Source organism: Zingiber officinale, chromosome 10A, assembly GCF_018446385.1.
Source record: "Zingiber officinale cultivar Zhangliang chromosome 10A, Zo_v1.1, whole genome shotgun sequence".
Taxonomy (NCBI): domain Eukaryota; kingdom Viridiplantae; phylum Streptophyta; class Magnoliopsida; order Zingiberales; family Zingiberaceae; genus Zingiber; species Zingiber officinale.
In genome coordinates, this window is record NC_056004.1 from 92,132,954 (window position 1) to 92,205,042 (window position 72,089).

The following is a 72,089-nucleotide window of genomic DNA, read 5'->3' on the forward strand; positions in this document are numbered from 1 at the left end:
TACACATACCATGGTATCAAGTTTGACCGAATTTTGACAAAAAAAATTGATTCCTGAACATGCAAACAGAAATGCTGAAAAATTGGTACTAGTCGACTGCCTCTAGTATCAATCGGCTACTCCTTTCGACACAACCTCACAGAAACATTCTGTGGTCAAAAATCACTGTTACCAGTCGACTGGTATCTGCACCAGTCGACTGGTACATGCTGATTTCAAATGTCCGCATTCTGAAGTCAACTTCAGAAATGTATAAAAAATTCTAAAAAATTCTAAAAATCATGAAATTTTAAAAACATATTTCTTTTAAGGTCTTTCATCAAATAAAAATATTTTTTCATAGAAAATTAAAGTATTTTTAAAATTTTGACCAAATTTCAAAAACTTTGAAAACATGTAATTGTGTATCAATTTGAAACTTAATTTTGCAATCATATGTTTCAAAATAGCTATACCACAGAAAATAAGACATAAAATTATTTTTAAAATATCTAACTATGATTTATGGGCAAGATGTCCATTAATTAAACATTTGCTTTTCCCATAGTTGGTCTATGATCACTAAAAATTGATGTATTTCATAACTTATCAAAATGTCATAAGCATAGGTGAATTATTAGTATCATCTTATCATCTCACATTCATGTCTAAAATGATAAAACAAGTCATGCTTATAGTCTATTGTGAGATGAAAATAAGGTAACCTCTACTTAGCCCTTCTTGTCATGAATTTCTATCAAGGCTAAGTATTCCCCCTTTAGATCTTTGTCAACCAATAATGGAAAAATTTGAATTATGACTTCCATGGTTGACTAACCCAAAATCTTATAACCCTTGAGGATTGACTTTGATACCCAATAGAAGTTCTTCCTAATTAGGTTTACCAAATACTCCTTGGGAATCCATCTCCTATCTATGGTCTTTGTCTTGGATTGCCCTTAGCAATTAGACAATGATAGGCTTTTTCATTGTTGGATTCCTTATACCCTAAACATTTTTTGTTGAAACTAGCCCTTTGACTCTCAATAATCATGTTTAGGGTGTTCGAGCCAATTTCAAATTTTCTAAGGGCTTTGGTGAGGTATTCTACCTTTTCCCTTAAAGCCTTATTTTCTTCTTCTAAACATGAATCATTTAAATTAGTAGAAGAAGCATGCATATCATTATCCTTAAGAGTCATGAATTCTAATTTTTCTTCAAGCATGCAAATATCATATTTTAAGGACTTATTTTTTCCTTTTAGCCTTAAATAAATCTTCATTTGTACTTTTAATAATTTTAATTAAAACATAAGGAGGAAGATTGTATACCTCACTTACCGAGACGTCCGAATATGATGTTTACCCTCCCCCTTCACTTGAGCTCCCTTCTTCATCTTCACTTGAGCTCCTTCCTTCTTCTCTTTCAGATGAAGTGGAGGCAACATCATCAATTTCCATTGGAGCAAAATGGGAAACATGGTGTTCTTCTTCTTCCGATGATGATGGACCATCCCATGTAGCCTTTAGGTTTTTAACCTTCTTCCCCTTTTCTTTTGTCTTCTTCTTCTCTTCCTTCTTCTTTTCTTCTTTCTTCTTCTTTTCTTCTTTCTTCTTCAAGAGGGGGCATTCATCTCTTATGTGTCCTTCTCCTTGACAATTATAGCAAATGATCTTCCTTGTCCTACTTTTACTTCTGGAACTTTTCCTAACATGAGATTTGTTAGATGAAAAAATTTTAAATGCTCTTCTCATTTTTCTTATCATATACGCCTCTTGATCACTATCCATTGAGGCTCTTGATTCTTCGGAATCAGAGGATGGTGGGGATGAAAACTTCTTCTTCTTACCCTTTCCCTTGTTTGCCACAAGGGCTACTCCTCTTGATCTATGGGCTTCTTTATCTAATCCTTCAACTCTAGTTTCATGGAGTTCCATTATTGAGAAGAATTCATCTAGAGAGGATCTCTCTAGATCCCTTGAGATGTAGAATAAGTCTACAATGGACATCCATGTAGTAGTTCTTGGGAAAGCATTGATGGCTTTCATTATGATATCTCGGTTTGTAAGTGTCTCACCTATACTTGTTAGTCCATTTAAAATTTTCTTAATTCTAGAATATAGGATAGATACCTTTTCTCCTTTTTCATGCTTGATATTGTTGAGTTGAGTTCAGAGAAGGTCCTTTCTTGCTAATTTTTCTTCCGATGTGCCTTCATGAAGCTCTACTAATCTTTCCCACAAATCCTTGGCACTTGTGTAGTTCCAATCCTAGTCACCTCTTGTTGGGGAAGAATACTTAGGAGGTGATGCATTGCTCTTGAGTTTGCTACATGCTTTTCCCTTTGCTTCTTGCTCCACCTTACTTTCTCGATTAGTTCATTGTTTTGAGCCCTAGGTATCTCAAAACCATTTTATATGATTAGCATTATATCAAATTAGTTTCGAAGAATACCTCCATTCTTTTCTTCCACCAAGAGAAGTCTCCTTTGAATTTGGATGGGTGAAAATGCTTAAGCCAACCATTTTAATGAAGTGCTCTTCTCGACGATTAGTCTGTTGAAGGGCGTCCTCGCTCTGATACCACTTGTTGGGGATCTTGTGGCCGACTAGAAGGGGTTGGATTGCTAAGTCACCCCCAATTCGATTGCTTTTCTACAAGACGTTAGTTACGCAAGCGAAAATACAAAAACTAAAGCAATGAAAGCAAACAAGAATACAAACGCTAACCCAATCGATGTAACATGGTTCGGAGATTGTTTGCTTCTACTCCATGGTTTGTCCTTGAGATGGACGAACCCTTAATCCTTCGGTGGATTAGTCCTCGGCAATCTCCGTCTAGAGCTTTCTCCTTCTCGGTGGAGCAAACCTCTCACAATGGTCTCTTCCTCTTTACAAGATAAAACTTAGATTTTGAGAGGAAGAGAAGACTTGGAAGCTTTGGGAAAAGAATTAGGAGTTATTCAACAAACATGAGTAACCTCCTTCATGCCCCAAAGCTACCTATAAATAAGAGGAGAAAGTTGATCATCATATCAACTCAATTCGACACTAGTCGACTGATCCATGCATCAGTCGACTGATGTGACCGTTGGACACAGCCAACGACACTCTACAGAATCCGCAATCCTGCTAACGGCTATCTACCAGTCGATTGGTGTCAACACCAACACCAGTCGACTGGTCTTCACACCCAACAAGCACAGAAGCATTTTGTGCCTTTTGTGAATTTGGACTAGTCGACTGGTCCAAGTACAGTCGACTGGTACCTTACATTCACTCACACCCATCCTTTCCGGAGTCACCTTTGAAGTCCTCTTCCTCGGCCTTCGTCCCTCATATGCACCCGAGCCCATGACTTCTCTCCGTGCCATCCTTTATGTTACCTTGAAGTCCGCTTCCCTCGGTTCCACTCCATTGCTCCTTGTCCGGCGGTCCCTTGGATGTCTTCCACACCATCCTTCACCGACTCAAGGATCTGAGCCCTTGGATGAGCTTCCCAAAACTTGACCGCACCAAGTTCCTCTTGTATTTCACCAAGTCCTGCAAGACTCAAACACATATCAAACCAATATGAAAGTCTAACTTAAACTCTTTGACACACACATCAAAACTATCCTTGGTTAATTACACCAACAGAACTTACTAGCACAGGTTGCAAGAAGAAGGTTGTTGATGAAAATCACTGAAGAGAAGGATGGAGAAGATGAAGTGCAAGTGATCGGTTTCCACATCACTTAGGGTTTTAAACAGAAACCATGAGATACTCTTCAATCTCATTTACTTAATCAAAATAGCTGGCTCATTGGTAACCATTATATTGCAGAGGAGGGAGTGTCATTGGTTCATACGAAAAGGCATGTGGCAGCTGTCGCTTCAAAGAATGAGATAGTGGGACACGTGACACTTAACCATAAATGGACATTTATGATGGACAAGATAGCTGAATCATTTTTCTAAAAATGCCTTCTCGCATATAATTGGTACACCACTTGGCATGTCGATTGTTTGACACACATTTTTCCAAAGAATATAATTATGGCACTAACAGGCGAGCAGAAGCACATCCATCCGATCAAACCAATAAGCTAGGAAATCGTGCGAAAATGAGACTAGGTTCTAGTCAATCGACTACAAGCCTTCTTCGACTAGACTTAAAGGGGAGGCTAGTGATACGGAATGTTATGATTGGACCCAGGTATAATGTGGTAGTCAAAGTCAAGGTGTGGTGAAGGTCAAAGTCATGGGGAGGTAGTAGTCAGCGTGTCATTCTCAACAGGACTTCACTGCTCACCAGCGCTAAGGCCTTCGATACGAGAACAACAGGCCCACGAGCCGGCTAGACTAGAGGGACCTAGTAATTCACTCCTGTGCCAAGACACCTATTATATCTACCAAATAACTAGTCTACTACATAGTCGGTCATGCATATAGCCGGTCGGCTTTAGGAGACCTTGGCTTTCCATTCTTGGAGTATAGGTCTCTCAGCATATGCTCGGTCGACCCCTGAAATCGGTCAAACTACAAGGATTTATAGCTCTACTCATTGCCAAGATACATGGCATAAATCCAACCGGCCTTAGCGCTCTGGTCTAGTGTACAAAATAGCTCCTCACTATTGCAATGACTCTCAGTATATAACTGGTCGACTCGACAACCAGTCGAGCATATGGGTCTTCACTACTCATGTACCCGTCTTCCTTCATATAGCCAGTCAATTATGGCACTGGTCAGATTTACAAGGTCCAGCGTCCTTAACTCCTACGTAAAGTAAAATTTTCCAAGCAACTCTCAGTGTGAACCCGGTCGGACTTCCAGATCTCAAGTGCAGGTCTCCTAACATAAGGACGATCGGCTAAAGTATTGATCGGATCTCTTGGGACTCAATTCCCCATTCTTCTTAGGCAAATATCCCAACATATAACCGGTCAGTCATAGAGTCGGCCAGACTTAGGGGACTTGGCTCCCTATTGCTTCAATATCATATTCCCAGCACTACACAATATATAATCGAGTGGCCCAAGGGCCAGATGGCCTTACGGGACTTGGTATCCCAGTGATTATGTATCGATCTACTAGAACAATATACATCCGATTGGCTAAAGATCCGGCCAGGATATCTTCAGGGGACAATATTGTCAGAGAATCATAACAACCTCTCAGAAAGTAACAACCACTCATCAGAGAATATTTTTCTATTATAACATGAACATGAGCATTCAATGGAACATTCTTCGAAGACAACTATACATCTTCCCTCAGCCAACACATTATGACAGCATATTCTCTTAACCGTCTTATTAATAGCATAAGCTATAAAAAAAATGGTTCAGATATGAGTAATAGAAGATTCCTTAGAAAATGATTGTTACTCAACAAACTTCTGACACCAAATTTTTCTTATCACCTCATTATTACGGAGGTTATGAGAAGTGATATAAAAAGGGAAGGTCCTCTCCGTAGGCGAGATACGCTTTTACAACAATCTTACTTACGCTTGCGCAAGTGTTATTCTTCTTCTCCATTTTTTGCTCGCCCATTATATTGACTTGAGCGTCGAAGTGCCTGCGCCAAGAACTTCTTCCCTGGTTCTTACTCTAACATTTTGTTGGCTTGCTTTTCTATGTGCGCAAAGAGGAGGGAGACACTTATAGCCCTTTTCTGCTCCAGCTCAAAGTCTTCTCCTAGTTAATAGTACAACCACCTGCCTAGCACGTTATCTCTTCAGCTTTCAAACAAGATTAATCAACAAGTTGTCATGTTTGATTTTCTTCAATCATAGTGATTTCATCATGCATGGTTTTTCTCCAAACTTCATGTTTATTGGCTTCTTCGAAGCATTCTAGTTCAACTTCAAAAATATTGCCTAATTCATATATTTCACTTAGTCATCAAGTTCGTCTGGAAGGACTTTCCGAAGAAAAAGAATTTACATTAGAAGTTGAACTTGATGGAGTTTGAAAAATACTTCCAAGACTTATTGTTTCAGAATTATCTTGAAAAGAAAAATATGCACTTCCACTGGAACTTGCTGGGGTTTATGAAGATAATATAACATCTTGTACTTGTGGTTGCTCAAGCTCTTCTTTGTACTCCAATTCCGGGTTATATATTCAGCAAAAATAACATCTCTGCTCACAATTAGTTGTTTAGCTTCCACTTCATATAATCGATACCCTTTTGTGTTGGAATTGTATCCAACAAATACACATTTCTTGCTTTTCTTATGAACATAGTTAGTTTTTCATAAGGAATGTGAGCATTACACATGCAACTGCAAACTTATACTCCACTCCAAGCTTCAAAAGGAGTTTTAAACTTAATCGGCTTGGTTGAACTTCTATTGAGAATATACACGACTGAATGTACAGCTTCTGCCCAAAAATTCTACAGCAAGAATTTCTCATTTAGCATGTATGTTGTCATCTTTGTAATGGTTTTGTTCTTCCTTTCAGCGATGTCATTTTGTTGCAGGTTGTCAATTGCTTCCAAAATCTTTCATCTTTGCAAAAATTTTCAAATACTCTCATATTCTCCCCCTCTATCACTTCAAATTATTTTAATATTATAGCCACTTTGTTTTTCAACAAAGGCCTTGAATCTCTTGAAGATAAGAAAGGTTTTAGACTTTTCTTTTAGAAAATAAACCCAAGTCATTCTTGAAAAATCATCAATAAATAAGAGAAAGTACCTCTGCTAGCCCAGGATGCAGTTCCATTTTTCTAGAAATATCAGTGTGAATCAACTCTAAAGGTGCTTTTGCTCCCCAAGAACTTTGTTGCGGAAATGAATTTCGATGTTGTTTGCCCATAATGCAGTCTTCACAAAGATCTATTATAGATTCAATTTCAGATAGTCCCTTTACCATGTTTTTCTACTGAGGAAGCTTCAAATTTTGATTGATTTCAAGTACAAAAAAGCACATCATTGACATTTTTGTACCACTTTTTGTTTTGATTGAAAATTTTCCTTTGCCTTTTGACTCACGATAGCACCATTTCCTGATTTCACTTTAGGAATATTGTAGAATCAAGATTAAGAAAAATATTTTCATTACCTGACATGTGATTGCTGCAACTGCTGTCAAGAAGCCATGTACTATCTTTTTCTTCAAGAGTTGATTGACAAACGTAGAACAAATAACCCTCTTCATCACTATTCTCCTTTTTATCTTGAATGACTTTTTTTAAGCCCATGGGATTAGATTATGGTCCACTGGAGGGGCGTCAAGTTGTCACTCAGACACCAACAATTCTATCCCCAACTATGACACATTTGTAAGTATTTTTCCTCCAAATGAGACGCATAGCTTCTGTGTCGTTTGCTGCAAGTGTTTCCTGATTTATTGCAGCGATCGATGAAAATTTTCAGAAGGCTCGGCCAAACTAGGCTGGACTGGGCTAGGCCGGGCTGATCGCCCAGGTTCGGTGTTACATGATTATTATTTTTTTTGAATGACTTTTTTGAATCTGCAATCTTTTTCAATGTACCCGAACTTCTTGCGATTATGACATTGAGACTTTCCACAATGCCAACAATTTGAAGCAGTATGGCCTTGCCTTTTGCAAATCGAACAAGAAGGGCCCTTGTAGACTTCCTTTTTTTTTTTTGACTCTCCATTATGGAATCTTCTTTCTGATCATCTTTGAAATTACTTCTCTTGAAGAAACTTTGATGTTTGAAATTTAGCTGTCAGAAAAGCACTCTCCAAATGTTGTTCATTATGCATCATCCTTCTTTGCTCATGACACTCTAAAGATCCCATCAATTCTTCGATTGAAAGAGTGGTGAGATCTTTTGTTGGTATCTTTGAGGTGGTGCAATCCGAACGTGGGCAGAATGACGGTATATTATCATTTTGGTGAAGTCGAGGCTAGAGTTAGACTCTATCTCTTTAAGATGAATTTGCCCCGCATACGGTGCTCACGGAACACGACAATCGTCTCCCAAGATACAACGACTTTATCTTGCGATAGTAGCACTGCAAATCGCAAGATCTCTGAACCGAAGAGGTTTCTCGAACTCTCCAATGCAAGTATGAAATGCAATGCTTGCTTTGCTTGGAAGGAATTGAGTGAATGAAATGAGGATGTGAGGGACTTTGTTTATACTAAATGAAGGGGCATAAGAACCTCTTAGTTCAATTAGATCTCATCCATCTATTTTGAATTGGATGATGAAGATCACATCCTTTCCTAAGAGGCACACTATCTTTTCATTAGGTGTCACCCTTTAACTATCCAAAAGGCACTTAAACTTTTTAATTTCTCATTTATAATTTCTAACAATCCCCCACATAAATGAAAATTAATACATGCATGTTATCACCTTAAGGAGAGTTCAATTGATAAATTAATGCATCGGGAGAGGTAACTTGTGGCTTTGAACCTTCCGTAGTGGAATGCTATCGAGTATACTAGGTTATGCAGTGAACGTGATGTCTTGAACTACTCAGTTGTTTCTGTATATTAAGACAATAACACACACACAGAGACTTATCTCACTTACTTTTGGTTCTCATGGTTGGTTCTGTTTTGGCCATGGACACCATCTTGGGTTCATGAGTGTTTCATTAAAGTGGTCAGTCTTCACACTCACATAGGTAACACTTCTATCAAGAATTTCCTACCATACTCCACCTTATAAAGGTATTAGAAATCATTAAAAGCATACGCTTAACCTCACTACATGTGGTAGGATAGCACAAGTTCATCCTAAGATTGGGATAGAGATAATATATCTTTTGTGCTATAACACAACTTCTGTAACTTCGTTATCCCATTGAACCAAGATCTTGGGATCTCTAGTCAACAAGATTAGGTTACCGCTACAATCGTTTTAGTTATAGATTTTTAATCTCATTCCTCTCGATGAGCAATAATATACTTGATCTCAACTTAGCCCCTTCGTAATAGGGTCTGCCAAGTTATCTTTTGTCTTGACATAGTTGATTGCAATCACTCCGTTCGAGATCAACTGCCTAATGGTATCGTGTCTACGACATATATATCGAGACTTATCATTATACATACTACTCTATGTCATTCCAATCACTGATTAACTATCACAGTGTATAAGTACGACAGACACAGGTTTCGTCCAGCTCGGAATATCTTCCAGGAAATTCCTCATCCATTCAACTTCTTCTGTTGCTTTGTCTAGTGCTATAAACTCGGATTCCATAGTTGATCGAGCAATGTATGTCTGCTTTGTGGATTTCTAAGATACTGCTCCTCCACCAATTGTGAATACATACCAACTAGTGGATTTGGAATCTTTTGTATCTGATATCCAATTAGCATCACAAGAACCCTCTAAGACAACGGGATACGTTCCATAATATAATCCGTAGTTCACAGTATATTTAAAATATCTAAGAACTCACATTAGTGCTTTCCAATGGGTGGCATTTAGATTATTCGTAAAACGACTCAGCTTATTTACCAAACAGGCAACATCTGGACGTGTGCAATTTGCGAGATACATCAAGCTCCCTATTAATCAAGAATATTCCAATTGCGATATGGGCTCACCATGATTTTTCGCTAAGTGTTGACTTAGATCCATAGGTGTTTTTACTGTAGAGAGATCGTACACATTGAACATTTTCAATACTGACTCTACATAATGGGATTGTGCCAAAACTATCCCATCGAATATCCTGAGAATTTTAATTCCCAATATAATATCTGCTAGACCCATATCTTTCATATCAAAATTCTTGGTCAACATTTTCTTTGTACTCATGATTACCTCATGATTGTTGCCCATTATAAGCATGTCGTCTACATATAGACAAACGATTACATAACTTTAGGTGTGTATTTGACATAAATGCATTTGTCACATTCATTTATTTTGAATTCATTTGACAGCATTGTTTTGTCAAATTTTTCGTGTCATTGTTTAGGTGCTTGTTTAAGTCCGTATAACGACTTAACAAGTAGACACGCCTTTTCCTCTTTTCCTGGAGCTACAAAACCCTTGGGTTGCTCCATATAGATTTCTTCTTCCGACTCACCATTTAAGAATGCAGTGTTGCGATGGCTATCAGGACTCGTATGGATGTAATCCTTATCACTGGTGAGTAGGTATCGAAGTAATCAATACCTTCCTTTTGCTTGTATCCTTTGGCTATAAGTCTGGCTTTATACTTGTCAATCGATCTATTAGCTTTATACTTGCATTTTAGTATCCACTTACAACCTAATGGTTTAGTACCAGAAGGAATGTCCACTAATTCCCAAGTATGATTATTCATGATGGACTCGATTTCATTATTGACAGCTTTTTTCCACAATGGGTCGTCGGGACTAGAGAGAGCTTCGTTTAATGTTCTTGGGTCCATTTTTGACATAAAATTCATGAAGTCCGGCCCGAACGATTTCTCAACTCTAGCCCGTTTGCTCCGACGTGGCTCTTCGCTTTGATTGTCAATAGTTCTTTTATGACAACTAAGTTCAGAAACGTCATTTTCGTTAGAACTTCCGTTATTATTACTTTGAATGTTTCCCTTCTTATTCGGGAATATATTTTCAAAACATATCGCATTACGAAATTCTATGATTATTCCCACATGAATATCAGGAATATCTGACTTGTGAATTACGAAACGATATGCACTACTGTTATGGACATATCTGACAAATATCGCATCGAACATTTTAGGTTCGATCTTTACTTGCGTTGGCTTGGATACTTCGACCTTTGCTAAACACCCCCCACACTTTCAGGTATTTGTACGATGGCTCGCAACCTTTCTATAGTTCATATGGTGTTTTATCATTTTTATTGTGAGGGATTTTGTTGAGAATGTAGTTTGTCGATAATATAGCTTCCCCCTAGAAGTTCTGCGGTAAGCTTGAATTTATCACCAAGGCATTCATCATTTCCTTTGATTTTTACGTTTAGCAACACCATTTGATTGAGGTGAGTAAGATGTCGTTGTCTGATGGATAATGTCATATTCTGAACAAAACTCATCAAACAGTGCATCATATTATCCACCTCTATCGCTACGAATTATTTTAATTCGTTTATCAAGTTGATTCTCAGCTTCTGTTTTATAGGTTCTGAAAGCTTCTAAGACTTCATCTTTACTTCTTAAAAGAAAGACATTGTTGGATCGTAGAATTTGCTAGAGGAGGGGGGGGGGGGGGGGGGGGGGGGGGAATAACGATCAAAAATTTGAAGCGAGTATGCAGCGGAAAATAAAAATCACAACGCTAACACAAACCAATTTTACTTGGTTTGTAGCCTTCGTCAACTCCTACTCCGAGGCCCGCACTCGTCGAGTGTTTTCATTGGGCAATTACTAATAGTTCGCAAATAAGATTACAATAGTAAATACAGGAACTATTAAAAAGAAAATACTGACAACAATAAAAAGAACTTGAGCCGTAGGTTGTCGGAGAGGCTTCGCAAAGTCGCAGGAGCAGAGAGTAACAGAGCAGTTGTTGGAAGCAGTTGTTGTTCTCAGCTCTGGAGGTAGGCTCCTTTTATAGGAGTGCTCCGGGTGCCCGGATTCCTTCTGGGTGCTTGGGTCGTGACGTCGGCCGTCCAATCAGCGCTCGCCTAGCTGTCAGGATAACTTTTGCCTTCCGGGCGCCCGGACCGATTTCGAGCGCCCGGACCGATTCCGGGCTCCCGGACCAACTCCAAGCGCCCGGATCCCTTCTGAGCGCCCGGACCACCATTTTCCAGAGACTCATTCCCCTGCAATAAAATGTCAATCCGAGGCAAAATAAAAGTTATGGTACCTTGCAAAATAAAGTGTTAGCACAATTTATAATCAAACAGAGTAGTAATTAGATTCTGTCTCTTTGAGACCGGAATCTAGTCACGATCTCAACTTATATTTCCTAAATGGATCTAAGTTGGATCGACGCCTAAGTTCCCTAACCGGGAACACGTCCTCTCAAGTCACTCCCCTCTAGTGACTTACCTTAACTTACCTGCCAGACATCCGATCAGCCCGTCGACCTATCTGGACTTCGTGCCAGCTATCAGGTCAACCCGTCGACCTAGCTGGACTTCGTGCCATACATCCGGTTAGCCCATCGACCTGTATGGACTTCGTGTCAGCTATCCGATTGGCCAGTCGACCTAGTTGGGCTTCGTGCCAGCTATCTGGTCATGCCCGTCAACCTAGCTGGCCTTCGTGCTAGCTATCCGATCAACCCGTTGACCAAGCTGGGTTTCGTGCCAAGTATCCGGTCGGTCCGTCGATCTAGCTGGACTTCTTCTGCACACCCAATCAAAGTGTTAGATTACAACAAAACTAACTTAACTTACTTTGTCATTTATCAAAACCTGAGTTAGACCGTCAGTGCTAACCACACCAACAGACATAACAGAACCTCATGCAGTCATCGATAAAAATAATAAAATACTTTTTACCTCCTCTAGTTTGTACGAATTTTAAGTCACATAGATCACTATGTATTAACTCTAGAGGAGTCGTTGACCTTTCCACCGAATGAAAAGGTAGTCTCGTCATTTTTGCTTCCACTCACACTTCACATTTGTGTGGTTTGTCTATATTGACATTTGGTAATAAATTTAACTTGACGAGACGTTTAAGAGTATTATTATTGACATGTCCAAGTCAATCATGCCATAAATTAAAACACTCAAGAACGTAGCTGGAAGTTTTTATTTTATTACCATCAAATTCACGGTGTATAGTCATTACAACGATTTTGAATAGACTCTGTTCTAAGTACCCCTTACCTATGAATACATCATTCTTCGTAAGTACAAAGTTGTTTGACTGGGACACTAGTCTGAAACTGGCCTTAACAAGTGTTGATCCAGAAACTAGGTTCTTCCTGATGTCGGGAACATGGAGCACATCAATGAGCATTAGCTCTTTCCCAGACGTCATTTTCATAGCAACTTTCCCGAATCCGACAATCGGGGATGTCGTGGAATTGCCCATATAGAGCTTTCTTCCACTTATCGGAGTATAGTTGGAGAACATCGCCTTATCAGAACAGATATGAAGTGTTGCTCCAGTATCGATCCACCACTGCTTCGGGATCCATCATTGTGTTGGCTTCAAACACGACCGTAATGAGATCTAATTCCATGTCGTCAAAAGTTACGACCTGGTTCGCAGCATCCTTTTGACTCTTGGTTGATTTCTTCGGGCATCTACAGTCTTTGGACATGTGTCCTGGCTTTCCGCAATTGTAGCATGTGCCCTTGAATTTCTTACCTTGAGCCTTCTTTTTGGATTGGTTCGGCTTTTTGGTTTTTGGTTCATCTAGGTTCGACATCTTGTCGACTGCCCGCTCATTCCTCTGGAGTCGGACATCTTTCGATTATTTTCCTCAATTCGTAGCCTTAGGATTAGATCTTCAAGTTACATCTCCTTTTTTTGTGCTTCAGGTAATTTTTGAAGTCCTTCCCCAACGGAGGGAGTTTCTTGATTACCACAGCTACTTTGAACGACTCGTTCAGCTTCATGCCTTTGGCATCTAAATCATGCATTATTAGTTGCATGTCTTGGACTTGAGACGTCACGCTCTTGGAATTCATCATCTTGAAATCCAGAAATCGTCTGATAATGAATTTCTTCAATCTGGCGTTTTCGATTTTGTATTTCTTTTCAAGTGATTCCCACAGAGATTTTATCGTTTCCATCGAACAATATACATTATACAACGTGTTATCCAATGCGTTGAGAATGTGGTTGCGGCACAGAAAATCTCTGTGCGACCACGTAGCACATGCAGCCTTACTATCAGACTCACCTTCTGTAACAGCTGGTGGGTCTTCATGCAAAAACCGTACGAGGTTTAACATTGTCAGGTATAACAGCATCTTTTGTTGCCATCGTTTGAAGCTAATTCCATTGAACTTCTCCGGCTTTTCTACGTGTGGAATGGTGGTCGAACCGTCGTTGATCCCAGCCATTAGTTTGCACAATTAAAATTCGTCTTAAAAATTATTGGTATCTTTGAGGTGGTGCAATCTGAGCACAGGCAGAATGACGGTATACCACCGTTTTGGCGAAGTCGAGGTTAGAGTTAGATTCTATCTCTTTAAGACGAATTTGCCCCGCACACTGTGCTCACGGAATACAACAATCGTCTCCCAAGATACAATAACTTTATCTTGCAATAGCAGCACTGCAAATCGCAAGATCTCCGAACCAAAGAGACTTCTCGTACTCTCCAATGCAAGTATCGAATGCAATGCTTGCTTTGCTTGGAAGGAATTGAGTGAATAAAATGAGTATGTGAGAGACTTTATTTATACTAAACGAAGGGGCTTAAGAACCTCTTAGTTCAATTAGATCTCATCCATCTATTTTGAATTGGATGATGAAGATGTATCCTTTTTCAAGAGGCACACTACCTTTTCATTAGATGTCATCCTTTAACTATCCAAAAGGTACTTTAACCTTTTAATTTCTCATTTATAATTTCTAACGTCTAGATTCTTCAATGGCAACAACAATTACTCTTGCAATAAACTAATAAGGATTTTTTGAATTACCTTCTGATCAACAACATCTTCTCTAAGAATTCTCATATCATTGACTACTTCAATCACTTTAGAGAAATACTCTTTAAAAGATTCAGATTCCATCATTTTTAGATTTTCAAACTCCGCAAAAAATTTGAAGTTTGATAGCTTTAGCTTTGTCGTCACCTTGAAATGCTCGTTCTAGAATAACCCAAGCATTCTTTGATTACCACCTATCGATCATAATTATCGCCGATAGAGAAAGTAATAGTTATGGATTCACCATTGCTATATATATATATATATACACAAAATATTCTTCCGCGGCATATATTCGTACGGATCGGTACGGTGGATCAATCCACTGATCGATTCAGCATGCTGAATCGATCAGTGGATCGATTCAACCCCACTTGCTGGTCTTCTCGCGTGCGGTGGATTGGCGTGGCTAAATCGATCAGTGGATCGATTCATCCCTCGTCTTCTCACGCCTGTCTCGTGATTGCGGACAATTCTGGTATCAATCCAACCCCAACCCCAACCGAGGCCGAACCACCCCTCTCCCCCCGTTATAGTAAGGTTCGGGGCAGACGGTTAGAGGCAGCCGCCGGTAGGAGGGCGCGAGAAGACAAGACAGACAAGGCTGAATCGATCGACTGATCGATTCAACCCCGCTGGATTGATCAATGAATCGATTCAGCACGGATTTTGACATGGGCCGCACCAAACCGCATGGGGTATGACGCAAGATATCTGCTATATATATATATATATATATATATATATATATATATATATATATATATATATATATATATATATATATATATATAATGGCATTCTACTCATATGTATTAATTCATTTTTTTTATTCGTTGATATTCCATTAAAATATTAACATGTGTAATTCTTTTAATGCTACGTCGTCTTTATGAAATAGCAGAACATCGTATATATGAAATATATTGAATGTTTTTTTTAATTTAGTAAAAAAATTAATATAAAAGTGTACTAAAAGGAGAAAAAAAAAAAAGTTAGCTGGCTGTCTTCCTCAAATCCTACAAGGTATTCATTCCTAACTAGATCTGCTGAGCTGAAGCCAACTTACAAGAGCAATCCAAATTTGGTGAAACCCCACCTTATTCATTGCATGCTCCTATTTTATTGATTTCAGTTTTTAATTCAATTATCTAACTTTCCATGTCTAATTATAGAGTTTTCTACCACTAGAGTAAATCTAAAAAGTACCAACATCACGAGTAATTCAAATAGACCATATGAAATACTCGTCCTACCTTTTACTCCGCATGTACCAGGGCTACTTTATTCTCACTCTGTGCCTGTCAGCTACTTTCCGTAACAGATCGCTCACATCTTTGATGCCCCGTTGATTGCGAGATTGTTAGCTACACAACCTATTAATTATAAGCCTAATCTATTTAATTATTAATTAAATAGGCAGGCGACCAAACTTGCATAAGATGATTGGTTTAACCAGTTTAAAATCTTCTGTGGATTATAAGTTGTGGCCTGGAGCTTACAAATATGGTGTCGGTCAATGTGTCAATGCATTTAAGACTCATCAACTAGAATTGACACCTCTATTGTCGTAAATAATTCACCTAGAATCTAGCCATAATTAGCCACTGGATCTTATCTAAGTGTAGACCACAGTCTATGAGGGTTCAGATATCTTTACTTCAGCTCACCCAAGTATAGACCCCAGTCCACGAGGGTTCAAGGTTTCTGAATTGAAAGATCAAAAAGCCAATACAGTATTTGATAGTAACTCAACAATGAACACAAGATTATGCTGGTCGCTTATTTCAGGTATCCTCATCGAGTTAAACATTACCCGATCACATAAAATTGAGCTTACAATTTATTACAAGAAACAACAAAAAAAAATGCTTTTTTTTATAAGACACCACCCTGACAAGAGTAGAGCACCCCAGATTTATCAAGAAATCACATGACTCTGGGGATACAAGCCAGGGATCACAATATCAACATGAGAGATGGTAACGGAGAGGCCGAGTTCCAACTCAAGGAACATTGGCTTAAGACTGTAAAAAGCTAGCATACTTGGCCCCAAGGAAAAGCCTTTGGATGCATAGAAGGGCATTCTTCGTCACCTCAGCATTTTCATGATTCATGAGCTTCATCACTCTGTCCTTGGCCTTCAGGTCTGACACGATGATTCTTCCAGCAGGATGATACTTGATAAACTGAGAAAGATCATAGCATGCAACAGCAAGAGCCCTAGGATCGGTAGAAGTGTCAAGGATTGTGATCAGAACACGCAGAATCTGCACAAAACATTCTGAAGTTAAATGCAGGCCAACATTTTCCCCATCTTCATGTCCATTAATAAAGATGGTGCAATTTCAAAACTTAATTAGAAATTAATCTCATTATTAAACACATCACCTGACAATTACACAATGGCCGAATTCAGATTAATGAAACCAATTTTTGTACATTGTTATTTGAGGGAGAGAAAAAAAACAAACTAGAAACCCCTGATTGAGATTAGTGAACAGGCACTACGTGGTCAGGAGACTTCGAACATAAGCCTGTGCCGCCTTTTTAATTTACAAGTACTATCATAAAAGGTAAAAGTCAACAACACCAAAGCAAAACAACATCACCATGTAGCTACAGCCTACATTTGCCACTGCAACTGTGACAAGCATTCTTCATCAAGTTTGTTCCCAGTAATATAATCACAATGAAAGAATAATATTACTTAACCACATATGATATGGATGTATGATCAAACCAATGGCCTTGTATGAGATTTCTCTTGAAAGCACATAAACAAAAAGAATACCTGGAAATCATTTTCTTCAAAATTTGTAATATTCTCTTTCCAGAACCCTGGATCCTTGTGCACAGGATACCAGTCAAGATGACCCAAAAGAACTTCCTGCTTGTACTTATCAAAGGAACTCAAATTTTTTAGGTGAACTTGAAGTCCATCTTCCAGTTGATTCAGAGCATCCAATAAATCCTAGATGGAAAAAATGCATGGTTAAAAGATGCAAATATTAAAATACACGACAAAATATGCACAAAATAAAATAACATAAGGCTGAAAAGCGATTACATGGTGAATTTTAATCTCATTCGGTATGAAATTGCTCTAGTAAAATGCAAATATGTGATAACTAGTTTGAAAAGAAAGCATTGACTTCAAATAGGTCATTTGTAATTTCAAAATATGCAAGGAAAAAACCCACAATTTTTGTGGCAACAAATATGGAGGTCAATGATGATAATGGCATTCTGTCATATGTTGACAAGTGCTGAGCCATTTTCTCCAAAAAACTGTTGGCACAATGATAGGACTAGCAGCATTCCATTACCCATATATTTCTCTTAGAATGATTATCATACAAATGTCCATGGTGATTTCACTGTATCTATGACAAGGCTTTATTCATTTACTTTGCAAGGTCCTCTATATCCAGAGTAGCTTTTCAATCTTAAAAATCAGTATTTATCTCACAATCAGGAGTAACAATCCCAATGAATAGTTTGGTTCATGTTAAACCTAAATCCAAGGTATTTTCTTACATTTACCTTATGGAGTTTAGGATAGTAAAGATTCAAGTGTTCATGTATATGATTTCTAACTGATTATGATTTTAAAACTAATACGCATCATAAAGCATGAAAGGGATGAGATATAACCTCATCACTCCATGCCTGAGCTTTTAGAGACTGAACAATCTGTGGTAATCCAACATCAATCATCTGTGCTCCACATGCTGCCTTGGGTAGCAAATTGCGCAATGTCAAAACAATAACCCTCACAACCTGCAAAATACACACTTTGAGATTCTTCATATCCCTACTACATATAGAAAAATGGAGGCAGTCACAAAATCAAACCTTTTCTTTTGTTGAACCTTTTACAACTTCAACTAGCCTTGGCATAGCCCTAGTAGTGGCCAAGTAGTCAACTGCTCCATCATAGTATGACAAGAGCCAAATGCAAAGGCAAGTTTCATAAAGAAGCTGGAAAAAAAGGAGCAGATTCAGTGTTCACCAAAAACAGTGTCAAGGTTTAGTGTGCCATTCTTAAGCATGTATATGTCCATTTAACAATGTCATTATTACCAGCATTATTAACGACATGTGCACTGGCTGTTAAGATTCAAGTTTGCCTAAAGATCTTGGCCAAATAAAGCGCCTCATTCTAAATGACAGTACAAATGCATAGAACAAAATACAATCTCAAAAAAAGATCAAGTCCAGATCAGAAATGCTTAATCACATAACAAGGAGCGTGTGAAGTAAAAGGTGGGAATATTCACAAATTTAGTAGTATTGGTCAGAGTAGCCAATACCAAAAATCTATTAATATTTACATATTTCTTTGATTAATTGACTAAATAATTTGTATTCTTGACAAACTATCAGAAAGTAAAGCATATGGCATAAGATGAAAATTCACAGACCAATGAATATGGAGTTAAACCCTTAGACAAGCTTGAGAAATTTATTAGTTATCCAAAATATCCAATAAAACATATATTAAGGTAGATGTCCAAGGTATTTGGAATCAACTACACGGACCTAATCCTTTATTTAATTGATAATGTGTAATTTTTTTAGAGTAACTCAATAATTTGTATACACTTGTGTTGCCCAATTAAAAAACATTATTTAAATAAATATTTATTGGCGAGCAGAGCCCAAAATAAAAGGGTATTAAATTGTTGGCCACTGCATATGGAATTGAGCTCCTTACACAAGCTCATATGGCAATGGTGCAAATGGAATTGAGCTCCTTAAAGCTTGACAAATCTAGTTGGGCAACTTTACAATTGTCCATTTGAATTTTGATGTGTAAGGATACTTACAAATCTACCAAAACCCAGATTAAAATTTGCTTTGCAAAATGGTTTCTGAAATACACCCACAAAAAAAAAAGGCTTGGGGAATCTAGTCCTTTGCAATGGAGAGAATAATGAGTTAAAATTTCCCAAATTGAGACAATCTGGGTTGTTCGACAGTAAGGGTAACCTATCTAGCCCCCAAACACTAAGAGAATTCACAGATTAGCTTGTGTTCATCCAGCACCAAATTGAAACAAGCATGTGAACCCATCTAAGAGAATTCATAAATCTCAAGTAATATATAATAATTCTTAATTCAATATGAGAAAGACACATGCAGTATCTGGTCAGGTTCTTTACTTCTTCAATCAACTAAATTGAAATATAGGACAGGTAGAAGATTTTGTGAGCTTTTTTCTTCATTGATCAATCAATTTCTAGCTACTTTTTCATTATTTGACACTTCACATGCAACTAAGGGTAACCTATCTAGCCACCAAACACTAAGACAATTCACAGATTAGCTTCTGTTCATCCAGCACCAAATTGCAACAGGCATGTGAACCCATCTAAAGAGATCTCATAAATCTCAAATAATGTATAATAATTCAATATGAGTAAGACACATGCAGTATGTGGTCAGGTTCTTTGTTTCTTCAATCAACTAAATTGCAATATGGGACAGGTAGAAGATTTTGTGAGCTTTTTTCTTCATTGATTAATCAATTTCTAGCTACTTTTCCATTCTTTAACGCTTCCTCCACATCACATCAGAATGAGTAGAAATGATAAATGGGTACAATTGTAGCAATATGAATGTTTCTTGACCTAGCTTCTCCATTAGTAGATTCAATGGTGCCTATGACATTCAACACAGGTTACTAGCAGCATTATGTACCTCGGGCAATCCGAATGTGGATATGCAAACTTATGGCATTGACAGCTTTTCTAAAGGTTTTAAACCCCAAATTGATGGATGAGGATCAGCCTACCAACACTTAGCTCACTGCAATTGGAAGGGTTTTGACAAAAAAAAATAAAAATCAAAAATAGGCTTAATTTACTATCTTATAACTTATTTGAGGGATGATCGTAATCGGTGAGTCAATTCAAATCAAAACAATCAAACAAAATATCAAACTATCATTCGAGCTAATGAAAGATAGTGTCTTTTTCTATTATTTTTCGATCAAAAAGACATTGTGAATAAAGCAGAGGTTATAGGTGCACTTCACAGCCGATGCATAGATACCAATGTGTCGACAGGTATGGTATGCTACCAGAAATGCACCTAAGAGGCCAAGGAATGATATTAGTAGTAGATCGAGATTTTAAACACATCATGTGGGTTCCTAGGTGAGTTCTTGGGTGACTTGTGATGATACTGATCTGTACGAGGACAAATATGTGAATTCATTCATATAGAAGAGAGTTGTAAAGAATTCATGTTTCTTGGAAAGAGTGCTACAGCCTATTTTCAGGATTTTCCGTGGCTGGTTTTTCATCTGATGATCACATAAAGATACAACATCAACATGACCATTCTAAACCGCAGCCATCTCTCTAGTTCTCATTTCCATTGCACTGACACTACACTTTTGCATGAACCATTTATGTACCATTAAACATGTTCAAGGATATAAAAGGTGACATGAAATTACTAATGCATGCAATATATGATCAAACCTACTATTTGATGGTATTAACCCCAAAAAAATACATGATTACTAAATATCAAAAAAGCATCAAAGAATTCTGCAAGTTCAAATCTATAATCACATCTGCAGGAATCTAAACCCATCACATCTGCAGGAATCTATAATTGCATTACCTGGATGGACTGCTGAGTTGATGCTGGTGAAATCAACGGAATTAACAGTTTGATACCGTCTGCTTGAACAAATGAAGTCCTTACAGAGGGTTCTCTTAGCAAATTCGTCAGGCAATTTATGGCCAAAGGTAAAGAACATGCAGGATGAGATGGGTTATTCAGCTGAAAATCAAACACTTTCAGTTAGAAAAAACAACATATTAGTGATGTTTCAATATCTTCGGTGATCTACTAGTTCAGTTGAGATAAATTTTTAGAAGCATTCCTTAAATGGCAGGTGGTGGAGTTCAAAAAAATATTCTGTCAGTAAACTAAATGCTACCTAAATACAACTCAAGCAAGTAACCTAGAAATTATGAAACTGATAAAAATAACAAATCAAGTGAAATTTAGAAAGCACTTCGAGTAGTATTTTCAAGTTATATGTTCCAACATTAACAATTTACCTATATGTAAAATCAGCTCAAGTCGAAATATCACAATTATTATGTATGAAGTAAAATTTATTAGTTGTACCTTGTGGAGTTTAGAAAAAAAAACTGATACAAAGTTGTATGCTGAGAAATTGCATTAAGCACAGATTTTAACCTGAAAACAAAGCCAATTAAGTAGTCCTTCTAGAACATCATCTATAGTTGAGTTGCTTCCTGACTGTGAGGTTTCTCCATTTATAGTGAAGGCATCACGAGCTTTTTGTCGAACACTGCAAAGATAAACTATAAATTTCATTGAATTAAATTATCAAAAATGAATGTCATTTAATAATGCAAGTACCTCACTATTAGAGTCAATATTTTACAGCTCTTCTCTTGTATGAACCAATTTCCCTCATGAAGCCATCTGATAATTTGGACATGTGATTTGTTAATAGGATAAATAAAAATCAAAAAAATTTCTATACAACATGAAGTCATGAATTAGTTATGCAAGGAAACAAGGCAACAAACCTATAATTAAAAGAGGATCTTAGAAAACAGAAATAATTTCAAGGAAAGAAAATAAAATTTGCATGTCAGTGACCTTAAAAAATAGAATATTCGTTGTGCGTTAAAAGTTTTATCCTTTGTTGCATAATGCCCTTTAATATGATCCACCAGAATTTACCTTTGCTTGAAAAATGATTCCATTCATTTTTTAGAAAACCCTAATCAAGGTTGGGAATAAGTTAAAGTTCTGTAATTGAAAGGTAAAACTAAAAGCATTCTGCAAACTTCTGGGTCATCTTGCGAATAAAAAATAAACTCTGAAGGCATGTTACAAAATTCCAATGGTCATTTTGAAAAAGAGTTCGGCTTTAGGAGAGAAGAAAATTTCCTAAAAAAGAAAGCCAATGAAACCAAAAACACCATATCTTTGGAAACTAATACATAAATACAAATTCAAAATCGAGTTAGACACAAGATATCACTAACTTGAATTTATCCACACCATATAAATTTTCATTTTTCACTGCAAAATCCACTACAACCACTGAACAAAGACACAACTGATACAAAAACAACAATGTTAATTTGCTAAAATAAAGACACCTAATGCATAAAATAAACTTGTTAATTCAGACACACTAAAGTTCCAACTGCAATAAAGATTCCTCATGATTCAGTCAACGAGAATATAGTAGTTTCAATTGTCAGACCTCAAAGATGAAATTAATTGCTATTCTTCTTGATAATAATATGTGATGCCCGAATGTTGAAAATAACTTAACTTAAGAAAGGTCGGTAAGTGTCTTCACTTGTTTTATGAAATAGACCAGAGCGTTTGGGATTTGCTGCAAATAACAGCATGAAGTAGATTGAGATAAGTAACATGAGACAAAACTCTTGCCCTATTAATTCACCATATCTTACCTGTAAGCATTTCATCAATAAGAGCAAGCACATATTCCACTGTTTCTTCCTTGGATATATCACGTAAAATATCTGTGAACACCCGTACATAAGATGGTCCATCCTGTCAAAATTGAGGTTTAAATTGAGCAGTATACTGAAATTAATCAGACAACAAAGTGTTTTATTGGTAACTAATATTTAAATGCGTAGTAGATAGGAGAACCAATACAACAACAGTTCTACGCTATTGCTCTATCTCATACTATACTATCATCTATACTTAAATAAATTTTATCTTATTTTATTATTACTAACAAAGTCTTTTTTAATTTTCCTCTTCCTATATTTGTCATAATTTCACATCGCCTAATCAGAACATTTATTAGTCGTCTAAGTACATATATGCATCATCTTAAACGTATCCCTTAGAATTATCCCCATGTAACTCTGACTTTCTCTTTGATACTCTTATTTTGTATTCTGTCCTATGTCCACACATCCACCTTAACTTCCTTATTTCTGCAACTCTCATCTTCTGCTCATGTGCTCAAATCATAGCCCAACATTCAACATTATATAACATAATAGATCTAACCATCATTTTATAGAACTTCCCTTTAACTTTCAAAGGTACTTTATGATCACATAAAACAACGACACCCTCCTCCATTTTAACCATCTTGTTTGTATTCTATATAAGGCATCTCTCTCGATCCCTCCGTTGTTTTGCAAAAACGATACTAAATGCTTAAAATTCTACAACTCGTCTCTCCTATTTTAACAATTGCCTCATTACTCCTAATATTGCTAAACTTAAATTCTATATATTTTGTTTTTATTCTATTAAGCCTAAAACATTTCATTTCTAGTGTTTCCCGCTAAGATTCTAGTTTAATATTTACGTCTTCAGGTGTCTCATCTACAAAAACAATATCAAACAACATACACTGTGTTTTGAATGTGTCTTCATCATGATTAGTGTAAAAAGATAGGAACTTAGAGGTTAACTCTATCTTTATTGAAAATGTTTTAATTAATCCGTATGAAATCTTCACTCTGGTCGTTATATTTTTGTATATATCCTTAATTAGTTCAATATATATTACGCTATCATCTTTCTTTTCTAGAATTCTCCATATAATTTCTCTTGTAATTCTAACATAAGTTTTTTCTAAGTCAATGAATACCATATGTAGATCTTGCTTTTGCTCACGCTATTTTTCACTTAGTTGTCTGATAAAATGTATAGCTTCTATTGTCGACCTTCCAGAAATGAACCCAAATTAATTTTTGATTACCGTGGTCTCCTTTCTTAACCTCTTTTCTATTACTCTTTCCCAAATTTCATGGTATGACTCATTAGTTTAATACCTCTATAGATTGCACAATTTTGTATGTATGTCTTATATAAGGAAAGTAGAATGCTTATCCTCCGATCAGGCATTTTTTTTGTTTTCAATATCATGTTAAATAATTTTGTACCATGTCTCTATTGGAATATCATCTGATCTAAAGATTTTTCCATTTTGCATCTTATTTAAAATTTATTCTATTACAAAAATTTGAATTCTACGATAAAAATTTAAATTTCTATATTCATTTGATATACTTTCTTAACCTCTATAATACTTACCGTGGTCTCCTTTCTTAACCTCTTTTCTATTACTCTTTCCCAAATTTCATGGTATGACTCATTAGTTTAATACCCCTATAGTTTGCACAATTTTTTACATCTGTCTTATATAAGGGAACTAGAATACTTACTCTCCGATCAGGCATGTTTTTCGTTTTCAATATCATGTTAAATAATTTTGTACCATGCCCCTATCGGAATATCATCTAATCTAATGAATTTTTCATTTTGCATCCCATTTAAAATTTATTCTACTTCAGAAGTTTGAATTTACGATAAAAATTTAAATTTTTATATTCATTTGACCTACTTAAATTACCTAAGTTAAGTTGGTCACCTAAACATTCATTAAAAAGTTGATGAAAATAACTCTTCTACCGTTCTTTTATTTCTACATCATTTACTAGTACCTTATCGCATTCACCTTTAATACATCTTGTTTGGGTACGATCTCTTGTCTTCCTCCCTATCATTTTAGCTATTCTATAAATGTCTCTTTCCTCTTCTTTTGTATCCAATTTTTAATATAACCGTTCAAAAGTTTCATTTTTTTGTTTCATTCATTACTTTCTTAGCCACTTTCTTGGCTATTGTATATTTTTTAAATTTTCATCAGTCTTACAAATATATAATTCCTTATAGACGGTTCATTTTTTCGTCACTTTCTTTTATCTTATTCCACCATTAAGATTCCTTATTCGTTGGCGCACCTACTATTTTTAACTTTGATACTATCTTATCTCATGTCATATTAGAGTCACTGTATATTTCACCTAACGTTTGCACTCGTACCTTCTCTTTAAATATATTTTAGTTCACATCCTTTAACTTCCACCACTTAATTCTAAGAATCGTGTATTGAAATGTATATCCAACACTACTAACTTATATTAGGTAGTTAAGTTTTCTTACCTTGCAAATTTTACAGATCTTTCCATCCCTATTCCTAACCATAAGAAAATCAATTTGCGATTTATTATTTCCACTTTTGAACGTGATCAAATGTTCTCTTTTATTAAAAAATGTATTAGCTAGTATAAAATCATATTCTATCACAAAATCCAATATAATTTTCCCTTAATCATTTCTTATTCCAAACCCATAACTCATATGCACCCTCTCATATTCTTCATTTTTCACTCTGACATGTCATTTCGATCGCCTCCTATTAAAATCATTTCATTTGATGAAATATTTTGTAATACTTCATCTAAGTCGTCCCAAAATCTTGATTTGGTATATTTATCTAATACTACTTGAGGTGTATATATACTAATTACGTTCATAGTTTCTTTTGTCACTACCATCTTGAGAGCTATAATTTTATCTTCCTTTCTATCTAATTTTACAACTTCATCCTTTAACGAACTATCTATAACCATACCTACTCCATTTCTTGTTTTATTCTTTCTTGTGTAAGCCGAGTTCTCTATTATCTTTACCTTCTCGCCTACCTATTTTAACTCTTGTATACCCAAAATACTAATTCTTCTCCTAATCATCGTATCCACTATCTCCATTGTCTAACAAGTGAGAGTTCCTATGTTCATGTTCCAAATCTTAGACTATTAATTTTCCTATAATTTTTTTTTCTTCCAACTTATGGTGTGAAAACTCTTACTTATTTAACACTACACCTAAGTTCTCATGGAAATATGGCGATCATTGCCAATTGTAAATACATTACAATCGGACCCTGCAATGCGAACTTTTACATATTCAACATTAGTATTAGCATAATAATTTAATGTATTCATTAATTGAACATTTGTTATAGTTTAACGCTAGCTGACAATCTAACGCAACCCTCTTTTATCAGAGCTTGGGACCGACCATGACTAGTTCATTATGGGTGGAGTTGCAGGAGAACTAATAAGTATCACAAATCTTTGGTCAATTTTTCGAAGCTAATTTCGGTGAAAAAAAATCATTAAGCTTGTATTATCGACTCCCAATAACTCAAGTGAATACTTTGAAATGTTTAAATAGCCAGAGAAAGTATTAAGGATATCTAATCAATTTAAACTAGAACTAGTGTTATGAAACAATATCAAGTGGCAAGGGTCAAGAAAAGTAATGTGTCATAATAAATCAAGGAGAATAATAGCTAAATGCGTCAACCATAGCGGTAGCCAAGATTAAATAGAATGCTAATTAAATGTTTATCATGTTCTAAAGAGCAACAAATAATAACCTTAAACAAATATGACCTTACATCAATGTACATTTAGATGGAAATAAGATGCTAAAAGAGCAATTTGATTAAGACAAATTACAATTAGAATCAGATTAAACATGGTTAAGCACCTTTACATAGGATATGGAAACTCATTTGACATTACATTTTTATAACATCATGGATTCCAGAATTAGAAGCCTTCAGAAGTCATCTATGTACTACATATTTGTAATTTGGGGAGCTGAGAATTGTAGGTTGCTCTCTTCAATAGGAACATGACGCATTTTCAATAAAATAAATGCTGAGAAAGGGATGCAGAATCCTGAAGATGATCTAGTGCACTAAATTATCATCAATGTCCCACAAATCAACAGGGATGTGACAATATTTAATCATAGCCAGTTCCAAACAGTTTGTGGTGATCAAATACATCAAAAAGGCAATAACATATTTAAAAGGCTGTTAATTAATTAAAAGTCTTAAATTTTCAAGAAGTTTATGCAAATCTTTGATTTACTTTAAATTAATACCAATTATTTTTAAATTGTTTCCGTATTATTATATTGTTGTCTGGTCAACAAAATTGCCAATGCAGGATGATTAAAAATGCACAACTGGATTTGTTGTGACCTTGTCATGTTCACCTTTAAAATAATTTTTTTTATAAATTTGTAGTTTCCAAGCTCTAGATGAGAATTCATCAGTAATTGCTCCAAATCTTTAGGGCACCTCCAATAGAAAGATTTGTAAAATGAAGCTAACCTTAAATAAACAACTAAAAACTAACTAGAAGAAACCGATTTAAGAATGAATACCTCCATGAGGAGTCAAAGATGAAAGCATGGTATCATTTCACCCTAGAGGTTTGTGAAACATCATACCAAATTACTATGAACATTCTGAGCCATAAATGACTTCTGAAATTATCCAAGAGGAATTTCTAGAGTTAGATTATTTAGTTCAATTTGGTTAAGACACCTTTAGATTGTATTTAATGGGTTGAAGCTTAACAAGGGTCAGTTTATATTACACCGTCCTACAAATAGCTAATGGATATATTTTCACCCTGAGATGCATTTTGGGTCATGACCGTTGTGTGGAATAATCTAAGAAAAATCACGAAGCTAATAGAGATTAAAATTAAAGAGAAATTGAATTGCAACATTTTTAGCTTATAGCTTATTAAGAGCCAATTTGATTAATTCTAACCTCTGAGTGCCTTGTGGAATATATTTTAACCCTGGAATGGTATTCCAACCAATGATCAACATGTGAAATTATCCAAGAGAAATTATTCATTCTACTTTAGAATCAAACTACTGTGATAAATAGAATTGTGGATCTTCACATTATAACTTCCGAAGGGTCAATTTATAACAATCCATGAGTGATTTGCAGAATAAGTGTTACTCTTGGATGACATTTTGGCCTATGATCAACTTGTGAAATTATCTAAGAGGAATCTTTAGATTGACAAAAGATCATACTAGTAAGTAAAATTTAATTATGACATCTTCTGGTTGTAGCTTATGAAGAATTAGTTTATATTGTTTCAATCTACGATCCACTTGTGGAATTATCTGAGAGAAACAACAAATCCTATATTTTTGGTTTCTGCTTGTGAAGATGTCAACAACTTATTCTTTATTGTGAACCATGAGTCACTTATGTAATAAATTTATACGAAGGATAAAGCTTTTGAAGTGTTGATCTGAACCAGTAGGCACAGGTAGAATTACTATTTCACTCACCGACCAACACATGGAGCACTACAAAATTGTGAGACTACAACACCATGCGACTGGCGAATGAAAATACAGTTTATTTAATCAATGTTTAAAAAATGATAATTTATTCAATCAATGCTTTAAAACAACTAGTAGTTTATTACTAAAATTTGTTATTTTAATATGACTTGGATAAAAAAACTAAAATCTGGGTGAAAACCCTTGCAGTATACATTGCCTGTTATGATTCATTAAACATCTAGAATAGAAAAGTGAATAACTCACATGAAAGACTATATAAGAGAAAATAGCAATGTGTATGCATGCAACACAGAAATGTGCGAAGAAATGTCAGCATATGACGCAAAAAATAAAACAAAGTGGAATGCTAGAATGCCAGAGTTAACCTGTATAGCATGGACACTCAATTAAAAAAAAATTAGTGTCGGACACGTACACGACACACAAATAAGCATGTCAAATATGGCAAAAATCGTGTCATTGACTTTTTTAAAGTGAGTTGGATACGGCTAGGACACGGATGGGACACGTTTCTAAATACGTTTGGGCTCAATTGCAAAAAATTAAAAGTTACAAGGGTTAAATTGAAAAACAATAAATTTCTAAGGACTAACTAATAAATAAATAAAAATGAATTAAGCTTTAAAAAGTCCTAAATTTGTCCTTTCTTCGGTCTTTCATGCTCCCGATCATTTCATACTCTCAGTTCTTTCATCATTAATCATCATAACACCACTCGTTGCTGCTTGCTGCCGCACTCCAATTTTTAGCAAGTTTACTTTTCTATTTTTTTCTTCTAAACTCACTGCTCAGAATTTGTTTTTTCTTTTGGGAATTGTGTCTTCTTAATTGTTGTTTTTTAGCCAAAAATTTAAAATGTTCAGCCTATTTTGCAATGGAATAACACTTCTTTAATTTGTTACACCAAAAGAAAAAATATTGACCAGTAGGATGTTGGAAAGTCTATTGAGCAATATGTCTATGTTATTTTCAACCTATTTGCCATAGAAAGTTGTCAAAATGAGAGTGGACAGAAGGATGTTAATGATTATTCTCCTATGTGAAAATTTGAAGTCAAGGTGGAAAAGGCAGTTGAAGGAGGAAATGTCACTTGGTCATGCAATATATGTACTAAAGTGTGCAAAGGATCATATTCGAGGGTGAAAGCACACTCGTTAAAACAAAAATGTGCTGGAATTGCTGGTTGTACTACTGTTAAACTGGATCAAATGAAGTGTATGCAATAACTTGTGGATGATGCGGAATTGAAAAAGAAGAATTCTAAACAAAAAGAAGTTTCGTTGCCTTCGCCATCTATATCATCAAACATGGCTTTAAAATCCTCATTTAGTGGTGCTTTGCAAAGTGATGATCCAACTCCAACAAAGAAAAGAAAAGGACCACCTGCCTCTCTTGAAAAAGCTTTTAACTTGAATGCTAGAGATGAACTCCACTCTAAAATTGCGAGGTTTTACACTAGGGGGTTATCTTTCAATATTGCTAGGAATCCTCATTATGTTTGTGCTTTCAGCTTGGCTACTCAACGTATCTTCCACTTGGATATAATTTATTGAGAACTTCACTTCTTCAAAAAGAAAAAACTCATATTGAAAAGTTGTAAGAGCCAACAAAAGCTAGTTGGATGTGCAAGGAAGACCGCTAATTAATATCATAGCCATGTGTGAAAGTGGTCCTATGTTTTTGAAAGCGATAAATTGCAAAGGTGAGTACAAGGATAAAATTTTCATCTCTAAGTTGCTCATTAATGCCATAAATGAAGTGGGACATCATAATATTGTCCAAGTGGTGACCGATAATGATCCTATTTGCAAAGATGTTGGGTTACTCATTGAGGCAAAGTACCCACACATATTTTGGACTCCTTGTGTTGTGCACACATTGAATTTTACTTTGAAGAATATTTGTGCACCGACTGACTCTTACAAAACAAAGAAGCCTTTGATGAGTGGAAGTGAATAGCAGAAATAGCAAATGATGCATCAATGTTCAAGAATTTTATCATGAATCACAATATGAGATTATTGATGTTCAACGATAACTCAAACTTGAAGATGCTATCACTTGAGCATACTCGATTTGCTTCCACGATCATTATGCTTAAAAAGTTTAGACAAATTAAGAAATGTCTTGAAAACATGGTGATTAGTGCAAGATGGTATCTATACAAGTTGGAGGATGTAGCGAAGGCCAGAGCAACGAAGTACAAGATATTGGATGATCAACCTTGTCTTCATTTAGTCTATAAGTGGTGGGATGAAATGATAGAGAAAATGAGAGTTGCTATCTCAAAGGGCCTCATAGTGGAGATTCAAAATTTTATGAGGTTGTTCATAATATTCTGGTGGAGCGATAGAATAAAAGCAATACACCTCTACATTGTTTGGTGTATTCTTTCTAAATTTTAGCAAATTAAAAATATTAGTTCATGAATGATGTTAAACTATCAATCTTTTTACATAGGTATTATAGCCATGAGTGGCTCCAAATATCTCCCAATCATCTTTCTTCTCATAGGGACATCGAAGTTTCAAGGGAAAGGAAAAAGTGCATTGAAAGATATTACTCCAATTCATCTAAATGAAGAAGTGTCAATGAGGAGTTTGTCTCTTTTTCAGTTGTCATTGATGATTTTTCTGATAATGATACAATGTGTGATTGAGGTTAGATATATCCAACTAAGTGGTAGTTTATCCATGGTGCTTCTGCACTTCAAAGTTTAGCTTTAAAGCTACTTGGACAACCATCTTCTTCTTCTTCTTATGAGAGAAATTAGAGCACCTACAATTTCATACACTCATTGAAGAGGAACAAGATAACACCACAAAGAGCGGAAGATTTGGTGCATGTTCACTATAATCCTCGTCTTTATCTAGGAGACCACATTATAGTGAAGGAGAAAGTAAGATGTTGGAGCTGATGGATTTAATTCCATGAACATGGAGGGTGCTGCTATCCTTGAAATTGCCAATTTGTCTCTTGATGAACCTGAATTGGAGTCAGTCTCATTTACTGACGAAAGCGATGTTGGTGATGAGGTCGATTTGGATGTTTGATTTTTTTTTACTTGTTTAAGATGGATTTGGTGTTTTATATTTTGTTATGTTTACTTTTTGTTTGTAATAGATATTATGATTGATGTAATATGATTTTCTATTCTAGGATTTTTAATACTATATATATTTTTTAATAATTGTTGTATCCTAGCCGTATCGTGTCTTATATTTTCAAAATATTCCGTATCGCTGTATCCATGTCGTGTCCAATACGATACTTGTATCCAGGCAACATAGGAGTTAACAAACAGAATAAGAAAAAGAAAATAATCAGGTACTTACATCATCAAGCAAAGAAGCTTTTTGGCTTTCCGATTTTTTATCATAGCGCCTCAATAACTGAAGATGTGTACCAGTAATGAGCTTTGTAGACATGTAAGTTTCCCATGGTATATCACTCCTGAGAACCTTCAAATGCATAATGTTGGAAAAGAATGTGTTAATTATGTTTCTGTGACAGTAGATGCTTTAGAAAGGATCTACACCATCATCATCCTTCTGAAAATCAAATTAGTGTCACATTTATTATACTGCTCGGGTTGTTCTTTCCTAGTTAGTGAAATGAGGTAAAATCCTATTCAAAATCTAGTCTTTTAATGATTCAGATTATTTTTAGATTTAGTAACATTTTAGAAGACATGGTCATTTACTTTATAGTGGTAGTAAAGGCAATATAAAGAGGATTATTAATTCATGTACATCAGCTTCTGCTGCCACTTTTAGAAATGCCTGCATTCTGCAACAAATGCAACCTAAACATCTTAATATCTAAATCCCGTTTTGTAGCATATCTTGGAATTCCCTAATGAAAGGACTAAGAAGCTTGTAATTGTCATCATCATGGGAGACCAGGAAAGCTTCCAAAAGCGATTTAAAAGGTATAGGTTAGGGACTGTCTACTTTATTTCATAAGTTCATGAAGCTAAGGAAAAAAGAAATGTTTATGGAAAAAAGATAATTATGATTTCTCATGATTCAACCAATTCTTCACTTTTAAAATTAAGATAATTCCTTTTTGATTTTTTTAATCATAAAATTCATAAGAATAATCATGATCATAAACATGTTACATTCGAATGGAATTTCACTAAATTAGGTAACCAACAAACAGCTTTGAGATATAGAGGAGTAACATCAGATCACCAACCTCCTCTGTTGTCAGCTCAGCACGAGCCATTATTAACAATGAATTACACCACAATATATAACAGTGTCTTCAACTGGACTCCAGCAATAACAGATCTATATAAAACCTAAGAAAACAAAATCAAAATAATATTAAAAGATATGATGAATATGCAAACCAAATTTCCGAATAGTAGGAAAATTCGCAGAACTCATGATGATCATATTCTAGGATCAACTTATTATAGAGAAAAACTGAGACTAATTGAGGTTGGAGACCTCACATTGTGTCGTCGTTGATGCTCATGTTTTATATGTGATAGAAAACAAGATTCTGTGGATACTGGATACAGTGGTTCAGACTAGCTTTTAAACAATTGACAATGGAATGAGACTAAAACAAAACGAAGATATAATTTTAGTACTTAAAACTTCCAATAACCATATATCTATTTACATAGCCATTGCACATGCATAACTTTATAAACTTTAATTTACTTGAAGCAAAATTGTAGATACTTATTAAAATTAAATAAAATCAAATAATATTAGTTTTAACAATAAGAATGTTTATTATTTAATATTTCATATTATAGAACTTAATTGAAGAGGAGCTTTATGCAAAGGTAAAGTTATTGCCGTGTGACCTAAAGGTTATAAATTCGAGTCTCGAAAACAACCTCTTACAAAGCAAGGTAAAACTACATACAATAAACCCTTCCCGCAGACTCCGCATTGGCAGAGCTTCACGCACCAAGATGCTCTTTTTTTACAGATCTTAATTGGGACCTAAATCCCAAATGGAAAATCCATGAATTTTCAAAATCCGCCTAATTCAACCACATCGTTGGCCTAATTTCATTTGTTATCATCTATTTTCTAGAGGAATCTAAACTTATTTCTGGATAATTTTTCAAAATCCTAAGTGTTTTTAAACTTCTCTGATAACCTTTGTGAAATAATTGATTTCTCATATTTGACATTTTTTTGAGTAAAATGAACATTTCAAACCTATATCATAAAGCAAAGTTAAAATTATGCTAGATATGTGAACAATTCAATAAGACTATTAAATCATTGTATTTTTGCACAAGGAGTAATAACATCCTATAAGATGAATAACAAACATAAAAGTTAGAAAATGATTGTTAATATAGAATTTACAAAGATTTTTCATACAATTGAAAGTCTTCTAAGATTGCCTTAGATGGTCTTGGATGGTATAGTATTAAAAAATTATTTTCTTCAAGTGCTGTAAAACTTGAAATTGTCTAGGTGAATACGCACTTCAAATGCACTGCAGTTTGGTGCACACATGAACCAATATAACTTGATAAATAAAATTTCTTCTCCATTAGATGCCTAATAGATGGTTAATATTAACTATATGTTAATTCAAGTAACCAAGATTGTTCAGGTAGGTTTTCCTACAATTTTGGCACTGGGCATAGGATGATTTTTATTATTGATTTGACTTGCTTATTAAATGCTTATTAATTAACTGCTTTTAGAAGGTAAGTTTCAAACAATCTTCAATAAATTTTAAGGTAAAAAGTAGCAAAGCTAATTGCCAAATGAACAAAGTTGTTAGATGAAAGACATGTTTTTATGCACCTTTAGCATATGCAGTTTAAGGTTATAAATAACCAATGCAAACAGAGTCACTGCTTAAAAAAAAATAATCTATACAATGTTTCACCAAGAATCTTAATCTTCTAATCCTAATGAATATATCCTAACCTATCTGATGTCATAACAAATTTATTCTACCCTTAGAAATTTAATCCAAATTACATCATCAGTATCTTACACAACTACAAAACTAATAAAAGAAGTTAATAAATATATGGGATTAAAAAACTTATTTAACATTTCTCTCCCACACTTATTTTACAAAATCAGTCAACTTATTTTTTATTTTTTTAAATAAAATATTATATAATTTTTTGGTGGCCTGATGACACGACCTATTTATGTATGACACAACATGAATTACCACTAGCCACCCCTAATCATGATAAACTTTATGATAACATTTATATTTGTTTATTTATCTATTCAAACTTATTTACTAAAACAAGCTTAAAATTTAAATTTTAACCAAGCTTGACTATAGGAAACCTAGATTTACCAAATTTGCTAGTGGAATAATCTTCAATTATTTATATCACCCTTGAAAAGAAATCATTGGAATAGGAAGACAACTATCATTCACCATCTAAGAATCTTCTTAGTAGAGAGAATGAGAGTAAGAAAAATCAGTTATATGCATCTCTTGTCATGTTTTGTATCATTTATCACAATGTTCATGCATTCCATATACAATAACTACATGGTTGGATCCAATCTGCATTCCTTCATCTCTCACTCACACATCATGATATTCTCTCTAGAAAGTTTATACTTGATAAATAGGTTGTGCAACTAGACAAGTAGCTACAATTATAACTATGAATTTGTTACAAACCTCATAATAGCTACGACGCTTAAAAAAAGTCACTTTATCTTGTAGTATCCTAGATTTGTCATTTAATCAAAACATTTATAATCCCTCAATATGATCTTGTGTGTCACACCCCAGGTGGGTCTCCACAACCATCAGCATGGCATAGAATTCACAACAGTCATACATGTAAGATTAATTAAGCTTTTTAAAAAATTGTTATATCACAAAAAAGTTAATCTCGTTTTAAAAATAAGTTATCTACATAAATAGATTAATTCTTGTCTACCCATTTATATATTTAACTCGTGTTGTATGACTTTAATGATTCACCTATTAATCGTATTTTAACACAAACTAGATCTAGTCGTATAATTGATTCATGTCTAATTTTACAAGCTCTAATCATGACTAAACTTGACTTAGATTTGATTTGTTTACTATCCCTGGGGCCCTTCCCTAGAACCCCACATTAGTAGGAGTTTCGTGCACCGGACTGTCTTTTTTTTTTATTATCCTAAATCCAAGTAGACATAGAAATATTTTCATCTAAATAGAATTTAATCAATTAAGTTGATTTGTGAAAATAAAAAATCCAATAGAAAAACAGTGTCGCTGGCTTCCTCACTTATTTTGGTTTGTCACAGGCATCCCAAATCAATAACCTATAAGACATGTTCCTTCCATCAACACTTCAGTGGCATAAGACTTGCAAAGAACTCGACAAGGCACCGGGTGCATACAGGACCAGCCCATTTTTTCTTGCATTTTTATCCAACGCAAAATCCATGAACATTCAAGATTTGCAAATAATTTATTCTTTAATTCAATTTTTCCTATATTTAATTCATTAGATCTGCTTGTGCAAGTAAGTATCAAATTGATAAGTTCATACCCTCAATTCTTTTATTGTATCTTAAGTCTATTTTCTCAAAATTTTAATAAAATCTACTACATTCTTATATTTGTATCTTTTACGAATTTTATTTTGTTATTATCAAGTAGGCATATCTAGATAACGTTTAGAACTTTAGATTTTTATTATCGTCCAATTAAATTTCTATTTATCCTTGATGTTTCAACAAAAGAAATTTGTCATTCAATAAGCGAAAGTATTGTCAACGCATAGTCCATTCGTCGCCGTACACAAACAATGAGAAAACTAATTAGCACACCAATGAACCACAGTAATAGTGCAAGGTGATATAATCAGGACAATAAAAGTCATTCACGGTCAAATCCGCTAAGGAACCAGAAAAAAAAATGCAATTGATCGATACTACTGCTGTGGGATTGTTGTCCTTACACTCACCAACATATCTAACATAGCAATTATGATGCATATCAAGAAAGATCGGCCATCCCAACCTCTCGAGGACTTCCACACAGGTGACCTCCTCTTACGGTATTATCACCCGATGAAAGGATTGAAGAAGAGGAGCCTACGCTGCAATTCGTCAGGCTGCAGGCGCACCAGCTGAAGGGAGGGCGACGACAGCGGCGAAGCAGGCGGAAGGGGTGGGGTTCGTGTGAGAAAGGGCAGCGCTGCGGCGGGCTACGAACCAAGGGAATGCATTTTTAGGGTTTCGTCTTAGCCCGTAAGCAATCGAACCGAACCGGCCGAACCAGTCTACTTCCGGTTCAACTGCGATTCGGCCAAATCGAGCTTAAATTAAATCCGGTTCGAACCCAAAGCACACCTTACATCCCTGAGTATTCAATAGAATTATAACCGTGAACACTTTTCTTCTATAATATTTCAATATAATTGTGGAAGATTTGATTGGTTCAAAAATTGCATCAATACAAGTATAATATTTGTCCATGGCTATCAACTTGAGCTTATATTAATGCCCTCTTGTAAACGCCACTATGTGAAAATTTCCAAAGTCTTTAGCTGATTCCGTTCCACTTGAACAAATTGCATTTAATATATTTTTTCATCTTTTTAATAAATCGCCATCCTTCGCGTCGATAGTTGTACCTTTCTTGGCTTCTTCACTTTCCTCTGCCTCTGTTCGTCGCAAACGATCGCCTCGAATCCTCTCCTTCCTCAATGACTTGCATTTCTCCCTCCCCCGGTCCCTCGATTCAGATCCCGTGGGGCGCAGGCGGTGACGGCGGCGGAGGCGTGGCGGCGGCCATCGAGCGGTGCACGGCGCACGCGCTGCCGGAGCCGGTGGCCAAGCACCACGAGCACGCGGCGGGGCCGGAGCAGTGCTGCTCGGCGGTGGTGCAGGAGGTGGCGGCGCCGGCGGCGGTGGTCTGGTCGGTGCTGCGCCGCTTCGACGAGCCGCAGGCGTACAAGCACTTCGTGAAGAGCTGCCGCGTGGTGGTCGGCAACGGCGGCGTGGGCACGCTCCGCGAGCTGTGCCTCGTCTCGGGGCTCCCGGCGGCCACCAGCACAGAGCGGCTCGAGATCCTCGACGACGAGCACCACGTCCTCAGCTTCCGGGTGATCGGCGGCGAGCACCGCCTCACCAACTACCGGTCCGTCACCACCCTCCACCCATCAGAACCACCGACCGGCGCAGGGCAACAAGGCACGGTGGTCGTGGAGACTTACGTGGTCGACGTGCCGCCAGGGAACACCAAGGAGGACACCCGCGTCTTCCTCGACACGATCGTCAAGTGCAACCTCCACTCCCTGGCGCGCATCGCCGAAACCCACTGCCGCCGCGGCGACGCCACCGCCACTGCCACTTAATTCTCCACTGTCTCCTCTCCATTCCTTCATTTCCTTCCTTCCCTCATCGTGATATAAAATCTGTGCAAACACTATCAATTTTACATGTCACTTTATCATTCATCTCGATCAACCTTTCAGTTTTTCCTAAGGACACAAAATCAATAAAAGAAGAACAAAAAAACAGAACAATTGCTGGCTCGCTCGCTCACTCATGGGGGCCTGTTACATCAGGTGCCAGCTACCATGCAGTCCTCCACTTGGCAGAAACTAAATTTATTGATGCTTGCAAGTGGACAAGAGGGCCAGTTGCTGCTGCCTTTGAACGAATCAAACTTCTGAGACAACCAAAAGAACAAATGAAATCTCAAATGGAGCAGATTTTTGTGACCTTGTGAATTCTGAAAGTCAAAGTTGCAAAAAAAAAAATTTTGGTTTTTTTGAGAAAGGGGAGAGGAGGCACTGTTGGGTACTGGTGGGCACAGTAGTTTATTCATGAAAGGTAGGGTTTTGTGGGGTCGAAAGAACAAGCAGCTGGCTGGCTTTGCAACTTGGTCCTGATGATGAGTGACAGCCACAACTTACTGATAGAGGGGAGGGCAAGTTGGGCTATTCCTTATTGGTCTTCGTCGATGACTGCTGTCCTTCTTTAGCCTTGTGCTGCAACTTGCGGTGCAAGTTGGAGATGAAAACTAAGGTGCACAAACCCTAATTTTAGGGTTCATCATTATCCTCAGGGCCCTTGCTCCTCCATTTCTTGTATCAGTTTCGAAACATTTTCACAGGATTGACCCGAGTCTCGAATACATTTGTATCATAAATATATTTACTAAAAAAAATATATAAAATTAACTTTAAAATTATAGGTATTTAATTGGAAGCAAACGAAATTAATTTTCCAAAAAGGGTTAAATATAATTTTTAATTAAGACATAAATTTTTTCTTGTAATCATCCTGATCAATTGGTTGTTTTTTTTTTCTAAGAAAGCCCTCTTTATCCCACATCTTCCGACTAGACCTGACCTCAAGCCGGATTCGACCCAGATCCAGTCAAGTCCGTAATCAGGTCAACGAGTCGGTGACCCGTTGACCTGATTTAGGTTCCATAAGTCAAAAACCGGCGGACTGCTAGTTAATTGTCGGTTCGACCCATCGGTTCACCCAAAAAAAAATTTACCCGTTGGAATCGGCGGTTCCTAGCCATTGAGGGGGATGGGGTTTTTTGAGTATTTTTTCCAATGATTAAGATCATTTGACCTTTTTTTATCAGTGACTATGATTTAATGTTCATTATTATCCAAACTCTATAAATAGATAGTTCATTTCATCATTTTCACACACATCTTCTCTATTCATAATCTCAATTTCGTATTCTCTATATGTTTTCATCTTCATTTTTACGCACTTTCATTTCTAAAGAATCTGCGTGAGGAAATTCCGAATCGGCGGTTTCGTTCGGAAGGTTGCGGAGGTGCATCATCTCGAGTTCGGATGGGAAAGGAAATAGTGAATCTGCGTGAGGATCCCAACATTCAATCCACCAATGATGAGATTGAGCACCTTCCGAATCCGACATCCAAAAAATAAGGAAGTATCAATGCAATTACTTCAAGGTTCGGGAAATTCCTCCTCTAAAGTCTTCTATTTTGGCTAAATATTTTGAGAAGGTCATGATGGACAACGGGGCCAACAAGAGAGGGTGAATTGCCTACAAGATAAAATGGGCTCCTTCTCCTACTTTGGATTTGATTAGTAGCACAATTAAAATAACAATAATAAAACTGAACTAAATAACTTAAAAGAAAGACGTAAGAAGACTTAAAAATTAACTTGGTTACAACCTAAATGGTTGTTAATCCAAAGTAGTGAACAACATTAGAAGATCTTTGGAGAAGCCTCTTACGAATGTTGCAGCTCAAGAAATAGATTAGGAAATAGTACAAGAGTTGTAGTTTAAGTTATTTTTGTTTCCTAGCTCCATGGGGTTTATAGCCCCTAAAAAATTTTATCCGAGCCTGGAAGACCCCTCCAACGTGGTAGGTTTTATCCGTGCGAAGATAAAACTTTATCTTCTCTAATGGTCACTGCAAGGTGCCTTCAATGGCTTGGAAGGCGCCTTCGTACTGTTTATCGAAGGCGCCTTCCATATAGCATATCAACTCCTTTGCTGATTACTTCGCGTGGGTGATGCTCTAGCTAACCGGAGTTGAGCTCACCCGAACTTAACTCCGACCTTCTCCTCGAGCAGTCTTCCTCCCCGGCTTCTCGTCCCCCGGACGTTGCGCACGTCCTTCTTGTCCGCCGATGTACTCTTCCGTAGCACATCATCCTTCGGATGCACCGAGCCCGTCGACTCCCTTCTCGTGTCATCCTTCTTGTTGGTTGCGTCTTCCGCTCGACTTCTTGCGTTCCTAAGCTCCTACATACTTCGACACAAGGATCAAATACACAGCACATATCTAAACTTGGTTTACCACATCAAAACACCACGAGGTATTTATAATCTCCCCCTTTTTGATGTGCATCAACTAAAGTTAAGTTAGGGTTAAATAGTAATGAAATAACATCATAATGCAATGAATTAAATAATTTCATTGTAAAATAAATACAAGAATAAAAATTATGAGAATTATGTTGGTGCAACATCCCTCAGGTCAAGGTTGACCTGGTTGACTAAGCTGAGTCTTGGTTTGGGTTTAGATGTTTGACAATAAGATATTGATTGAAGAAGAGTCAAGTAGGTCAAGGATGACCGGATACTTGACTGGGAAGTCCTAACTGGGATGTTAGGCAGGAGGAAAATCCTGGTGAGTGAAGCCAGGTGAAAGACCTAGTGAGTGAATCTAGGCAATTGGGAAAGTCCTGGTGAGTGAAGCTAGGCAAGAGAAATCCAGATGGGTCAAGGTTGACCAGACATCTGGTGAGAGTCCAAGTAGGTCAAAGGGATTGACTGGATACTTGGCACGAGGAAGAAAAGTCCAAGTAGGTCTTAGGGAGTGACCGGATACTTGGCAAGAAGAGAAAAGTCCAAGTGGGTCAAAGGGATTGACCAGACACTTGGTGAGAGAGTCCTAGCAGGAAGGGTGACCGGATGCTAGGTCTTATGTACCAACAAGTCATGGTTGACTAGATGTTGGTTTAGGGGCTTTGGGCTTGGTTTTGGGCAAAACCAAGGTTTGGATTGATCCGTGGATTGATCCAGCAGTTTGATGATCCGTGGATTGATCCAAGTTGGATCGATCGGTGGATCGATCCGAAGATCCGGATCGATCCGTGGATCGATCCGTGAATCCTCACGATCAGAATCTCGGATCGATCCGTGGATCGATCAGAGGTCCCAATCGATCGCTGGATCGATTGGGACGCCGCTGCTTCCAGTAGCAGTCCGGATCGATCCGTGGATCGATCCGAAGTTTTTCCAGAGAGAGGCGCTCTGGATCGATCCGTGGATCGATCCAGCCTCCCAATCGATTGGGAGCAATCCAATCGATTGGGATTCGACCATTGGCGTCGTTTATAGCTGTTGGCGTGCGATTTCTTCAGAACTTCACCGATTCATTCCAGATTCATCACAGCTCCTCCCGGACTCTCTAAGCTCCTCACCGCCAGTTCTTGAAGGTTCTTGGAGGTTCATCCAAGTCAAGAGGCGAGTTGCAACGAGAAGAAGCTAGGGTTTTTGCATTCCTTGTAAGCTTTTGCTTATTCTTTACTACCCTTCTTCTTCTTGTATAGAGTCTTGTAGGGCTTCTCCGCCCTCGGTAGTTACCGAAAAGGAGTGTTTTCATAGTGGAGGGTGCGTGCGTGGTGTGGATCCTTGGATTAGTCATCTCCGTTGGAGGTGGATACCAAGTAAACTCCTAGTGTTAGCGTGTTTGTGTTTGTTTATGTATTTTCCGCATTCTTGAAGAAACAAGCAACACCGAGCAACGAGCACGACGAGCTATTCACCCCCTCTAGCTACTTTTGGTCCTAACAAGTGGTATCAGAGCAAGGCCGCTCTTCACCGGAATCATCGCCGGAAGGGTCAAGCATAACAAGAAAAGCTAGAGGGTGAAGAAGTTGGAGCAAATTCTTCAAGTTCAAGACTTTATCAAGCTCAACTTCAAGATGCAATTCCAAGATGGACTTGGATTTGACACAAGGGTGGCTCCACCATACACTTCTACGAGTTTCGATTCTTGGAAATCAAGAATCGAAAATTTTATTATGATGGAGATAGAGCAATGGTTTGCTCTAATAGAAGGCTTCAAGGCTCCAAGAAATTCAAAGGGCAAAGTTCTCAAGAGGAGCAAGTGGAGCCAAGAGCAAGTCCAAAGGTGCGAGGCCAATGACAAAGTGACCAAGCTTTTGGTCAATTTATTGCCAAGCACCATCCTTTGCAGAATTGGAGAATTTGAAGATGCAAAGGAATTATGGAGCAAATTGGACAAGCTTCATGAAGAGATCCCCTCCACTGTACAAGATCATGAAGAATCCAGAGAGGGTGACTCTTTGGAGCAAGACCAAGAGGAGGACTCCGAGGTTGAGAGATGCTCAACCTCCGAAGAAGAGGAAATCCAAGAAGCTTCATCCTCAAGGGAATGCAACGAAGGGAACAAGGAGGGAGCATACTCCTTGTTTCATGTTCAAGATGATGAAGCCTCCACCTCTAGGATTGAGGGGGAGCAATCTTTGGTGACGCCGGATCAAGAAGAAGGAGAAGCTTCGACATCCGGGTCAAGTGAAGAAGAAGAAGGTGGTGCCACCTCCGAAATTCAAGAAATAGCAAATGGAGGAGGAAGTGCCATCCCTACACAAGAAGGTATAAACATTTCAATTAATAATAAAAATCATATCATATGCTTTGAATGTAGGGAACATGGGCATTATAAAAGTAAATGCCCTAAATTGGCCAAGAAAAAGGGCCAAGTGGCACAAAAGGGCAAGGTTAAGCCAAAGGAGACCACTCCCGGAACAAAGAAGAGCAAGGAGCATATCATATGCTTCTCTTGCAATCAAAAGGGGCATTACCGGAGTCATTGCCTCAAGGGGAAGAAGATGGTCAAGGCTCAAGGAGGAAGCTCAAGTCAAGGGGGAGCCTCTAAGGTAAAAAGGAAGGTAACATTTATTGAGCCTACCCCTTTACATTATGGTAAAAAGCATGATAGTTCTAACTTTTATCATTTTAATGCGATTTACCATAAGAATAGGAAGCATGAGGGCTTTAAGGAAAAGCATGTGGCCCTACATGCCAAAACTACTACACCTAAGGCTAGGAATGTAGGTAAAAGTCTAGGCAAGAACTCTAAGGATTGTAGCTACAAGCCTAGAAACAAAAATGCTCATGGACTTAATGGAAAACCAAAAACTAAGGACTTAGTGATGGAAAATCAAGTCTTGAGGTCAAGACTTGATAAAATGGAAAAGACCCTAAGAAGGATGGAAAATATCTTATTAGGCCAAAATGAGCATAGCCTAGGTTTAGGAGCACAAAGGTCATCCAATGGTCATAGAGATTTGGGATACAAACCCAAAGCTAAAAAGGATGTGCCTAGTTATCATAGGGTTCCATATAGCTATGGAACAAACCCTAAGTCTAGAGGTCAAGTCCAAGATACAAGGGAAGATATTCCTAGAAGTATCTTTGCAACCAAAGTGACTAAGACTTCTAAGAAGTCTAAGAAAGTCACTAACAAGGTCACAAGAGAGGCTATCCCTAGAGTTGACCTAGAAAATGTGACCAAGGCTTCTAAGAAGCTCAACAAGGTTACTAGGAAGGTATCTAGGGAAGTTATCCCTAGTGAGTACCTAGAGCATCCAAGGAGCACCAATAGGTGTTGGGTTCCTAGAAGCATCTTCTCTACCCCATAGATGGGTTAGAGAGTGTCAACTCCGATTAGAAGGGTAGTTAACCCAACTTTGAGGAAATTGACACTCAAGGAGCATTTTCAAGGTTTTTGTTAACCTTTGAAAATGAAATGGAATTATTATTTACTCCTTGAAAGAGTGAAATGTGCCTAATGGTGGAAAATTAATTTTATCTTAAAAAGGCATAAATTGGGAAAACCTAGAGAAATACCAAGTTGGGATTTTGGTATTCTCTTATAAATTTTAAGGCACTCCGGGCCTTGATTTATGTGATTACTCTTGAGGAAAAATGGAATATGCCAACATTTGAGGATAAGCTTAATTTCAATTGGCATAAATTAATCAAGAGAATTAGAAATGTCCATTTAGGTTTTGGCACTCTCTTGAAGCACTTTGGGCAATCTAGGATTTAAGTTTTAGGATTAGCTAAGATTAACGATACTTAGATAGGTAATCTAGGTATATTTTATTTATGCTAAACCTTGCCATGATTGTTTGCTCATAATATGCCATGACATCATATTTTATCTTATTTGTATTTTGCATTCATGACTTATCATGAAAAATATAAAAATACCATGTCATGCCATACATACATCATGTAGTTATAGGAATCTTTCTTTTGAAAGCTAGTTTATTTTGATGTATGTCATAACATTATCATGCATTAGTTTATTTCCTTGTAATTAAGGACTAATGGCGTTTAACAACACTAATTAATAAGTGACATCCTAGGTGGATGTCTAATATCTTTAAAATGCCTAGATAGACATGCATGATCCCCAGATTAGGGCAAAACCAAAATCTCACATCTCACAAGGACTATAAGGTGACTTGTACATGTTTTAGTGTACATTAGATACAAGTGAGATGTTAGGAAGATGAACAAAACTCAAGATGTTGATTTAGTGCATTCTTTTGAGTTTTAGGTTCATCAAAACACATAGTTATGTGTTTTCCCATCATTGGGAAAGCTAATGTACAAGTCATGTGCATTATGCCCAAGGAACATGATGGGATATTGGTTTTGAAAATATTTTTAAATGTTTTTGGAAAACCTTGGTGAAGGCTGTCTTTTGATAGTAATCACCATTGAATAGTTAGACACAAACTTGAAGAAAACACTAAAGTTTTTGCAAGTTTTCAAGTTTGTGTCAATCTTTGAAAATATGATGTATTTTCATAGAAAACTATTTTTCCATGATTAAGTATGCCCTAAATAATGTCTACACGAAATTTCATGATTTTTGGATTTTTGTAGAATTTTCTAGGGGTTTCTGAAGTTGACTGAAATGGAATTTCAGCAACTATCAGAACTCCGATCGATCCATGGATCGATTGGAGTTCCTGAATCGATCCGTGGATCGATTCAGAAGGTAAATCTCGCGAGCAGAAGCTCGCTGGATCGATCCACACATACTGAATCGATCAGTGGATCGATTCGGTTGGTTCAATCGATTGGATCCCAACTCTAATCGATCCAGGTTGCTGATTTTGGCTGGGAAGGCCTGACTTCAGCATCTTTGAACCACGGTTAGTCTATGTAACCATTCCAAACCCTTAAAATATATTTGTATACATAAAAAGGGTGTTTTCGTGTTGAAAACAAGGATGGAATGGTTAAGGAAGACTTCATTGAAGTTTAGGTTGAGGTTTGTTTCAAATTTTGAACATTTGAACCTCAAAACTTCTAAATCTGGGTTTCCTAAAGGTTTAGGGATTCCAAGTCATTGTTGGTACAATGACAGAAGTTACCACCATGTCTTTAGGGGGAGGGACTCTTTAAAGGCATGAAAATTATTTTTCATGAACCTTGGAAGGTGGTTAACCTTCTTTAAAGAAAATGCTCATGGACGAGCTTTTGAACTTGAAATGGGGAGTGGATATCCTCATTATTTCAAGTGGGAACTCAAGATGTTAGAAAATGCTCAAGGTTGGGTATTTGTCTACATTGAGGAAGAAGTTAAGGATAAATGAAGGGTATGAGACCTTCATTATCATGTTGGTTCAACGAGTGAAGTTGTAACCAATGATGAGCAACTCTTCAGGGGGAGAGTTTTCAACAAATGGATTTGTTGAAGTGTGCCCAAAGAGGGGGCATTTGTTGAAGTGTGCCCAAAGAGGGGGCATAGGTTGATGTGTGCCAATAGGGGGAGAATGAAAGGACGTGTGAAAGGGAGTAAGTTAGGCTTTCATTATCTAAGAGGGAGTTTTCCCTCTTAGGGGGAGAATGAAAAGCTTAACTTATGCTTTCATTACCTAGTGGCATGAAGAATGAGGCTATGGGATTAGCCTAACTTACATGTGGCATTGTAAGTGTTATTGTGGTATTGTCAAACATCAAAAAGGGGGAGATTGTTGGTGCAACATCCCTCAGGTCAAGGTTGACCTGGTTGACCAAGCTGAGTCTTGGTTTGGGTTTAGATGTTTGACAATAAGATATTGATTGAAGAAGAGTCAAGTAGGTCAAGGAAGTCCTAGTGAGTGAAGGTAGGGAGGAGGAAAATCCTGGTGAGTGAAGCCAGGTGAAAGACCTAGTGAGTGAATCTAGGCAATTGGGAAAGTCCTGGTGAGTGAAGCCAGGCAAGAGAAATCCAGATGGGTCAAGGTTGACCAGACATCTGGTGAGAGTCCAAGTAGGTCAAAGGGATTGACCGGATACTTGGCACGAGGAAGAAAAGTCCAAGTAGGTCTTAGGGAGTGACCGGATACTTGGCAAGAAGAGAAAAGTCCAAGTGGGTCAAAGGGATTGACCAGACACTTGGTGAGAGAGTCCTAGCTAGCCAAGGGTGACCGGATGCTAGGTCTTATGTACCAACAAGTCATGGTTGACTAGATGTTGGTTTAGGGGCTTTGAGCTTGGTTTTGGGCAAAACCAAGGTTTGAATCGATCCGTGGATTGATCCAGCAGTTTGGATTGATCCGTGGATTGATCCAAGAGTTTGGATTGATCCGTGGATTGATCCGAGTTTGATCGATCGCTGGATCGATCCAGAAGATCTGGATCGATCCGTGGATCGATCCGTGGATCGATCGGGAACTCTCCGGATCGATCCGTGGATCGATTCAGAGGTCCCAATCGATCGCGATCGATTGAGGGTCTCGCCACCGAGGCGCTCTGGATCGATCCGTGATCGATCCGAAGTTTTTCCGGCACAGTAGCCGATCGATCCGTGGATCGATCCAGCCTCCCAATCGATCGGGAGCAATCCAATCGATTGGGATTCACCGTTGGCGTCGTTTATAGTTGCAGGCTTCAGCAGAACTTCACCGATTCATTCCAGATTCATCACAGCTCCTCCCCAGCACTCTCTAAGCTCCTCACCGCCAGTTCTTGAAGGTTCTTGGAGGTTCATCCAAGTCAAGAGGCGAGTTGCAACGAGAAGAAGAAGAAGCTAGGGTTTTTACTGCATTTCTTGTAAGCTTTTGCTTATTCTTTACTACCCCTTCTTCTTCTTGTACTGAGAGTCTTGTAGGGCTTCTCCGCCCTCGGTAGTTACCGAAAAGGAGTGTTTTCATAGTGGAGGGTGCGTGCGTGGTGTGGATCCTTGGATTAGTCATCTCCGTTGGAGGTGGATACCAAGTAAACTCCTAGTGTTAGCGTGTTTGTGTTTGTTTATGTATTTTCCGCTGCGCATTCTTGAAGAAACAAGCAACACCGAGCAACGAGCACGCGACGAGCTATTCACCCCCCCCTCTAGCTACTTTTGGTCCTAACAAATTATTCTAACTCCCCTTAATCTCCCTTAACTTTTACCTATTTCTCTCCCTTTCATTGCATAAAAAAATATGAAAAAAATAAAAATAAACAGTTAGAGATGCATAACAAAAGTTATTAGTAAAAAAATACTTTGCATTTTGGTCAGTATGGACAAAAAAATTAATTTAAAAATTACTTTTTAATTTTAAAAAATCCTGAAATTTTTTTCCAACCTTAACTTGACAATGTTAGATCCGTATAAAAAACTTTCACGAAGAAATACTTTGCAGTTGAACTGAAATAAATCAGTTTAGTACAGTAGTTAATTTCAAAAATAAATCTTTAAAAATTATTTGTTCCAAAAATAAATCTTTAAAAATTATTTAATTGTTCGACTTTAAAATTTTTTATTGACATAGAATGTCATGTTTTGTCACAGAAAAATAAAAATTTTCAAAAGATGTCAAAAAAATATTTTTAACTTTTACGGTGTTGTTTTTCATTAATAAATTCATACAAATAATTTAACAGTAAAAAATTTTCAAAATTATTTCCTTTAACCGATAATATTATATTTTATCAAAAAAAAAATTAAAAAAAAAAAAGAGTCCGTAGAATAATTTTAAATTTTAAAATACAATTTGTGTTAATAATTTTATAGAGAATAACTCAATAGTCAAAAAATTTTAAAAATTATATTTGTAGATCATATTTCTATTTTGCATAGATAAAATTTTTAGCAAAAAGTAAGACCAAAAGATTAACAAAATAAATGACTAAATTGAAAAAAAAAAAAAATTTAACATGCACAGGGGGAAAAAACGATTTCTATGCTAATGAGATAAAGAGTTGAGAATTTTAATTTATGAAGAATTTTGAAATCCTATATAAGTTACTTCCTACTGAGTTTACTAAAAATTTTAGTGACATATAATTTATAAGGATTTTCTTGATCTGTCCTTGATGATTTATAATGTACCAGTTGATTCTACAATAATTTCTAAATTTAAAATCGTTTGAACATGTATGGTTATTTTTCAAATTTTTAATTTATGTTTTTAATTTTTAATTTTATATTTTTAAATTATTATACATTTCTAAGGGACATGAATTAATTAAGGTCATTTTTATCTTAGCATTTTCTTTTTCTAGTTATGCCATATTCTTTGAAAGCATTTTAATAAAATTGAAATACTACTTGGGAGATAGTGCACGTACCTCACTTACCTTGTGTTGTGATGCTCCCCATACATCGCAGCTTTCTTCTGAGGATCCTCCCCCTTCATCGATGCTCATTTCTAAGTTACTTTCCTCTTCTCTTTGATTATCTGCCAATAGGGCTAATCCGGCGTATTCTCAACTTCAGATTTTGATGACGACGTTTCTTCCCACGTCGCCTTCAGAGTTTTGAGCTTTGATTTTGTTAGTCTTTTGCCCTTGATTTTCAATTTGGGGCAGTCATCCTTAATGTGTCCTTCGTCATTGCAGTTGTAACACCAGACCTTCCTTTTGCTTCGAGATTGTTTCTTAGCCTGCGTCTTAAATTTATTAGATTTAATAAATTTATTGAATTTTTTTACCATTAGGGCCACTTCGTCTTCATCGATTGATGCTTCAAAGTCTAGATCTTCCTTCTTGGCATTCAAGGTAAGGTTGTTGTTTGACTTTTCAGTTTCTTTAGGATCTGCACATCGAGTTTCGTGAAATTCAAAAGTAGAAAACAAATTCTCTAGTGTACTTACCTCGAAGTCCTTATAAATGTAATATGCATCTACTAAGGATGACCATTCTGGAGTCTTTGGAAAAGGTTGAGGGTGTACCGGATTGAATCTCGATTCATTACTAATTCTATGAGATTGTTGACCTGAGTGATGAGTTCTTTGATACGTGCTTGGAGTTGTGTCATCTTCTCTCTATTGTTCATATGAAGGTTCATTAGCTGGGTTTGGAGTATATCCCGCCTTGCTAACTTGGCCTCCAAAGTACCTTCGTAAAGCTCCAGAAATTTCTCCCAGAGCTCTTTGACTGAGTCATAGCTGCTAATTTGATTGACCTCATGGGGCGACAGAACACTCGACAGATGGAACTCTGCTTTACCATTTGTCATGAAGTCAGCTTGTTCTTTCTTTGCCCATAAGTACTTTTCTTTTCCAGCTCCTTGTTGGTCCTTGGGGGCTACAAAACTATATTACATAATTAAAAGAATTTCGAAATCCATTTTAAAAAATATCTTCATTCGACGTTTCCATTACACGAAGTCTCCGTCGAATTTCGGTGGGTGAATACTTGCACTGGTCATCATCTTGTTGCTTCAGTGGCGGTCAGTCCTTTCTAAAGTGTTCTGGCTTTGATACCGCTTGTAAGAGCAGCGGAGTCGGCAGGAGGGGGTGAATTGCTTACAAGATAAAATTGACTCCTTCTCCTACTTTGGACTTGATTAGTAGCAAAATTGAAAAAATAATAATAAAACTGAAGTAAACAACTTAAAAGAAAGATGTAAGAAAGCTAGAAATTAACTTGGTTACAATCTAGATGATTGTTAATCTAAGATAGTGAACGACACTAGAAGATCTCCAGAGAAGCCTCTTACAGACGTTGACAACTCAAGGAATAGACTAGGAAAGAGTACAAGAGTTGTAGTTCAAGTTATTTTTATTTCCTACCTTCAGAGGTCTTTTTATAGCCCCTGAAAAATTTTATCTGAGGCTGGAAGGCTTTCAATAGGCTGGAAGGCGCCTCCAACGTGACAAGTTTTATCCGTATGAAGATAAAACTTTATCTTCGCTAACGGTCGCTAGAAGGTGCCTTCAATGGCTTGGAAGGTGCCTTCGTATTGTTCATCGAAGGCGTCTTCCAAGCCATGGAAGGCACCTTCCATGCAGCAGATCAACTCCTTTGTTGACCTCTTCACGTGGGTGATGCTCTGGTTAATCGGAGTTGTGCTCACCCGAACCCAACTCCAACATTCTCCTCGAGCAGCCTTCCTCCTCGACTTCTCGCCCCTCAGACGTTGTGCACATCCTTCTTGTTCGCCAGTATACTCTTCCATAGCACCTCGTCCTTCGGATGCACCGAGCTCATCGACTCCTTTCCCGTGCCATCCTTATCGCTAGATGCGTCTTTCGCTCGATTTCTTGTGTTCTTAAGCTCCTGCACACTTTGACACAAGGATCAAATACACAGGGCCTACCTTAACTTGGTTGACCACATCAAAACTATCACAGGGTACTTACAGGTCATTCTTCCGTCAGGAGAATTGCATGTAAAATGTAAGTACTACAATGCTTCCTACAAATTACAAGTCGACGATGGCTATAGGTCATTGAAACAATCTATAGAAATGAAACACCCGATGGAATATAGACTTGATCGTTCTCAAACACAATTATTTAGAGATTTTTTCAACTAGTGGTAGTACTAATTTTTATTTATTTTTATATTCAGATAATAAATTATGAGAATTATTAGCTAAATTTGTTTCCATAAAACATCTTTCTTTTAATTTCGGATATAAATGAACATTTGAAGATTTTTGTAAAAAACCTCTTAATTCATGTACTAAATGTGTTCCTATGACTACACTTACTCATACAATTAAAAAATTAGTAAAATAGGGAAAAAGAATTTAATTGATGAATTTAGTAAATTAGATAAGAAAGTTTCTTTATGTTCCAATATTAGGAGTGGTCATTGGCAAACACATTCGTATATGAGTGTGACTTGTCATTAGATCGATAACTCTTGGAATCTCCAAAAAAGATTGTTAGCTTATAGAGTTTTTTATTAATCACATAATGCTCATAACATCACACAATTATTATGTTTAATTTTAGAAGAATATGAATTAACTCATAAAATATTTTATAATACTAGTTCCAATACCACTTGTATAGATTATCTAAAATTTATTTGTCAACCTATTATTGATAGTTTATTTTTTCATATTTATTGTGTATGTTATGCTTTAAATTGATGTGTTCAAGATGAATTAAAAATTTTAGAAAATTATATTAAACCAATTAGAATTATAGTTTCTTATTTATGGTCAATGATCCTGTCTAAATCCTAAATCCGACGAGATGAAGCGCTAGTGTTTTAGTGGATGAAGATGATGAAGAAGATGAGTCCTGAGAAGCTAAAGAAACTCCGGTGTGGTGGATCTCCGGCAAGACTCCGAGGGATGATTAGGAAGGTGGATGAAGAAGATTCTGGTGTTGTAAATCTGAAGAATGAAACCTCCAATGAAGTAGATTTGAAGGAGATGAAGTCCGGCGAAGTAGATCTGAAGAAGAAGAACTCCGGCAAAGCAGATCTGCTAGAGAGAACCTCCCCTACGCACCACGAGATCCGCCAACAAAGTATTAGTGACCTAAGACCGGGGTGGAAATCTCTGGCTAGGCCTTCCGACGCTCAAGTCAGTTCTCTCTCTTGAAGATGGAAGAAGAAGAACAAGAACAGTAAAACTAAAGTGAAATTAGGGTTTAAGTGATGACATTCACCTTGCTTGGCAAGCGGAGAGGATTCTCCTTTGTATACCACCTCATATAATATCCGCAATCATGAGGTGGACCCTGGTTCGTTAGAGTTTGTTAGGAGATGATGTCATCTGCAATAATAGGTCAAGGAATCTTTTTTGTACCCCAGATGTACCTTCTTTGCCGTTTAGTTCACCTGTAGAAGTCTCTAGAAAATATTTCCCGCCAAATGAAATAGGCCGTCATATGATCACATATTGTTCACATATCATTAATATAACAGATATATTTGTATATTGAGAATATTTTTTGTTAAGCTAATTTTGGTTAAGTGTATGTAAAGGATGTAACAAGGTTGTTTATGCCCGGTCGGATTTTACCAGGTCGATCTTATACTAATAGCCTTAGGAAAGTACATGTCTATATGCTCGCCCGGGATTCTATTATCGAGCGTATTATGTCTATGCTCGACCGGATATTTCCAAGCTAAGCCCGTTCTGATAACCTTAGTAAGTTATATATATGTTCGCCCGCCCGAGATTATATTACAAAGCGGGTTATGTTCATGCTCGATCGAGCTTTGCCTACCGAATCATGTTGAGCCTTATGATATGCAATCGGTCTTCGCTTGGCCGGTTATATGATAGAGATTGCTTAGGAATGCATACCTTTAAGCTCGGCCGACCCTTGCCTGTTGAGCGTTTCTAGGTTCATTGGCACTATGTTGCTTTAGTTTAACCAGTACTTTATGCTCGGTCGAACCTCGACTGTCGAGCGTATCTGAACGCGCTAGTCCTTTATCTATTTTAGTTCAGCCGGGCGTGCATTCTCGATCGAGCTTATATTCTCGGTCGGGATTACATGCTCGATCGAGGCTTGCCTGCCGGGCATACGTGCGCGTGCTAGTATTTCACCTATTTCCGTTCGTCCGGTACTCCATGCTCGGGCGAGCTTTGCCTACCGAGCATATCTACATGTGTCGTGCCCTTAGTCGGTTTTAGCCCGGTCGGTCCTACATTTTCGACCGGGATTTGCTTACCAAGCGTATCTATCTCACTCAAGCCTCCCTACTTCTTCTTTCTTCTCCTTATATCTCCTTTCACATTATGGTACAGGATCCGCTCCTTATAACCCGTATCAGTCGCATCTATTTATAATAAAACAATGGATTATATTTTGTAAAACTAATGGAATGAGACCTAAAAAATTTTCATGTGATGTACCAATACGTTGAAATTCAACATACCAATTATTACAAGATTCATTTTAATATGAAAAATTATTATGTTCATTTTTTTTGTATAAAATACTAATACTAATATATATTTATTTCCACAATAATAGAATATTTGTAATAGTATTTGTGAAATTTTAAAAGTAATTAATGATGTAACCGAACAACTTTTCGATGCTTATTATCTCACTGCTCAATTAGTTTTTAATTTTTTTACTAATATAGTATTAGTTTTAAATGAATATATTAATAATGAATCTTTATCTTCTTATATATTAGCTATAAAAATTAAATAAAAAATTTATTTTTATTTTATTTCTGAAATTTATTTAATTACATTTACTTTAGATCCTACATTTAAATTATAAGTTTATAAGAAATGTTAACTTTATATTATAACGCTTTAATTCTAATTAAAGATTCTTTTTCTAATCCCGTTAATATTATATATAATATTAAAATTTATTTATATGATATTTATAATCAATATTATGAAAAATGGAATACAAACTAATATTTTTGAAATACAACAAACTACTAGTAGTAATTTAAAACTTATAAAAGCATAATTTTTATTAAAAGAATGGATGAAACGTCCATGAGGATCCTCAAGTTCCACATAAGAACTTGAAAATTATTTTACGACATCTTTTGATTTAATGAAGCAGATAGCAAAAATTTCGACATCTTTTAACTTGTCCAGCGTCAACTGTTGTTGTGGAGTAAGCGTTCAGTGCCGACGACAACATATTAGATGAACGACAATCAATTTTGTCTCCTAACTCATTGGAAGTTCAAACATTACTCGACGATTGGACCAAAGCCGAGAAAAGAATCATATGAATGCAACTTTCAGATGACGAAGTTAAAGATTTTGATACCGAAGGACCGAATACAAGGGAATAAGAAATGAAAGTGAGTGACGATGCCACTTTCAAATGTAAAAAAGGTAAAATTATAAAAGAACTATGTAGGTTTTAATTCTCTATACCCTAAGAGGATATGTAGGCAACTTAAATGAGTGCAAGTCTTTTTTTAAATAAATTTTAAATTTTCTAATATAATAATCTCGAATCATGACGAACCATAAATCGAATCATGATCATCCTGGATAGTTAAAGTTAAAGTCGACCTATAAGAAACCATCCAACTGGCTATTTCAAACCATCGACGGTGGTCAGATCTACTTCCGACTCCTCTCCATCGTCACATCAGCCACCTCCGACTTTGTGATCCTCCGTGCCTCCTCCCTTGCGAAGCCATCCGCCTCTTCAAACTTTGCCACCACAGCTGCCCTCCGCACGAGGACCACTTCGACACCCATGTTATTGTCTTCTCCATCAGGGTCGGCTCCCATGATCCCGCTCTCCTCCCCCACCTCCGTGCCTACCTCCTCAAGACCAACCTGTCCTCCCACATCTATGCCGCCTCCGCCCTCCTCCATTACTATTCCCTCGCCTCCTACCCTCACTCTGCCCAAAACTTGTTCGATGAGATACCCCATTGAAACCTCATCACCAAGAACACCATACTCTCCTGCCTCGTTCTCTCTGAAGACCTCTCCTCCTCTAGCGCCTACTTCAATGTTTTCCAATGCAAAGGATATCATTGATATGGTGCATAAAGTGGGGCCCGATAAGGCCAGGCAATCAAAAGTCAAGGGGATGTGATAGTCAGAAGTCAAGAGGACATGACAGTCAAAAGTCAAGAGGACATGACAGTCAAAAGTCAAGGGGATATGACAGTAAGAAGTCAAGGGGACGGGCCAGTCAAGAACAGTCAGAAGTCAAAAGGATTTGGTAGTCAGTAGATAAGAGAGGAAAGAAGGATTTAGGCCACATGATATCATCAGCCGCATAATGCCCGATCGGGTACAGACATATCAGGATTTCATATCTGAAGCATAATATGTAGCCTGGAGTAATGTCTGACCTGCCTCGACTGGTCAAGTTTCCTCATCCCTGGCCGCATAGCCAAGCCTAGTACTTTCAGTGAGACAACTCCTGGTCGACCTTTTAGTGATCCAAGCGTGAAAGGTGGGACTCTCGCCACAGCTCGTCTCCCTCATCAAGACTCGAGCCAGGAGCCACGCCTGAATGGTCATCCCGAGCTATCCGTAGCTAAAACCTAGGCGGGATAGAAAGCACTAGGCGACAACAATGTCAAGGAATCGTTGTCACGCCCCAAGTAGTCCCTGCCAGAAGAAATTTCGGCAGCATATTCCCTGTATGGGTGACAATATGAGACTTCACTACACGCCCTCAAAGGCACACATACCTCGGCCAACACGACCGAAACAATAACAATAAACATAAATCCACAACCACGCAATATATATATATATTAGCCTCTAGTTGTCAACACAATACGAAAACCATAAACAATATCCAACTTACCTCTTCTGCCGTAAGTTGGTGCATGGTGCAAAACCAATACAAGTCTAAAACATAGACTAGATAGTATAATAGGAAAACAAAAAGACCAAACGAAAATCCTTGCGATCTAGAGGGGGACTAGCGACTAGAACTCTTGACGACTTCAACCTGAAAAAGTATAAATCAACGGGATAAGTCAACTCCTCAGCGGATACCGGCTGACATGCATAGTAGGACATAACAACTAGTAATAAATATGAGTACAACCTCCTGGATATATATATATATATAAAGGAACAATGCAAGACTGAAATAAAGGAGGGAAACTGTACTAACCAGGACCTGAGTATAAGGTAAACAAGGTCGTCGGACCGAGGAGTATCATGATCTGGTATACATGTCAATCATATGTATCCACCAAATATGCAGTAAATAAAGTGCAGCAAACACAAGCAATAAATGCAATCATGCATATGATGCCAATGACATGGTCACCCCTGACGCCAGTCAGTCATCTCACACACAATGGTGAGACTGAGTGGGTAAGGCTATGACAATCGTGCACTCTGCCATCACTGCTCTTGATGAGTGACCGAGTGGATGGGATGTTGTCGGAGTATACCTATCCTCCTACCCCAAATCATAAGTGGGAGAGTACAATGCTCTCATCTCCCTGAGACAATCCAGAAGAGAGATCCCTAACGTGTTACCACGCTACGTCACGCTACCCATGAGTGGACCAGCGGAGCACTAACAGAGCAAACTGTCACACACCCTGTCTGATATACCACTAACGTACGAGTGGTTGTGTGTGCATATCCATTTAACTAGCGATGAGCTCAACAATAATGGGGCTACCAATCGCACAACATGCAATCATGCGAAATGGTGCATAACACTAAGCATGGGAATATCCTGATCCTATCCATCTCTATATAATATGTATCAAAAAGGTATATGAATCAAATAGAATATCCTAGGTACACAGGTCAGGTATAGTATAATAAATCTAGGTCCTGAACATAATGAGGCATGGTATGTCACTACCTTAAGGACATAAATAATCAAAGGAACATGAATGCAAAAGCAGGTAATAAATACAACATGCTCAGGTAATAGATAATAACATACCAATGCAGAAATGAACATAAATATTACTACTCGTTAAATATTACTATACAATATCTTAGAAGATAAGTCAAAGTACCCGCCTCTAATGTAGATCGAGCTAATCAACCTCTATGTCGAAGTGCTCATCCCGAATCCGAATCCTGTAATAAATCATACGATTTAGCTAAGTTTTATTGTAACAAGATAACTAAACCAAAATCCTTATTTACCAGGAACCCTAATTCATTCATTGATCTTGATTAATTAAATACATCGGATCTAACCCGAAGCTTAGATTAAATCCAACCTTTTAACCCTAGTTATTCCATTATTCGGATTAAACCTAACGAACAAGATGAATAACATCTAACTATGTAACCCTTTTCATTCTAACATCAATGCATTTACCTCAATCCAAAAACTCAGCCGAAATTGATGCCTTAGTCGCTGAACCAATCCTGACAAACCCACTGTCGAAATTCGTAGAAGATGCTGTGGAAAAATAGTGATGAGTACCACAATTATCAACCAACAAATTCAGCACAAGATCCCAATCCAAATTCCCAATTAGGTCTTACCTAACTCAATACCAAGTTCTTCCTCTCTGCCGGAGATTTAACAAAGGGTGAGACTAGGGCTTGGATTCCTTGGTCTTGTCCGAAACCAACTCGAGCAAGGTGGCGCCTCAAGGCAGAGAGAGACGACGACGAGTAGAATCAGATCAACGATGGTGAGGAATCGACCTAGGGCTCGAGGTGGTTGTTGTGTTGCCAAATCGCAACAGAGGGGGGGGGGCGCTCGGCGCTGTGGCTCGCGGCGAGAAGGTTTAGGCTCGGCTGGCGACGACGAGCCGGAGAAGAACAAGGGTCGACAGCGATCAACGCTAGGGCAGAGGGAAGTCTCGGCCGGCAATGGCTCGAGCTCTAGGGCACCGCGTCACACAATCGGGTGGCGACGGTGGAGGCACGAGGAGATCGGGTGGCGCTCGGGTGTCAATCTGGTCGGCGGCGTCAGTGCTAGGGCTCGAACAGCTGACGTTGAGCCGCGAGGATCAGCAGCGTCGAGTAGAGGAGAAGGAGGAGACGCGACCTAGAAGATGGCTAGGGCACAGAAGAAGGGAAAAGGAATGGGGAAGAAGAAGACTCGGGACGACTCCCTCAGCCGAAAGCTTTATATGCGCCGGAGGAGAAGCGTCGCAGGAGGCGACGCCGGTTGAGGAGGCCGAAGAGAAATGGGCAAGGTAGGAAGGAAAGGGACGGCGTCGGGGACGGCTCGGGCACACGGGGAAGAGAGAAAAAGAGAAAGAAAAATAAAAAATAAAAAATCAACTTTTTCTCATTTAGTGGGGTAGCCTAAACAGGCTTTCCGGGGGCCCAATATTTATCCCCGTAATCTATGTCATACGATCTCTAAAAAATTCCCAGGAAATTTCTAAAAATTCTCTTATGGTTATTCACCCTTTTCCGGTATTTTGCAATCGTAACCTTCTGTCAGGGAATAATGGTAATACGTCAGGGGATATTACAATGGTCTGCTATCATCTGCGAATGGAACCTTCTTTTAATCAATAAGAGGATACCACGTGTCCTCCATCACCTGACAGGCTCTGACATCAGACATTCTTTAACATCGATCAGTATCTAGAGGTGCGCATTGTCATATAAAAAGGGATGACTTCTCCCTTAGCCAGGTACGCGCGCACATTCGCATTCGTCTTCTATATTTTTTTTCTTCGTACACTATTCTTATGGGGAAAAAACACCTGACTTAAGCATCGGAGGACCTATGCCGAGGATTTTTTCCCTGATTTTTTGTCTCTAACGTTCTGTGTGCTTGTCTGAGTATGCGCAGAGTCTAAGTACCACCGGTCTCGGCACCACTATCCCTGAACTCCACGCAAGGGGGGGTCCGTCTTTTCGGCGCACATACACCGAGTGTGTCCAAGTCGTCTATCCGTCAACACCGACGCCATCTCAGCCGGCCTTAATTCGTCTGACTCAGATTCTGTACAGGATCAATTTGGCGCCGTCTGTGGGAACTTCCTTCACCTTTTCTAAACCATGAAGATGGAGGATACCGAAAGGATCAATGTCACCATGACAGTAGGAGAGTACAAACTATTCAAGGAGGCCAAGAGGCGAGCGGCTTCCGAAAAACACACGACTGCTTCAAATCCACACAAGATGTTGGCCGCTTCAAAAGACCAGACCCACGTTTCTGACATCGGGTCTAAGAAGAAACAGCCAGAGGATTTCCCTCAACCCTTCTATCGCGAGCCCTACCCTGACTATTATAATAAGGGCCTGGATCATTATAACAAGGACCCAGACTATTATAATAAGAAAGAGCAACTACAGGTCTCCATGGCTGAGAGTTCTCCGCCTAGAGATTCAAAGAAGGGGAAAGTCATAGTCCTCCGGGAAGAGCCGAGGGAGATGCCTGAGGAGCAAGTGCTCTTCTCTTTAAGGGTACTTGAGGAAAATCTATCGAAGGGGTACAAGCCCCCAGCTATTGGAGAATATGATGGTAGCAAGGCCCAGAGGATCATCTCCAAAAATTTTGGAATGCTACGTTGTGTACCAATACAGCGACACCATCAAGTGCTGAGTGTTCTTAAACACTCTGTTCGGCTTAGCACAAAAATGGTTCGATGGATTGTCGAACGGGTCCATCAGTTACTTTCAAGACTTCAAGACTATTTTCCTACGCCATTTCTTTAGTAGTAGGAAGTATCAGAAGACAACCCACTGTTACTTTACCCTCAAGCAAGAGTCTGTGGAACCCTTGAGAAGCTATATCAAATGCTTCAACCAGGTAGCCCAGGACATCTCGTCCGCTACCTCAAAGATCTTGATGAGCGCCTTCTCCCACATTTTGATGGAGGGGGAGTTCTTCTGGGCTCTCATTCGGGGGTTAGTAAAGAATTTTGATAAGATGTTGAGGAAGGCAACCAGCTATATCAACGTAGAAGAAGCTCAGGCGGCTCGGCGAAAAGCAGACAAGACATCTACTTCTGCCAACAAATCGGAGAAAAGGTCGCCCCAACCTCCAACTCAACCCTTTCCCCACTCCAAGGATGCCTGACCAGGATTTTTGCTCGGGCAGGATTCCAGGATGGCGCAACCAGTATAAGCTATCCAAGCCTCCAAACCCAGCCAGTGGGGGCCCTGGTATTGCACCTACCATAGGTCACATACTCATTCCACTAGAGATTGCATCCAGTTCGCCTGAGATTCTTGGAGGGCGGTTGAACTGGGCTTACCTCCGCCTGAGATCGTGCCCAAGCTTCAGAAGTTGTTAGCCAACTCACCTACTGTTGGAACCCCAAGGTTGTTTTGGTGTGATCAACAAGTTAAGTTAGGTCATGTGTATTTAACCTTGTGTCTAAGTGTGCAGGAGCTTAGGAACACAGGTACTCGAGTGGAAGACGCAGCTTGCGCGAAGGACGGCACGTTGCGGAAGAGTACACCGGACGAGAAGGAAGCCGGTGGTTCCGAGGGATGAAAGCCGAGCGGAAGATTGCTCGGGAGCAAGAGACGCAAGCAAGCGAGAAGGTCGACGACCGAGGGACGAAGATTGAGTACGCTACGGACGAGAAGGAAACACGCGCAATTCGGGGGGCCCGGAGAAAGCACCCGAGAAGACCGGAAGTTGGGTTCGGTGAGCCCTTTTCCGGAAGGCGAGATCACCCAAACGAGCGGATCCGAGCGGAAGAACCGGACCAAGCGGATCGAACCGAGAAGCGGTCCCGATGAAAAGTCAAGCTGTTGACTTGGTCCGGGCGCCGAATCGACCGGGCGCCGGACCATCCGGCGCCTGAACCCTTCCGGCGCCTGAACAAGAATTTTGACCAGATCGAGAATTATCTCGATTCGAACGTTGGGGATATCCCCTGTGCGCCCGGAACCTTTCGGGGCGTCCACCAAGGCTATAAATATAGCCTTGGTCAAGAAGCTCTTAATCGTTCAGAAATTGTAACAACACTTGTGTGCTTCCATTGCTTTGATTAGCTTCTTTCTTTTGTGCCTACACTGTAAACGAGGCTTCTCCGCATGAAGGAGTTTTAGTGCAACAATCTTCCTTGCTCCCCGGTTGTAACCAAGTCAAAACCGGTGCCTCGTTTTTATGCTTTATTTTCCGATTAATCTATTTTTTTTAAGTGTTAGCTTAATTGTCCGAGAAAGGATTGTGTTTTACTCTGGGCTATTCAACCCCCCCTTCTAGCCGGCCGCATCGGTTTTACAAGTGGTATCAGAGCCGAGGCGCTTCAGGAGGACTAACCGCCGAACGAAGCAACAAGATGGCCGGATCCAACATCCACGCACCAAAATTCAAAGGGGACTTCGCTAGCTGGAAAAAGCGAATGGAGGTATTTCTTGAAACAGATTATGATTTATTACTAACAATGGAATTTGGCTATGAAGCACCATAGGGCAAAGCAAGAAATCAATGGTCAAAGAAGGAGCAGGCTGACCACGTGGCAAACAAGAAAGCAGAATTTCATCTGCTAAGTGTACTTCCAACACAAGAAGTCAATCGAGTCGGTACCTACAACTCGGCAAAAGAGCTTTGGGAGAAATTCCTTGAGTTACACGAAGGAACATCCGAAGCCAAACTTGCAAGACGGGATTTACTTCGTAACCAGATTACAAACCTCCGATTTGAAGAAGGTGAAACAATTGCACATCTACACTCGAGGATTCAGGAACTCATCACCAGACTTACAAATCTCGGAGAAGAGGTAAGTAACCGAGATTCGCTAAGGTATGCCCTAAATTCCTTTCCTAGAAACTCAAAATGGGCATCACTAGTAGATGCCTTTTACATTTCAAAAGATCTAGAAAAAATTTCATTAGACGAATTCTTTCAACTTTTAAAGTGCATGAGTCAAGATGTGCAGTCCAAGGAGCCCAAGAATAATGTCGCCTTAAAGCTTCGAGAGACTAACCCGAGTCGGAATCTTCTCTCGACGAGGAAATGGTAATGATGGTAAGACGATTTAAAATATTTATAAATCTAGGAAATCTAACCATCCGCAGGAAGAAAGAAAAGAACCATCCGCTGCTACCATTGCGATGAAGAAGGCACGTCAAGGACAATTGCCTAAAACTAAGAACAACGGAAGGACAAGGGTAAGAAGCCTATCCAAAATCGCAAGGCCCTAAAAGCGACGTGGGACGATACGTCATCAGCGAAGAGTTCTCCGGGCTTGCATAATGGCGAGTCATCAAGACGACGATCGCGAATCAAGCTCTTCCGAAATGAGCATCGAAAGCATCAATGAAGGGGAGCCACGTCAGCAGTTCAGGGGGAGAAACCGACAACGAGATCGACAAGGTAAGTGAGGTACGATCTCTTCCTCCTAATAAAATGTTTAAATTCATTAAAATTTTAACAAAAGATTGCAAATTAGAAAATGAAAATAAGGATTTAAAAGCAATATTAGCTACATCTTGTCCGTTAGAAATGCTAGATAAATCAAATTTAGAAAATGAAAAATTAAAATTAGAAATTCAAAATTTAATTTTTCAAGTAGAAAATTTGAAAAACTCTGCTTGCTCATCTAAAACCAATTTTAGAAGGTTCAATAATTTGAATTGGTATTATAGATATCACCAGGGACAAATTAAAAATATCTCTAGAAAATATGTCCCTAAAAACTTTTTAGTTAATCCAGTAGGTTGGAACCTATATTGGGTTCCTAAATCATGCTTAAATTAATTTTAAAAGTAAAATTAGCGCTTTAAGTGAGAAAATTAAATAAAGAATTTCTTTATGAGGCTTTGTCTAAGGAAGTGGTTGTTGCTCAATAACCAAGAAGGCCTAGTGCCTCCCACGACCTAAATATTGAAATAAATGTTTAATTAACTTACTAATGAAGCATTAATACAAGAATTAATTAGTGCTTGAAAAAGGTTATTCAAAACATTTTATTTCAATTTACCTACTTAGAATTTTTTTTATTTTTATACTTAGAAATATTCTCAAAAATTATTTTTTCCTAAGTTAAGAACTTTTTTTCTTGAAACTAGAAATCTCAGCTTTAATTACTTAGAAAAATTTTCTAAATTTCTTAAAAACTTAGATTTTTTTAGAAATATTTTTTCTAAGTCTTTAACCCTTAGATTATTTTTCTTGGAACCCCATTTTTTTTGTGATCAAAGGGGGAGAAGGGAAAGTATAAGTCTAGGGGGAGGGGAGGTAGATAGAATTTAATTTTTTTTCTTCTATCTTTTTGCACTTAAATTGCAATTTAAGTTAATTTACTTAATTCAATTTTATGTCTATTTTAACCCTAGCTTAACTTGGGTTGATCACACCAAAAAGGGGGAGATTGTTGGAACCCCAAGGTTGTTTTGGTGTGATCAACAAGTTGAGTTAGGGTCGTATTTAACCTTGTGTCTATGCGGAGCTTAGGAACACAGTACTGAGTGGAAGACGCAGCTTATGCAAGGGACCTGGCGTCCGAGGGACGAGGCGCAGCGGAAGCACCGGCGGACGAGAAGGAAGCGCGGTGGTTCCGAGGGACGAAAGCCGAGCGGAAGATTGCTCGGAGCAAGAGACGCAGATAGCGAGAAGGTCGACGACCGAGGGACTAAGATCATGATGAGTACCGCGAGAAGGAAACACGCGCAATTCCGAGGGACGCCGAGGGAAGCACGCCGAGAAGACCGGAAGTTGGGTTCGGTGAGCCCTTTTCCCAAGGCGAGATCACCAAACGAGCGGATCCGAGCGAAGAACCGGACCAAGCGGATGAACCGTAGAAGCGGTCCGATGAAAAGTCAATCTGTTGATTTGGTCCGGGCGCCGACCATCCGGCGCCAACCCATCCGGCGCCTGAACCCATCTGGGCGCCGAACCCTTCCGGCGCCTAATAAGATTTTGACCAGATCAAGAATTATCTCGATTCAACGTTGGGGATAAAATTTATCTTCTGTATGCCTGAACCTTCAGCGCTTCACCAAGGCTATAAATATAGCCTTGGTCCGAAGCTTTATCGCCTGTAAATTGTAACAACACTTGTGTGCTTCCATTGCTTTGATTAGCTTCTCATGAGGCTTCTCCGCCTGAAGGAGTTTTTAGTGCAACAATCTTCCTTGGATTAACAACCTCCCCGGTTGTAACCAAGTCAAAACCGGTGCCTCATTTTTATGCTTTATTTTCTGATTAATCTTTTTTTTTAAGTGTTAGCTTAATTGTCCGAGAAAGGATTGTGTTTTACTCAGGGCTATTCAACCCCCCCTTCTAGCCGGCCGCATCGGTCTTACACCTACTGCCCAGGGCAATCAGGTAAACCCTTGTTCGATAATGCAGGTCAGGGAACCCATCAGCCAGATCGAGGCAAGGAGCCGATGGAATCCCCTGAGGAGGAGAACAAGAGAAATATTGTCATCCGGGAGATCGAAATGATCTCCGAAGGGCCCACGGATGGAGATTCTGCTAGGGCTCGAAAATCTCATGAATGTCGTTTGGAGATACATGCGATAGGATACAGTTGAGAACAAGCTGTAGGGTCCATAATCAACTTCAAGCCACAAGACCTGGAGGGATTGGAGCTCGCTCATGATGATGCCCTTATAATCAAGGCCATCATCACCAACAACCACGTGGCCAGAGTTTTCATAGACACTGGAAGCTCTGTCAATGTGCTGTTCAAGAATGCCTTCGAAGGCATGCAGATCGACGCTATTGAGCTTCAACCCATGACTACTTCCTTGTACGGGTTCATTGGCAATGAGGTGCAACGAATGGGCCAAATTAGGCTAGCCATATCTTTGGGTAGCGAACCATTGATGAAGACCCAGAGGAGCACTTTCATCGTAGTGGACTCTCCATCCTCCATAACGTTATCCTGGGGAGACCTGCACTGCATGAGTTCGGAGTGGTCATATCCACTCCATCAGAAGATGAAATTTCCTATGGGTGACCAAGTCGGGGAAGTTAAGGGCGAGCAACTAGTCTCCCACAGGTGTTACATTGACATGGTGAAAGTGGAGGCTCGCAAAGCTCAGAGAACCCAAGATGGAGGAATCTATGTCATCCAAGAGGAGACTCTGCCTATAGCAGATGAACTCATCCCTTGGGAGGAGGTCTAGTTCTATCTAGAGCATCCGGAAAGCATCACTCGCATATAGGGACGTCTGGTCAAATGCCTAACACGCAATAGGGACGTCTTCGCCTGGTCCCCCAGGAGCTACCGAGAGTCAAGCCCGAGGTAGCTGAGCACAAGCTATATACACCTCCTAGCTGATTCCCATCCAGTCAAGCAGAAAAAAGTAGAACTTCTCGGGCAAACAAAATAAGATCATCCGAGCTGAAGTTGATCAGCTCTTGAAGGTAGGACATGTTAGAGAAGTATAATTTCCGCCCTGGCTCTCTAAAGTAGTCCTGGTGTCCAAACCTAATAATAAGTGGAGGGTCTGCATCGACTTCTGATATCTCAACCGAGCCAGCCCTAAGGACTGCTACCACTACCAAGGATCGACCAGATGGTAGACTCCACCTCGGGTTGTGAAAGTGTTGGAGTGTATACTAAAAGCCTAGCTTTTGGTATAAACATTTATCTAGAAATAAGAATCACATTGGTCGAATGTCTACATTTATGATAAATGTAGTTGTTCAATTAATTTATATTATAGATGACATGGTGTGTGGTGTCACACACAGAAGATCATGTTATCAGTAGCTTATAAATTATAAACAGTAGCTCACGACCATGATGGAAAGGAACAAACCATTGGAAGGTCGTAGTGTAATTAGGTATTAGTTTATCTTGACTATATAATTACACTAGTACACTCAGAGTGTATTGAGTAGGACCATTTGAGGTCGTTTCTTTTATACTGACTTTATAAAGAAACAAAGATCTCGGTTATTATGGAAGTGTGTGCTCTTAATCCTAATGTAATAACAAGCACATATATTTGATATTTATTTCTTTAATTTATCAATGGGTGAGATTTAGTTCGTTGAATCAATAAACCCGATAAGTTGGGAAATGGTATCACTTATAGTGTGTGTTGTTGATTATAGAAGGAAACTGTGTCCTAGAGATACTAGGTTGATAATGTCCTCAAGAGGAGCTCATAAAGATTGTCATGTTAAACCCTGCAGGTGGACTTAGTCCGACATGATAATAAGATTGAGTGGTACTACTCTTGGACTTAGATATTAATTAAATGAGTTGTCAGTAACTCACTTAATTAGTGGACATTTGATATCTTAAACACAGGAGACTAACACACTCATAATAAGAAGGAGCCCAAAATGTAATTTGGGATTGGTGCGGTAGTTCAATGATAATTCTCTAGTGGAATGAATTATCATTGATAAAATTAAGTTGTGTGTTCGGCAACACGGATGCTTAATTTTATCGGAGACCAAAACCAATTCCTCCTCTCGGTCCCTATCGTAGCCTCTTATTTGTAGAAGTTTTATACCCACCTATACTCACCTTCTATACCCACTAATAAGGGGCCAAGCTAGCTTGGGAACCAAGCTAGGCCGGCCTAGGTATATTGGTCGGCCCTAGCTTGAACCCAAGCTAGTGGGCCACCAAATTAAATTAAAAGGATTTTAATTTTAGTTTTATTATGTGGAAGAAATAATTTTTAAAAGAGAATTAAAATTAAAATATCTCTTGTAAAAGATCTATAAAGATTAAAGAAAGAGATTAGATCTCTTCCTTATTTGTAGATTGATGAGTTATTTTATTTTCTTTTAAAATTATCCACATGTTGATAAAATTAAAATTATAGAAATTTCCTTTATCAACCATGAAGAGATTTTAAAGAGAAATTTTATTTTTTAAAATTTCCGGAAACAAATTAGGAAGTTTTAATTTGTTGATTAAAACTTGTCTAATTTATTTCTCTAGAAGTGGCCGGCCATTAGAGATTAAATTGGGAAATTTTATTTAATTTTTCTCAATTAAATCATGTCAAGGAAATTAAGGAAATTTTATTGTAAATAAATTTCCTAATTTGCCTAGGCCAAGGAATATAAAAGAAGGGGTGAGGGTGCCTTCACAAGACATAACATCTATTATTCCTCTCCCTCTTTTGTTCCTTGGTGTGGCCGGCCAACCTCTCCCTCTCTTCCTCTTGTGGTGGCCGAACCCTACCCTTCTATTGGAGCTCTTGTGGTGGCCGGATACTACTCGGAGAAGAAGAAGAAGAAGGAGAGAAAGCTAGCATCTCTTGGAGCTTGGTTAGTATTTTGTTTTTATTCCTTGGTGAAGCTTCCTCTTTGTTGGCCGAACCTAGCTAGGAGGAGAAGAAGGTGATTGGTGGTTTCTCGTCTCGGAAGATCGTTGCCCACACAACGTCCGAGGTTAGAAGAGGAATACGGTAGAAGATCAAGAGGTTTTTCTACAAGGTATAACTAGTAAATTTTATTTCCGCATCATGCTAGTTATTTATGGAAATAATACCAAATACAAGAGGCTTACGTTCTAGAATTTCGAATATGTTTTTCGAAGTTGTGTTCTTTTGTTTCTTTCTTTTCCTTGTGATTTGATTGTTCTCTTTGGTTAACCTAAAGTTATTTTAGGAAATTAAATATTAGCTTTCTATTAAAGGTTTTGTCTAGTCGGTGGTGGTTGCTCCCATATCCAAGAAGGCCATGTGCCTCGCCACGTCAGTACTGGGAACCTTTTATGGAAATTAATATTTAATGGAATTAATAACTTAAGGAGACTTGGGTCGAACGTGTTAAGTTCCGCAGGAGATCCAAGTCAAAACCTAAAAGAACAAATAGATTAAGTTTTGGATCAAATGTGTTAAGTTCCGCAGGCGATTCAAAATTTAATTTAAAAGAACACATGGTAGCTAGGAAAAGGTTCAGACCTTTGTACAAAATTTTTGTACAGTGGAACCTATAGGTTTTCCGAGTAGCAACCAACAGAAAGGATCTACATGCTTGATGTTTATCGAGGATACCACTAGATCCCTCTCGCTCAGGAAGATCAGGAGAAGGTTACCTTCATCACGACTGATGGTACTTTCTGTTATACAGTTATGCTATTCAGTCTACGCAATGCAGGAGTTACTTATCAGCAGATGATGAACAAGAACTTTCGAGAACAAATCGGGCAAAACGTGGAAGTTTATGTAGATGACATCCTCATCAAGTCAACTGCAACAACAAACCTTATCGCTGATGTGGAGGAAACCTGTGGCATGCTGCGATAGTATGGATTAAAGTTAAATCCACTAAAGTACTTGTTCGGAGCCCGAGGGAGAAATTCTTTGGGTACCTCATTACTGAGCGGGGAATTGAGACCAATCCGAAGAAGGTTTAGGCCCTCCTAGACTTGCAGGCGCTAAGAATCTAAAAAAAACATGGAAGCTGGTGGGCAGGATTATGGTGCTCTCTCAGTTTATATCCCGATCTGTAGACTGGGCGCTCCCTTTCTTCAGGGTACTTAGAAGGCTACTAAGTTTCAGTGGGATGAAAAGTGCAGCAAAGCTTTTGAGGAACTGAAGCAACATTTGGAGACCTTGCCTTCGCTGTTTAAAGCTATTGCTGGAGAATCGCTCTGAGTATATCTGTCAGCTACCCCTGAGGTCGTGGGGGCAGTGTTGGTAAAAGAGCAGGATAATATACAACGGTCAGTGTACTTCTTCGACCACTTATTAAAAGGAGTCGAGTGTCGATACACAACCTTGGAGATGTTGGTTTACGGATTGATCCTCATGGCTCGCCGCTTAAGACCTTACTTCTTGGTACGCCCAATTACTGTCCTGACCAATAGCACCATGGGGAAGGCTTTTACTAACATGGAGATAGCTAGCCGCCTCATCAAATGGGCCAATAAGTTGGCGAATATGATATATAGTATCATCCCCGAACAGCAATCAAAGGACAAGCCCTGGCCGACTTCCTAATAGAAATATGTCAGGGTGATGCTAAGGAAACATGGAAAATATATGTAGATAGGTCACCCACTTAGCAACGGAGCGAAGTAGGGATACTTCTAATATACTTCTAATATCCCCTCAGGAAGACATCATGCAACTAGCCGTTAGTCTAAATTTCAGAGCTACCAATAATGAGGTGGAGTATGAGGCACTATTGGGGGGGGGGGGGTTGCAAGCAGCTCGACACTTAGGGGCAACCCGTGTAATCATATTATTCAGATTCTTAGCTGGTAGCTCCGCAAGTGGCTAGCAACTTTGAAGTCAACAATGAGAAGCTGCAGCTATATAGAGAAGCATATGAGAAAATGAAGGATGACTTCAAAGAAGTTATAGTGGCCAAAATTCCCCGAGCGGACAACCAAAGAGCAGATGAACTAGCCAAAATTGGTCAGTTCTTTGACCACTTGGGTGTTGGATAAGTCAATAGCTCAGATTGACTTGTAGAATAATTTAGATGAGCCAATTGACTGGAGAACGCCAATGATCATTTATCTTCAATAAGGAGCTGTGCCTGCCAATGCCGAAGAAGTCAGATCAATTAGGAAGAGAGATCATGCATACACATTGATCGGGGATTAATTATACAAGCGGACATTCTCTCGACCATTGCTCAAATACCTAGGTCCGGATGAAGCAGACCATGCCCTGCAAGAAGTTCACCAGGGGATATGTTGCGGTAGCCATGTCGGAGGAAGGATGCTAGCCCGAAAAGTACTCTTGGCCAGGTATTTTTAGCCTACTTTGCAGAGAGATGCTCAACAATTGATGGACACTTGCATCTCTTGCCAAAAGCATCAAAACCTGACCCATCGGCCAACCGAGATTTTGAAAACCTCAGCAGTCTCTTGTCCTTTTGACCAATGGGGTATAAACATCGTGGAACCTTTCACCATGGCTCTCAGGCAGAGGCGCTTTTTAGTCGTGACGGTGGATTACTTTTCTAAGTGGGTAGAGGCAGAAGACCTAGCTAGGATAATGGAAGGAGTTGTCATCCAGTTCCTATGGAAAAACATTTTGTGTCGATTTGGAATCTCTCACAAGTTAGTCTCAAACAATGGTAGGTAGTTCTAGGGGCGCAGGATCCGAGAATGGTGTTAAGGGTTTGGCATCACTCAGGCCTTCAATTCTGTGGTGTATCCACAGAGCAATGAGCAGACTAAAGTCACTAACAGGTAGATAGTGCGCGGGCTGAAGGTCAAGCTGGACCATGTGGGTGGCAATTGGGTGGAACAACTCCCCAGCATCTTGTGGGCATATCAAACGACTCCTCAGGAAAGTACAGGGCTCACTCCCTTTCATCTTATCTACAGCGATGAGGCAGTCATGTCGGTCGAGGTGGGGGTTCCATCCATCCGGCATTTGCTATATAACCCCAAGAATGTTGAGCGGCGACTCCTAGAGCTAGATCTTATCAGTGAAACATGTGAGAGGACGACCGCCCGGTTGACCTCCTACCGGCAAAGAATACGGTGAACTATGACAAGAGGGTGATCCCCCGCTTCTTCAGAGAAGGAGACCTAGTATGGAAAAGGATCAGACCAGTAGGAGAGGTAATTAAGTTAGCACCTCAGTGGGATGCCCCTTATAAAGTCATTAAGAAATTAGCGTCCGATGCCTATTACCTACAGGACGCTCAAGGTAGAAGGTTGGACCGCTCATTGAGTGTTAATTACCTCTAGCCTTATCGTGTTTAAGGGTGTTATTCCTTGTAACAATACTTGTTTAAGAGAAAGATCTAAGGCCAAAGAATGAGTACTGCAAGCATATGCGCAAAAACTCAATCGGGTAATCCTGACCAGGATTTAGCTTAATTCTTTCAACGAGGCACTTTGGAAGTCCTCAAGGCATAGAAGAAGGACTTAGTTAAGTCCTACTATGCTCCTTGTGCAATCCCCAAACAAAGCTCTTCGAGTTCCTAGTTGGATGTCCCAGCCAAGATGGGAAAAGATCTAAAAGATCTCTCACAATAAGTTCTTTTGACTCTCATCCTAACGAGCTCTGCCTCACTTACTCTCACGGATCCAGCCTAAGGGAAGTAGGAAAATCTCAATGAAGAGCGGGGACTAAGAAGCTAGAAGCAAGTTCTTATAAATAAGGGAGGTGATAGAAAAACAAAGCAGTACATGGGCTAAGTCACTTAAACTCTGAAAAAACATCATCGGACATTTCTTTAATGATCCGATGATGGTGTAGGAAATCTTCAGGGGGGTCAGATGACAAGTACCCTTTATCTTGGAGTTGTTGGACTGCTCCTACTGCTCCATAGACCAACGATCGAATGAAGTGATCTCCTACCTAAGAGCCAAACTCCGAAAGCGCAGGTACTCTGCCCGATTAGTTAAGCGACGCTCGTTTTCTCCTGCCTTATAAGTTTCCAAGACCTGGGCTAACTGAGACAATGTTGATCAGGCTTGAGACAACTCTGCCTACAAAGAGTCCGTCTCTGTAACTTGAGATTCCAAATCCCTTCTCTGGTCTGTGAGGAGCATGTCCTTAGCATTAAGTTCCTTGGTTAGGTGGTCCATCTCTTTCTTGTGCATGAGCTTGAAGTTCTCCAAGGCTGTAGTTTGTTGAGCCATCTTTGACTGGGCCTTTTCCTTGAGGGTCAGCACCTCCTGATACTTGGCATCAGCTGATTTATGGAGGGCCTCAAGCTTCTTCTTGTCATCCTGTAACTGCTGGGCTTTCAATAAGGCCTCATTGAGAAGCTGCTCCTGGGAAGCATTCAACTTTTCTAAGGATGCCACCTCTGCCTTTAGTTGACGTAGCTCTAGAGGAAGGAAGGAGGAGACTCTAGGTCTTCAATGCACTCCTTCAGGATCTTATTCTGTTGATACATGTCCGCGACTGTCTGGCTCAGGTGAAACATCGTGGCATAGAGCTGGCCAAAGAAAAGGACAATCAGAATTGGAAGAGGGGAACAATAACGAAAGTCAAGGACTGACCGCAGTAGCATCCTCAATGAACAAGTCCACTCAGCCGGGAACGGGGAGAGAGTCTGCCTGATCCATAGCATCTTTCCAGGGAATTGCCAATTTCTCCCAAAGCAGGATGGTACCAGCACAAGAAGAAGGGTCATGACGTATCCCCCTCTCAGAAGGTATATTGGCTTCAAAGTGGAACACCTGAGATCTGGAGGATCTGGGAGCAATCTCGCTGGGAGGAGGACGAGTGGAGGTAGATGGCCGAGGAGAGGAAGGCTCGGTCGATGCAGCTGGTATGGAGCTCCCCTCTGGATCGATCTCTTATTTAATGACAAGGGTTTTTCCTCAGTCAAGTCTTGGTCGATAATCCAAAGGAATGGAAGGGCTACCCTGAAATTGTGGTTCTGGAGCAGAAGTCACCGCTGACCGGGACACCTGAGTCACAGGGGAGGCCCTGGCTCCATGGACGGCCTGAGCAGTCCCGCACCTCGCCGATGCAAAAGTGGCTAGTCGTCTGAGTCTAACGCCTCTTTCGAAGGAAGATGGCGATGAGTGGGAGGAACATGAGGATCTTGCTGAGCGGGTTGGGGAATAGAGCTACCAAGATGTGTCGTGGGATGGACGGCAGAACGAGATGCAGTACTATCCACG

The 72,089-nt window shown here is 38.6% G+C and overlaps 2 protein-coding genes across 3 annotated transcripts; one reads left to right on the forward strand and one right to left on the reverse strand.

The window, feature by feature from the left end:
* Positions 1 to 16,147: 16,147 nt before the first annotated feature.
* On the reverse strand, positions 16,148 to 36,743 carry LOC122027044 (probable V-type proton ATPase subunit H). Of its 2 annotated transcripts, none has more exons than XM_042585845.1 (12): positions 36,534 to 36,743; positions 32,745 to 32,850; positions 31,880 to 32,005; positions 22,982 to 23,084; positions 22,839 to 22,902; positions 21,906 to 21,971; positions 21,720 to 21,834; positions 21,132 to 21,293; positions 18,351 to 18,476; positions 18,150 to 18,275; positions 17,287 to 17,466; positions 16,148 to 16,762 (listed from the first exon to the last, which is right to left on the reverse strand). In XM_042585845.1, exons 2-12 carry the CDS (start codon positions 32,772 to 32,774, stop codon positions 16,514 to 16,516), a joined length of 1,347 nt encoding a protein of 448 aa, XP_042441779.1. In that variant the 5' UTR covers positions 32,775 to 32,850; positions 36,534 to 36,743; the 3' UTR covers positions 16,148 to 16,513. The 2 variants fall into 2 exon arrangements, with proteins under 2 accessions (XP_042441779.1, XP_042441778.1); XM_042585844.1 differs by having other exon boundaries at positions 36,478 to 36,743.
* A 396-nt stretch (positions 36,744 to 37,139) lies between these two features.
* LOC122027045 (abscisic acid receptor PYL4-like) lies at positions 37,140 to 38,027 on the forward strand. Its single transcript, XM_042585846.1, has one exon. The coding sequence runs from the start codon at positions 37,222 to 37,224 to the stop codon at positions 37,870 to 37,872; it is 651 nt and encodes a 216-aa protein (XP_042441780.1). The 5' UTR covers positions 37,140 to 37,221; the 3' UTR covers positions 37,873 to 38,027.
* Positions 38,028 to 72,089: the final 34,062 nt, after the last annotated feature.

Bases quoted from the DNA above. Each gene is read 5' to 3' on its own strand.
- LOC122027044 (XM_042585845.1), bottom strand. From the start codon at position 32,774: ATGGCTCGTGCTGAGCTGACAACAGAGGAG. The intron at 32,006-32,744 runs GTTGGTGATCTG...ATGCATTTGAAG, and splicing joins CTGAGCTGACAACAGAGGAG to GTTCTCAGGAGTGATATACC. The intron at 21,972-22,838 runs TTAAGTTATTTT...CCAAATTATCAG, and splicing joins ACTTACCGACCTTTCTTAAG to ATGGCTTCATGAGGGAAATT.
- LOC122027045 (XM_042585846.1), top strand. From the start codon at position 37,222: ATGACTTGCATTTCTCCCTCCCCCGGTCCCTCGATTCAGATCCCGTGG.